Below are 51,842 nucleotides of genomic sequence, written 5' to 3'. Positions count from 1 at the left end.
GGCATTATGCAGTATTAAAGCTGATTAGTATTTCCTTGATGAAGTGGGTGTGAGCTTAAAAGCAGTTTCTGGTTTAGTTTGTGACAGAAGAAAGAAAGACACTGCTGCCTTAGTAAACACACACATACAGTATATAGGAGGTTAGCTACTGGTTGGAAGGAGACACTCCAGACTCTCACCGTCTCATGGACAACGGACGGCCATCAGTAATTTAAAGGGAAGTTGGAGGGTAATTCTCATGTGGGAGAGTCATTACTTTGATTGAGAACAGCTGGTGTCATATTCTCCTGTTTCACCCCAGGTTGCCCTCTGTGGAAGTGGCGCTCTCTGTGGTGCTGAACCACTGGTTAAGTGGCATGGCAGTTCACAGTTTTATGCTTAGTATTACTCACGGAAATCACCCAGGTTCTTCAGTGAGGGCTTTGTTTTTTAAAAAGTTTAGAAGTCATTTTTTCATCCCAGGCTCTAAGAATAGACACTTCAATATCAACAGAAGAGAGCTTGTAGAGGTGCAAACCTGCTTTACAGAGACAACTCTTTGCTGTGCTTATCATCTAATACAGTCAGTTGGAGGTTCTACAGTATTGACAATCTTTCTAGGGTCAGTAATAACTATACAGTGGGTAATTTAGTTATAACATTATAATTGACCTTTCTAAGCATCATGAACTAGGGCTGGGCAATATATGGATATAATATTGATACCGTGATATCAGACTAGATATCGTCTTAGAGTTTGGATATTGTAATAATCCATATAATATGGCAAAAGTTTTGTCTTTTCCTGGCTTTAAAAGCTGCATTACTGTAAAGTGATGCAATTTTCGGAACTTACCAAACTGTATAGCTGTTCTATTATTTGCCTCATTGTGTATCGTCTAATATCGTTATCAAGGTATTTTGGTAAAAAATATTGTTGTATTTGATTTTCTCCATATCGCCCAGTCTATCTATCTTGAACTGAACCATTATCATTTGTGCGTAAGTTAGCAAATGAAAAAAATAATAGAAAATTAGTGGGCCTACTTTGAGTTCTCATTACAGTAAATAACCTGAACAATTATAATTCTACCGTATGATGTCAAAGTAAAAAATCGCCAACTATTTTGATTAGGTTTGAGTAATTTTTTAAGAAAAAAAAGGCAAAATCTTCTGATTCCAGCTTCTTAAATGTGAATATTTTCTGGTTTCTTTACTCCTCGATGACAGTGAACTAAATATCTTTGAGTTTTGGACAAAAACAAGACATTTGAGGACGTCATCTTGGGCTTTTGGAAACACTGATTGACATTTTTAACCATTTTCTGACATTTTATAGACCAAACAACTAATAGATTAATTAAAAATTAAGTGGAAATACCAATCATCTGGTTCCAGCTTCTCTTTGAGTCACTTTCCAATGTGAGGATTTTGTTACTTTTTCTCTGTTTCATACCATTGTAAACTGAATATCTTTGGGTTTTACTTGGACAAAACAAGACTTTTGAAGATGTCATCTTGGACTCAGGAAATAATCGTTAGTTGCCATATACAGTCCATAGTTTTACTGGCCACAAATTTTGTTCCGCGTTTCTTAAAATAAGACGATGACTTCAGTGATTGTCGAGGTCAACAGGTTAACGTGTCTCTCTCCGGCCTGTACAACCAAAGGTCATCTCTCCAGCTCTGCCATATTTACTCTAGTCTATTTTCTTAATCTATCCAGTAATTTAAAAAGTTGTCAGTTCTCTTCCATCTTTCCACTCAAGAAGAGCTTAGGGTTTTGGCTTCACTGTGCAATCAACGAAGCATTATCATCTCTTATCTTTGCCCCTGAACTGCTCTGGAAAAGATGAGAGGCTGGAGCATCTCAAAATAACTAATGCCGCGGAGTGTTTACTGAGAAAAGTCGGGCACACCCTGACATTTGGACACAACAAAAAAAAGAAAGTAATAAAGTGAAATTGGTGCTGCTCTCCTGGTTAATGGAAAAGGTGAAATCCACAGAGTAGTTTCGAGGTGCTGAAACAATGTTGCTGGAGAGGTCAGAGTTGCAGTAATTAGATGTGATCCCTACCCGGCAGTGCTGCTATGATTGAACCGCTTTATCAGTACTCTCTTTAATCTATGCCAAGGGTGAAAATTTGGATTGAGTAGACCTGCAGTGTTTTTTATAGGTGTGGGAGGGGGAGTCTCAAAACACTATCTCCTAGTCCTCAGGGCTTTATGGCAAGAGAACAGTAAACCTGGCGAGCAATAATGTTTATCATAGGTTTTAATGACAACTATTCTTGTCTCGAGGCTTCAGTCAACTATGATGTGCGTTGCATTTTAAAAACCTCAACCATTAAATTGTGATGTCAGTCACATCTTTTAAGCCGTCGTGTTGTCAATGTCAAATGTCTCTTATGTTTTAAGATGTTTTCATGTTGTTTTTGTGATGTTTTTTTATGTAAAGCAACAGACTGTAGCACTGTGCCCGAGACAAATTTTCCCCTGGGGGACAATTAATTTTACTCTATCGCTATCTATCCCATGAAGATGAACAAGCGTTTGGAAATGTGAGTAGTGCTGTGGCTCTTTCCTTACAAAATGTCTAATATCCTTTTGTAGTAACTGAAACAAGATGACTTAAATGAAATAATAATGGCCTGTTAAACATTATTTCTTGTAACTTTTAGAGATAGCGAATACATTCAAAACATTTTCACAATGACCCCTGTGCTTGACTAGTGTCACATGTCAAATTGTGGATGTATACCTTTAGAAATAAGGCTGCCGAAACTGCGTCCTCCGTGTCACGGTCTGGGCACTGTAGTTTTTTGCAAACATTTCTCACACAGGAATAAATATCATTTATTGGGTACTATTTTCGGCCGCGGATTAATACACATTTGGTGTTTTTATTGCAGCTGAAGGGACATGTCGGCTATCACTACAGTGTGGTTTTTAATAGTTTTTCAACAGCAATAAAGCTCTATGGCACAGAGGAATAAGCTATATCAAGCTTTGGCTACACAATACTAATAGGACCAATTCATTGTTGGTGTTGGTCTTTTTATGAAGTTTGATGTCGTTTGCCAAAAAGCGAATAATCATATCTCCCAAAATTTTGAATGATTCGTTCTTCATGTTTTGTTTAGTCCCAAATTATTACAAGGATTTGAAAAGAGAGATAACTGGTTACTCTGTGTACTCAACCGTAAGGCAAAAACATGTCGGGTTCTCTTGGAAAACGGGGGAAAATCAGGATAGACAGGAAAGCAATCCAGGCTCTGTGGCAAGGATTTGTTAGAAGTAACGTGTTAGACTCTCTTCAATCACTATACATCCCTTCTACAGTATATCAGTTCAAATGGACAGTTGTCATTTCCATCTCATGCATAACATGCGGAGGATATTTTTGCCCTTTTGGTTCTTTGACACTTCTAATAAATCGTAGGCTTTCTCTCTCCAGGTCGAGTATTCCATCATGGTGCCAAAACAGGTGTGTCATATTCTTGGCGAGACGTGTCCTCCTCCTGTCCACTGAGCAGTCCGTCCTCTACAAGCTGCGTCCTTGTCCGCCTGTGTCACTCCGCACCGGGACTGATGTGATCTGACTGACAATAGCGGTCTGGCTGTCTGGTGCTATCTTATAATCCTGCTTTACAAGAGTCCCTCCTAGTTGCTAAAAATACAGATAGCCTAGCATTGGGGAAAAGGAATGATATGAGCCAAAAACAGGAGGTAACATTTGTTGTTGATAGTAGAAACCAGCATGAGTCTGTTCACCATTTTTATTTCAGCTGTTTGGCAAACACTGAACAACCAAATTTTAAATTTTTCATGGCTACCTGTACATAAAAGTGGCCTCCTATATGAGATGTCGTCAAGTTTATGCTGGTAATATCCATAGTTCAAATTAGATAAACAGTTATGTAGTATTTTTTTTTACCGAAACCTTTAAAAGCAAAAACAAATCTGATACACAATCTAGAAAAAGAAGTGCATCATTAAGATGTCTACATGGAAGTGATTTTTAACGGACACATTTCACACATTTTTAGAAATGGCAAGGATGTTTAAAAACAAGTTTTCAGTGTTCATTGTCATTATGTTGTACATTCTTTGAATGTCTTCGATAATTAGGGGGTCATTTAAATATCTATGGAAGTGTTTTCATCTTGTCCTTCATTTGCATCAGTAGTAATTGCTAGCAATTTATGTCTACTGGCTTTTGTCTTTTGGCATTTGCTCTACTTGTGGATATGTACACATTCTTTAATAAATCAAACCCCTGTCATTTTGCTATCGACCACAAAATCAAATCAAACAGGCAGTCTGAAGAATCTGGATCAAACCGTCACAACGTTTTCACTTTCAATAGAACAGAAAAATAACATTACTTTGTTTAAGCCATTTAAAAACACTTTTTTGTAAATTCTTTATGTTGTTGCTGTTACAGATAGTTTGCTATTCCTCAAGAAAAATACTGTTTAAGATAACATTATGCACTTTGCAATCAAAATATAATCACACAATAGTCATATCTGTAACCACATGATTAAAGAACCGTACCCCATCACATTTTTATAAATCATAGCTACACTGGATAATGCTGACAGGCCTCAGTCACCAGATACTAACAAATACTCTTAAAAACATTACAGACAATATGTTACAAGCTAACGGCAGCATACTGTAATAGAGTGTACACTTTATGTATCATATGTACAAAATGTTCTTTTAGAGGCCACAAACCACCATAACAATCAAATAAATCTACAAAACTGATCTATATATCTAGTACCGGACATGTAGAAGTGAAATTGTTACTTTCCTCTGGCTGATATGTCTTTGTCCTTTGAGGATACTCTGACAATATGTTATGGGATTTTTAAATGACTTCAAATATTTAATATTCCATTCAGTGTGTCTATGAAATGTGTTAGTTGTCCCTTGTGACATATTATAGATCAGCACTTCTATACAACACTTAGTTTTCCTTTTGTTGAACTAAAGCAGGTTAATTGGCTGGACAAATCCAAGCACATGTTATGCAGAGGACAATCCGCTTTATCTCCAAAAGACTGTTCAGCACATTGGCAGTCCGTTCAGTCAAATGTGCACTGATTGCAACACATTCCAAAAGAAGTGAATTTATTCACATGTTTATCAGATCACAGGGTTTAACTCTGAAAAAATGAGTGTTCCTCAGCATGAATCTGATTCTTGAAGTCACCAAATTGCTCCCACAAGGCATGGAAGGCAAACAAGCTGATATCACAGCAACAGATTCAGCGGGTCTGTTTTCAGCAACAGTCAACATGGACTCCTCAGATATAATCCACCGTTCGTCTATGATTTCAGCACTCTTACTGCGCTGTGACGCTCATTTCCATTTCAAGAAAAAATGCAGGTGGCAAACTTTGGCAAATGTTTAAATCAAAATGAGTTGAATCACTTCTCGAGAGAAGAGTGTTGATCCGTAGTCCTTAGATCCTACAAAAGCTGGGAACCTTCCAGCCGTAATGGTATTGGTGTTAAAGCAAAGCCTAGTGCGAGGAGCATACTTAAGGGGTGTAAGCCGGTGAGGTCAGCTGCTGAGCTTCTGGCAATGGCGTTTGAGTCATTAGACTCATCCAGTTGATGGTTCTGAGGGGAAAAAAACATAGCTTTAGTGTTTCATTGAGTGGGAAGATGACATTTTGAAATGTATACTTTTTCAACAAGAATCTGAGATTTAAAGGATCACAATATGTGTAGCATAGAAAATATATGATATAGATATAGATGGCCTTGAAAGTCAGGTCAAAAATATTCTTTTATCTACATTGCACATTTTCAATTTGTGCATAAAGAAACCTGAGTGGAAACGCTGGCAAAAGGTTTTTACATATAAGATTGAAAAGTGAAGATGGAGAAGATAGTGTGGCGACAGATTCATCTATGTTTCTGCATTTGTCAGCTGTTAAGTATCAAGAAATTGCAGGACAGAAATGCTGTAAAGATATAATTAGCAGTATTGACAACTTTCCATTACAGACTTTGTCTACTGAAGAGCATTTACTAGTTTCTTTTTTGACTGTAATATGTTGAGCTCAGTGCATATTTTTTATTCTTTAATAATGATATTGAAAGCATCCATATAAAATATTTTATATAATGTCTTAATAATATCAGATCTTTTTTTTAACTTTTAATATCAATATCTTTACGGGCCTCACAAATCTGTTGTTCAGGCTCTAGAGTGAAACAGTTCTTACCACACATTGAGCAGTATCCACTGTTAGATTTGACACCAGTTTTTGGGCCTGAAAGGAAGAAAATAAGGCATAGAAACATTAACATTAATTTATTTCTTTTGTAAGATTATTTTTTGGCATGTTTTGCCTTTATTAGACAGATGACAGTGTAGAGGCAGACTGGAAATGGGGTAGAGAGAGAGAGAGAGGGGGGTATGACATGCAACAAAGGTCCTAAGGTTGGAATCAAACCTGGTTATATGGCATACATGTGCCGTAACCATGGTGTAAAAATGGTATGAAATATACAGCAGACATTATCATTCATTTCCGTGTAGCGGAATGAATAAACGGTCTTTGTCTGGAAGTTGAACTGTGGCTAAAGGAAGGGCATCGTGTTCAAAGTAAAAACAAGGTCGAGCAAAATCATTACTGCATCGAGCCAAACTCCCACTGCCACAGTTGTGCATCAAAAAACACACAACAATAAGATTTATGATAATACTTTCAGAGCCCACCAATTCCCATAGTTTAGACCTACATGGACCTCTTTGTATAATCCTCCGCCTCGAGCAAGACGTGTAAGATTTGAGTGTGTGTGTGTGTTTGTGTAAAAGTTTTTCTGTGTGAGATTCCGTTTGTGCCAGCTCAAGGTTATGACAGTTCAATACACTTAAAAACTTTTCTTCCAAACCTTTTCAGCCACACATAAAAATACCCACAAACAAACAAAATACACACTCAGAGATACAGAGATGGAGTACAGGAAATGATAAAGTGACTCTATGGTGGTTTGGGAACATAATAAACACTCCACGCATTGGTTCTTAAGTAGAACGAATTCTGTGAACCAGGATTCTGGAGAAGAGTGATTAATTGCTCTATAGGAGGTCTTTCCTCCTGGAGGATGGTTTTACCGGCGATAAATCATATTATCGCTATTAAAAGCCAATATGATAGATTGTTTCCCTTAAAGTGTGTGATATGATCTCATTTAAAAATATAGCCCCATAGTATTTATCAGAAGAGAATAGCAGAGGTCTGAAGTGTGTTAGTGAGGCCAAACCGGTCCAAAGGAGCATGGAGTAAAAGTACATTTAAGCAGAACATGCCATTTATGATGTAAATGTCAGCACATTAAATAGATTTTCTACAATTGCAATTGATATTTCAAAACTAATTACCATATGCATGTCATTATCTGACTGCTATAAACATTTCTGGTAGCACATTGGAATTTTTTTGGAAACAAAGTCTCGGAAATTTGTGTTCTCATGCATGTGGTTGGACACATGTTGAATTAATGAGTCAGATCTAAGAAAAATTACAGTGAAAAACTATGACTATTAGGGGTGGTGGAAAAATCAATACAGCATTTTGCGCAATATATCTTATTGCAGTACTCATATAGCACATCGCAAAATGTTTAAAATGGTAGTAAGATCGCATCGGGACCTAAATATCATGATAATATTGTATAGTGGTGATTCCCACCACTCACGACTACCTTTCGTAAATGACATAACAATGTCACCACATGGTCAATTTAGTAGTTGGCTGTTTTGGAGCATTCGATCGTATCACACGATCTTCCTCAGCAAGATGGAGTTTGCTCAGTGACTGAAAATTTCATTTTTTTTCTGAGCGTTTGAAGGATTTCTCATCCATGTTGGCTTCAAATTCAAGATTAAAAGTTCATTCTTCACCGGGAAACAGTAGTTGAAAAAACTCTCAATGGAAATGAAAAATGTGGAGATTTTACACATTTTACAATGCAGGTCAACTGTGCAAACTTCATCCGCAGCTATTAAATGGAGATTGTTTCGTCAACTACGGTTTCCAAGGTTAAAAATGAACTTTTGATCTCTGCTTTGTAAAGCTTACATTTTTGAGTTGAGTCACTGTCAGAGCAACTCAGTCCTCTCGGAATTATGCTCAGTTATTTTCACTAAGTGTGTGTCCAATGCCAGCAGTCAGCATTGACATTTACATTATTTAACCATGAGCAGCTATAGTTGTTAGAAAAGCTAACATGGATTTAAGTAAACATAAACCTCCATCTGGGTGACAAAATGTGGTACATCCTTACAATGATACTGTGTCCCTGTGCACACACACACAGACAACACTACCCCTCTGGGCCATTTTCTGACGTTACTGTGGCAACCAATTAGCTTTGACATGACAGCTTTGGAAACTCTGACTCCACACTGACGTCTCATCTTTCTGCCCAGGAGGGGGGATTCTGTGCATGCCATCGTAAAACCGTCGCTGATCCATCAAGGTGACAGAGCCAGCCTGTCTGACACTCAGACAGAAGCTCTGAATAGATCTCTACCTGATATTTAGGTCTCAATTTAGATTCAGGCACTTTCTCTCTGAAGTTTTGAGAGGTTTTCTGATGGCTTCAAAATTTGTACAGGGATGAAAAGCCTGGAAACTAATCAAAACATTTGTTGTGGTACGTAAGGATTTCATGTTTGTTCTTTTATTTTCCCCTCAAAAACGGCACAGCAGTGTGTTTTCTTTTAGAATAAACAAGCGGCACAGCCACTAACTGCGACTGCATTGAGATAAGTAGTTATGATAATTGAAAGTAATTACCTTGCAATGTAGCTGTACCCTTTTGTTTCAGCAAGGAATTCCTTATAAGTTTCACCGTTAATGAAATCAGTGGAGGTATATGCTGGCAGAAAGCTCCAAATAATAGAGCTACCCAATTTGATTTTAACACTGAAAAGTTTATATTGTCTAAACTTTGGCATGCAGTCAAATAAAATGTACTGCTGAGTGGACGAGATGGTGGCATCAACATGTTGCTTGTTCCTTTGGATTTGTTTGTGCTTTCTCTTGAGGTATGTTTGAGCCATAATGGAGTAAAATGAAAAATACATTAAACAATTAAGATAAATGCAACTTGATTTTTTTCAACCCTTCTCTCAGATCTCACAGAGACAGATTTAATTGGTGACTTTTTTTTTAGAGCCACAACAATTAATAAATTAGTTCAATCAAAAAGTCCTCTGATTTCAGCTCCTTAAACGTGAATATCTTCTGGTTTCTTAACTCCTCTATGACGGTAAACTGAATATCTTTGAGATGTAGACAAAACAAGACATTTGACAACGTCATATTGGGCTGTGGGAAACACTGATCAACATTTTTCACCATTTTCTGACAATTTATAAACCAAACAACTAATCGATTAATCAAGAAAATAATCAACAGATTAATCAACAATGAAAATAATCATTAGTTGCAGCCCTAAACTTTTTAATATTATCAAAAACTATGCAGTGATTTAAGCTCCACTTCTCTCTCTATACTATTATTTATTTTGAAATATAACATCAGTGTTGTAAGTCAGAAAAAAAGATGCAGCCTATATTCAAACACAGAAACTCTACTTTTAAACTCTACTTCACCTGTAAGGTCCCACAGATGTGATATAATGAGTTGTCATCAAGATCCAGTTTGGTCATGTCTGTCAGTGCATCCAGTCCGTTATTGGTTCGGTCTTTACCCCTCCGAGTGATGCTAGGCTCTAGCACAGTAGGCTGAATGGGCGGTTGGGGTTGCCAAACTCCAACATCAGTACCATTGCCAAATGCCTGGATGGCATTACCTGTAAGAATATATAAGTATTCATTAGTGGCATTCTTGATCCTTTACAAAATCTATATTTGTCTAAGCATTATATAATTAAATTGTATGGATAAATAAACATCCAATGTCATTACCTTGATTCAGTTGTAGGATGTTAAAATTACATGTTGGCTAATATAAGCATTATCCAGATTGCCCTCTGAGCCACGTTTTTAATATTACAGTCAGCACATCTAACAAGTTCGCAGAGCTCTTACGTCCTCGCCTTGAAAATAAGAGCAAGTGGCATGGCCCAAAACATTTTGTTCATGTCCAACTAAAAGCTGCTTATAATTGATACTTTAGATAATTGTGTAGGAGAAGAAATTACTTAACCTTTCTCAAGAGGTTTTTTAAAAGCAGTGTCTGCCTATAATGGCTATGATTCACAAAGATGAACTTCATAACTGCCTGAAATAAGAAAAGCTTCTAAAACAATTTACGTAATGTAATTTTCTCATCATTAATTTGACATTTAATCGAAGATACCTTTTTTTCCATGAGCAAAATAAAATGTGGGCGAAAACTCCTTGTATTATCTAGTCTTAATCACAATAAAAAAAACGATTGGGCATGAATTATTGTCAAAGCCATTTAGGACACTGCCATTCAACTAAAATTGCTCTGTTGTTATACTTTCATGACTTGGAGTTTGAATGTGGAAATGCCAGACTGCCACTCATACTCACATACAGTATGAGTGAAAAAAACAAATAAATGTTGTTGCTTATACAACAGTCAAAGTAACAAAAATTGTATATGAAGGAAGATAGACCATCACATAATCCAGATTCTAGTCATTATCTCCTCTATCTAATAGTCAATTTAGCCTTATGCAGTGAAGAATAGTGCAAGGTAGGAAGGAAATTTGAATGTCTGCAGTACGGGAACTCACGTAGGCATCGATTGGTGGTGAAAAGCTCAGCAAATCTATCACAGTCTGGCTTGCTGTTCCCGCTGCTGCCGCAGTCACACCATGGTGACAGGCTAATACCAAGTGATCGCATGTAATTGGGTGTCATCACCGTACCTGCAGCATAAAAGAGAAGAAAACCATTGTTAGTCATCGTAACTGTAGTCCCACTGTCATAGTTGTCAAACAGGACTCTTTTGGCTTCACACTGACATTTGAATGTTCAGGTCAGCCAATGACAACATCTACAGAACTTGCAGTGAATTGCAGGGTAGCACATTGTAGAGTTGTGTTATGATGCATAACTATAATTCTATTTTACAAAGGCTTCAACCTTTTAAATAGTGTTACTGGCGATATGGATGGAACCCATCAACTCTGCCCTCTACCGCCTTGACGCTGACAACAACCTGCTGCATCATGTTGTTTGTTGTTGCTTACCATCTATTGGGAGTCAACAGTTGTGACCAAAACTGGCACACATTGTACTTCAATGGCAGAAAGTCATCTTGATGGAACAATACCGATAGGGCTTTGGGTGTCGGCGGATATCGAGTACCGATCCGATACCAGTGTTTAATCAATAAGCTGTATGCCTCGCTGTGTGGAAGTGACTGGGATCATTCTTTTATGTGTAAGGCAACATCAAGTTTGACTTAAACTTTGCTTTCATAACTTTATAAAACTAAATGTGACAAAGAAATACAGATATTTGATCCGGTATTGGTGCATCCCTACTTATTAGCTGTACAAGTACATGCAGATATCTGTGTGCAGAGACAGAGAAGAGTGGTTAAACCAGGGGACCTCATTAGAGGGTGTAACATGTGTGAAGTAGAATATGAATGGTGTAGATTAAAATGCCTGTTGAGTTTCCAATTGGTCACTGTTGCCCTTCATTCAAATCTCATTACTAAAACTCAACATGTTTCGTTTCTACATAATGAAACCTGCTGATGGGAGAAAGACTGAATAAAAGGAATTGAGCACTACACAGCGCTATAATAAACTGTGCCATCATGTAGATCCTATATATTTGGGGTTTATCAACTGTGATCTCAGCTGTCGGCCTGCCTAGTTGATCTGGTGCCATAATCTCCACTGGGGAGAATAAATTAAGATAAGGCTTGCTTAGTTAACATCTGTAAATGAACTGATACACAGCTTGCGGGTTAGCATACACGCCTACAATGAAGCAGTGCCACTGCAATAATGCAATAATAAAATGGCATAGTATGTTTAGCGATAATGGTGGGGTTCATGGTTTGCGTTTTCTGTTCATTCATATCTGCATCATAGATGTACTTTTAGCTTTAAAGCTTATATTCTGTTCAACTGTGCAGCATATTTAATGGGTTTCTGTTATCTTTTGGTTTAGGAAAAACAAAAAATCTGATTAAAGCTATATGCTTCACTTCTAATCACACTGCTTATAAAGAAAAAAAATAGAAACAAGTTTGATAGATAAAGACTGACAAATAATGTAGATTTAAAAAAAACTGCCTTGCAGCAAGTTCATCTGTATAGATTTCACAGATTGTTGAGCAACAACACAAGCACAAAGCAAATCGTAAGAAATACCATTAGTAGCCCAACTTTAGATCCAGTTACCAGTCTAGCTTTATAATTTATCTAGCAAATTCTGAAGCCAATTTAAAAATGCCTCAGAGAGAGAACTTACCAATAAGACCCGAGTAAGACAGCAAACAGTCAGCATAGCTCTCCCTCAGACAGCCGGATATGGAGTGAGCTTCTGGCTGACAGTTGCTGATGAAGTCTGCCAGCCTTGACCTGAAAACAATAGAGATACAAATTATAAATGCTAATTCCCTGATGCTGTTATAAGATATCAAGCTTATACTCGGCTAAGTACTTTGTCAAATTTATAAGCAATGGTTCAATAATTTATAGTAAAAACAAACACTAGTATGTAAGTACATTATACTGCATATTTGGAAAAAAAGATGAAGTCTATTAAGAGCCTTCTTACCTGCAGATGTAGTTTGTCTTGCATGTGTTCTGAAGAGACAGACAGTTAGGTTTGTCTTTATCCTCATAGGAGCAGATGGGTACAATTGTTTGTCGTCGGCGTTCTGCACATGCCGTCTGATCCCCCGTTGGACAGGCGCAAAACAGCATCCCATAGCTGTATTTACTTGGGACCTTTATTTTGGAAAGAAAAGAAAAAAAGTTGTTATTGATATTTGCAAAACTTTCCACTTCCTTGCCGTCTTAAAAAAACATCTTCAACTTCCGATGCAGCTTCCGACTGTACTAGAGTAGTGGAGTAACTTACCTTACCCAGTTTATAAATACCTTGTAGTTATATAGTGACAAAAATGTGAACATAGAGACTTCAGATCCACTAAGGCTTTTAGTGGAGTTGTTATGATAAGTTACTGAGACTTTTACCGAGAGATTCAAGGTCGCCTTAATGTGAAATTGCACTTAAAATAGCATTTTTTCCTTTGACATTTTACATCTGGTTTGATGTTGATTTGACAAAAAAAAAGCTGCAAATAGCTCTCAGAATTAACATGCTTAATTACCTTGTCAAAGAACTGTCGTAGGGCCTTGTGGCACTTGCGCTTGTTGCAGACCTCCGAAGCAGACACCCTGCTAGTACAGGGGTTGATGTAAGCCGAGCGGTATTTCTTACACGTGTCATTCAGGTTACAGGCCTTGGCAGCGTTCAGACAGTTGTTCTCTTTTGTAGATGCAGGCTCAACTAAGAGAGAGGAGACATTTCCTCATGTAAGAATTATTGCTTTCTTACACAGGTTACATTGCTGTTTACGCATCATAAATGATTAGCGCTTCAACATGAGCATGGTCGTCGTGAGTGAATTAGATGAGAGGATACAGTGCAGGCAAGAGATGGAGAAAAATGTAGAGAGATATTTGAGAGTTAATTGAAGTGGAAAACAGAAAGAAAGGCATAATGAGGAAATATTGTCCTGCAGTGCAATTTCTTATAGGAATGTTACCTTCATTATCCTCATTTTCCACCATCAATTTTCACTATGTAATACAGTTCCCTTACCTCTTACCTGTGTCCCTGACAGTTTAATTACATTGCACCATCTCCACCCACAGTTCTAAGGAAGTTTCTAAGTATCTCTCAGTGTGCATTGGAAAATACACTCTTGTGTAGATAAAATAAAATATATTGTGTCACTATGGACATGAATTATCCAAATGATGGGAAGTGGACTATCCATCTTAAAGCAGGCTGTTCTCATACACGGTTTGTAGCTTTCACTATGAAAAGTAATGCACTGTAATATGTATATATACCACAAAATCAATTGTGGACTAGGAAGTATAAAGAGCGACAAACGCTGCATTGTGAGGAGGTTGGGGTGGATGGGTAGGTCAAAAAACACAGGACTTTCAACCAGGAGGCCGCCGTTTATACCCTGTGTGAAACCAGAAGCCTGTCACGTAACTTCCGTACTTAAGTTACACCACTTCCGAAGTTATTTTAACCCAAACCACAATCTTTTCTTAAACCTAAATAAGTAGTTTTGGAGCCTAAACCTTACCAAGTTGTTTCCTGTGAAGATGGAAGTTTATTTTGAAAAAACTGTATGCCTGTAACGAGCGGAAATTGTAGACATTCGTAGGAAAACGCACAGAAAATGAGGAATACGTTGCAGTTTAGAGTCAAAGACGAAGCAAATCTTTACACAATATCCCAAAATTGGCTTATACTAGAATTGCATCATTTACTGTACGCCTGTTCTAAACTGAAAAAAGGTTGGTGTATGAGAGCTGTGGGTGAACTCAGTCATGCTTGTATTTGCAAACACAACATTATATAAATAAAGACATCTTTTACAGGGGGTTTCATTATGAATTATTACACCAATTTGTTGCTCCAGTTGCTCCGTTTGTTACAATTGCTTTGTTACACGTTTGAACTCAAATTCTCAGGCTAAATGGTGTACTTCAGGTTGTTATCAGATCTCAGACCTCATTAGGTCTGGCATTTATGATCAAACCACTGTGTGTTGCAACAGAAAGCCACAGTTAGACCACACTGTGACCTCTCATTTCTCTGGAATAGACAAAAGCTCAAACCCTTAATAATCAGAGCATTACCAAAAAGTATGATGTTCATCTCATCAGATCTTATGCGTGTAATTCAAGGTGATTTTGATGTCCTCAGCCTTACAGAAATCACAGCAATGTACGCCGTGAAAATACAAACACCTGCTCAGATGCAGTGCATTTTCCCCCGCTTTGAGTTACGTAAACCATCTTTGCTTCCATCCCAGTATGCCTGTCCTTCCATCACAGCACAGCAAAAGCACTCTATGGGCAACATAATGACTCTCACATCAAATTTTTCTTATTTGTTGGTATAAAGTCCTTCCTGCTCGACTGAGTTCTGCACAGCAACACACTGTATCCTCAGCCTCGATATGGAAGAATGAATTCTGTAATTCTGCCTTTTGAGGTGGAATCGAAGCTCACTGCACTCTTTCATGCACCACAGAATGAGCCATGATTAAATCTGAATACATTCTTGAACCTCGGGTTAATCACACATTACAAAACCCATTACTTACATCTGACAAGTGCCTAGAGATGTGGGCTGCGATCCTTTAGTGACTGTTTGTAGCTCTAGGGCCATAGGTGTGACAGTCCTACCTCAATTACAGTTACCAAGAGCAAAATGCTTACCTTTAGTTGTATCAAAAACACACTTTTTAAAATAGTTCTTACTCTTGGATTAGAATATGTGAGTGTGCATGTAGTAGACGGCCAGAGCTAAGTGTGAGTAAGAAGGTTGAAGGTGAACAGTAGGTCACTATATGACTCCATATAGACGCAACACCCCACGGCAGGAAAAAACCTTTTCTATCAGGAGCATTTTTTGCATTTAATAAGCTCATTTTGGGGTCACGTTTTCTCTGTTTCTGGAGTATATTCTATGTTTCACTGTCTCTGAGACCACATTCAAGTTCATGGGAGAATCATGATATTGTTGATATAGCAAAGTTCAACAACTACTTTATTCAAATCTCCCACAAGAGTACAAGAAGAGCAGCACCATGTTGAAGAGTATATTATTATATGTTATAGTTATTAGTTGTCTGTGCTGCTTGCACTATGATTGTAACCATTAGAAATCAGTCTTGTTTCTGTATTCTTATTACTGTCTTAATGTATTTATTGTCATATTTCTCTATAAAATGCAGAGATAAATGCCATTTTTAAATTGATCTCTAAGAAAAAAGCTCATCAACTTCAAAAATGATTCTTATTATTCTAGTTTCTTGTATCATTAGTCTATTGACCTTGAAGCACTGCCAAGCATACCAAGCTGCAATCCTATATGTCCGCCTGAAATACATATCTTGTTAAAAGAGCTACCGGCTTAAGAAAAAACAAATCTCACTCAGCCTTCTTAAGTTGCACCCCCTGAGCAAAACCACCATGTTGCCATTGATGCAGACCAAATAAGAAGCCGGTGTAGCAAACACTGGAATCTGACCCTATGACCTCTAATAGGTTGATACAAAAGACCTTTTGAAAGACCGCCAGCCAGGTAGGGTTCAATATGAATCTCAAAGAAGAGGTTAATTATGTTGTCCTGGGGGGCTGCGTTCACAATAGTGAACGCAAGAATATGAGAGCCAAACTTGTATATTGCACAGCTGCCAAGACGTCCTTTTAATGTTTGTAATGCCCTCAATTATGAAGTTTAGCAGTACATCATTTTTCATATGTAATTACATCTGGCCTCTACAGCACTGTGTATATATTGGAAAACTGCTGGTAGACAAAATCAAAAGTTAAACCTGCAGTAGGCAGAATGTTTTTGGCATCATTGGGCAATAAATCCATAATAACCTTTCAGCATATTGTAATTCAAGTGTTCTGAGAGAAAACTAGACTTCTGCACCTCCTCATGGCTCTGTCTTCAGGCTTTAAAAACTGTAGCTCATGACGGGAGACTTTGGCCAATCACAAGTTATTTCATAGAGAGAGCGTTCCTATTGAGCGTTCCTATTGGCTGTGCACCGGCTGGTGGGTGGTGCTTGGTATTTTCTCAACTGATCTTAACATGGTTGCCGGGTCACAAACTTTCTCATTTTACAGCTAAACAGTACACTATAAGATGTTTCTGAAAACATTTTATGCAAGAAATAGGCATTAAAGTAACAGAATATTGATTCATATTTGATCAGCGCTGCCTAGTTTTTATCGTTTGATCAGAGTTTTTTGATTGACAGCTGCTCAGAGACGGCATAGCTCCAGCTCGGCTCTGATTGGTTGTTTTCCTCCGGTCTGTGAAATCTTGCAGATGCCATTAGGAGCACCGGAGGACACTGGCTGTATTTAATATCAGTTAGTTGATTCATTGTTTGATCTATAAACTGTCAAAAAATACTAACAAAATGGCCATCGCACAAAGACTTTGATGTAACTACAATCACCCTAGCAAACAACATGATGCTAAAGAAACGCCAGAACATGACTGCATGGTTTACAGCATCCAGGGATCAGATTGTGTAATCCCAATATTTCTTTTTGCTTATGTCTATAGATGCAGGCTTAGATGGATTAACCATCTCTTTGCACAGGAAACATGGAATAAAGAGCACTAACAGAATTTCCTGTAGGGGCGGTGAGATCAGAAGCAGTAGAGCTGGTCCTTACTGTAAACCTCCTTTCTCTATAGGGTCTAATTCCAGTGTAGCAGTGTGGAGCCTACTTTTTCTTCGTTCTCTGAATGTAATTCAAGAATATGGATAGGAACATGTGGTCATGGAATTGCCCTTTTTCATCTGTGTCTGACAAAATCCTCTTATATACCGTATATCCATGGAACACAGATTATCGTAATACAGAGTATTAGAGTGTGACCATCAGACCAAATGTCAAGAGCCAGCTGAGTGCATGGAGATCTCGAGGCAACGTGCATTTAAAAAGTGGATTAGCCCACTGCACAGGGTCAGTTCTCGGTCAATGAAGCTGGCCAGCATTGTTGGGGCATACCACTGAGAACAAAGTTGGTAGTAGTAGTAGTAGTAGTATTGTAGACTTGAATTCTGTTAATAAAAACATTCTGATATTGATTAATTTTTAAATTGCATTGTCCTTTGACAGTTCTGTTTGTAACAGTTTTAAGAGGGTTGAGTTAAGCATTCACTAAAATTATTATCGTTATAATGCAGTTATAATATTATTAGTCTTACATTCCCTTTCTGAAGCATTGTCTCCAAGTATCAACAAACTACCTTTTTATGCAGATGATGCCTATTTTTTTATGGCACACAGTGAGGTGAGTTTATTTTCTCAGAGGTGAAATATGAATGACAACTTTTTTTGCACCTGAGTCCAGTCATATTGCAGCCAAAAGTGTGTATATTATGTATATTTAACACATAATGTTTACACAAAATATCTAAACCTGTCCTGATGCTACAGTTTATTTTATTTCCTGCAAAATTCCCTATCTCGAAGACTGATAACATAACTGAATTGCAGACTCAGAGTCTCTATATGCTGTCTAGATTAATGGTCTAAAATCCTCCTTCACAATGTGTCACTGTTTTATTTAATTTAATTATTTAAATGTATCCCTTCACTTAGTGCCCTCTTCATCTCCCATAATGGAAAGAAAACAGCAGTGGTCAAGGCCCACTTCTTCATGGCACCCTGCCTTCTATCAGGCTTCCTGCCAGCATCACTAAATCCACGCCAGTGTCTCGGTATTTATGACCAGACCCAGGACCCATTTATTAAGTGCACCCATGGAATTAGCAAAATCTCCCTTAGTTTATACCGCATCAGCTATTCATTTTTCTTTTTTCGTTTAATCCTCCAGTCAGTCATTCATCCTGTATTCATTTAAACAGAAGTGTAATAGCCTCTGCATTGCTCATGTCTGCCATATTCAGTATGATTATGATATAAGATGAAGTTTAAGGATGTGGGAGGGGGAGCTGGAAGTATGAGCGCCAATCGCTGTAGTTGCACCTGCAGAAGTATGAGTCAGATATGTGGATCACTTTTGCCTTCTGTTTTTCAGAAAGTCAAGAATTATCCACTCAGATCAAAGGGTAATATTCAGTACGGCCGTTTAAAATTCTGTCGTACTGTCTCACTATCAGCAGTTGCCAAATAATATTACTATAGGGAACTTTCTCTCTCTTATTTTCTTCCTTCCCACTTTTAAGCATTAGCAGTTAAAACGATGAACCTGCATATTTATGCACGTTTATCAATCTGAGAGATGTAAGGGAAGCCTGAGGCACCGAGAGGATGTGTATGTCACTGTCAATGTATGGGAATGTGTGCACAGGGTGATTTGCATGTAGATGAGAGTCTCTATGCAGCAGAAATGCACACAGGAAGAATGATTAAGTGTTTGTACACATACGTGTTTGTGCGTGTGGGTGCAGGGTGCGGTTAACTCACATCAAATAATTTCATGCCTGACCGAAAACATCATCCGGTGTCACTTGCAGCCTACAGCGTTTTATTTATTTTCTTATCTGAAAGTCATGATTAGCCATTGCTCGCCTCGCCAGTGATTGCATATCCACTTGGGAGGCTAATATTTGCTCCACGACATTCTTGCCATGATTCATATGATCAACTATTATTTTTGATTTGCATGAAGTGGCCAAATTGTCAAAACACAGTAGCAAAGTAAGTGTCACGTATACAGGTACACCTCAACATTTGCAATTTCTTTTTTCATTCTAACACAAAGTCGCACAACGATGGCAGCGGGCTACCATGCAAGGTGCTGGCCTGATCTTGGGAGCAATTTGGGGTTCAGGGATGTCCAAGGACACTTCAACATGAGCGGAAAAGAAGGTGTTCTCAAGTGCAATTTTAATGCTGCCTAGTGTGATGGACATGAACTATTGACATGCAATTTTTCCAAATCTAAACAAGTTTCATCATGACATTTTTTTGTCATGTTGCCCTCTACAGTCACAACGACATTTTCTGTTGCGTCCTACACCTGCACACTCGTACAGTATAATGCAATACTGTAAATGCGGTGTGTCATGTTGCAGGTGGTCATTCAACATCTTAGTTTTTTTTGTTATTGTGTTGCACAGTTTCCCCTACAAGAGCGTCATGCACTGTTCAGATATCTCATGCTTTCTATTATGAAGAAGGCAATACTTCGAAATACAATATGCTTGCTAATAAATAGGATAAAGTTTGTTTCACTTCATGCCACCGAATGCTTAAGTTTTAATATTTGATTACACAGCATCTAAGTGAATTTCAAACTTCTAATCCACAACTTGTGTGTCTATTATTGGGTTTCGAGCTCCCTCTGGTTAACTCGGTTGGAATAAATTGTGTTATTCTGCGGTCACAGAGGGGCAGAACGAAAAACAAAGGAGAAGTGTGTGAAAGGAAATGCCTTCAGATGATTCGCTGATATGGCTGAAAGCAGTCTTGTGTAAAAAGGATCAGCAGATTAAAAGTGTTTCTATACTCTGATATTCAGCTGGAGCAGTTTGCTCATATATAGTTCACAGGCAGACCGGGGCCAGTGGCAGAGGACAAAGACTACTGAGGATTAATCTGTTGCTTCAGGCAACTAGACCCTCTGAATTATTCTGGAGATCTTTGCAACGGAAAATCATCAGGCCAGGCTTCGTCTCTTGTTCACCGACTGGATTCTCCGCAAGACTACTGATGAGCTTCGAGCGTAGACTGGGAGGAGAGGGGATAGGTACTGGGCTCAGTGGTTATGACACGGTACTAGTGCGATTACCTGAGAGTGGCTGTTTACATGTAAATTGAGGAACTGGCTGGAGGGCTTTTTGAAAACTTTTGAAGTTCATCCCTCTGAAACTGAAAACATTTATGCAGTTAATTAATAGTGCATAGCATCATAGGAACATGAGTGGTAGGAGTTTATTAATAGAAATATAGAGTATAAGAGGTGTGTCTGCATAGAGACATGTCTATATTCACAAGCACTGGATGCAAATGTAGTGATATATAGTGATTTCAACTGTTCTTTCATTTTCAAAGGGAAGCATTGAGAACATACTAAAAAGCAGAATGAAATGAGTTTATTCCCTTGCTCGTACAGTATGTGCTGCTCCAAAGATCCTCTTGGGTTGTGATCTGTTATTTATATACCACTGGTGTCAGACTTGTTGAGTGCAGAATCAGTTCATCTTGTCTCTAAAAAGCATCTTACATATAGAGTAATAAGTTGGGAATGTGATTGTACAAGATATGCCCTGCAGCAATCTTTCTTTTTCTTAGCTCTCGCTATGGGATTGCAAAGAAGCCTAACAGAGAAGCTGCACCTGAAGTTGTCTGTGGCTCAGTGGAATTTAGTAAAGACTTTGATTTCTCCTTGTTGATGGCCTCAGGTACCCCAAGTAAATTATATTTTTAAAGACATAAACACAATGTGTTGTACAGAAGCTGTTTTTCCTTTTGTTAAGGGCAGTTCTGTAGCTCCCATCGTTCCCTCAGTTTGCACAACAGCATTGTGTTACATCTCTGAAAGGCTTTTGTTCATCGATTTTTCTAAATGACGCAGCATTTCATTGCAGCTGTTCCTGGAGACTATATTCTAGCAGTTATTGGCTTGGATGTCACGCCTTTCAGTTTGAATTAATAGTGTTATAAATTCATCAGAAGAGAAGCTTTCTGCAGAAGCTGTAAATGTGACTCAACACTGGTAGCACTCAAAACAGAGAGGAGTCATACCAATTGTCCAGCATGAGTGGGAATCATAGACTGTATATAAGAAATGGACGTAGTCACTGTGACGTCACCCATTGGTTTGTGGACTGCCATTGTGAAGCCTTGAGTTCAGCATTTTGGTATCGCAATCTTGGGTTTTGGCCATCGCCATCTTTTTGGAACCAGAAGTGACAGTAGAGGGTGGCGCTAAGTACAACCGAACGCTGAATAAGACATTTTCATTGACCAAAATGGTTATAATTAACTTTCATGAACTGAAAAACACACTGTGAAAGGGTTAAAGTTCTAAGACGAAAACATGGACAACGCCATGTTAGCGACCTGTCAATCACTAGGTAGCCACACCCTAAAGCATCCCCCGCTTTATGGTCTATTTGACTCTAAATTGGACCATAATCTATTAAATGATCTTAATGATGTATTGAAGAAGTCTTGAATCTAGCGATTGAGACCATGAACTCATGTTTACAATGTTTCCTGAGGTAATAAATCAAGTGAGAAGAAGGCTCATTTTCTCATAGACTTCTATACAATCAGACTTCTTTTTGCAATGAAAGAATGCAAGTTAAAGGCACTTCCGCATCACTTTTCAGACCTGGAGGTTGCCCACTGGTGGGAAACTAATCAAGCTGTCTTTGTTTTTAGCCATACTATTGGCATATGTCTGTGGATAGTAATGTCAGTCTGTCGGTCAGTCAACCACTTTGGTTCAGACTAAAATATGTCAACAACTATTGGATGGATTGTCATGTTATTTGATACAGATATTTATGGTCCCTTGAGTGACTAATGACTTCAGCGATCCCCTAACTTTTTCTTTTCTTTTCTTGAAACTTGGTACAGACATTCATGCCCCCGGCAGGATAACTTGTAATCACTTTGGTGGTCTCCTGACTTTTCAGGTAAAAAATGCAATCTATCCAGTATTTTGATTTAATAGACAAAATAGCTGCAAAACTAATGACATTCCCATCAGCCTCAGCTGTACTGTGCTTGTGTGTTTAGTGCTCATTAGCAAATGTTAGCATGCTAAATTAAGATGGAGAACATGGTGAGCACACCTCTTTAACATCGGCATGTTAGCATCGTGATTGTGAGCATGTTATAGCTTATCGCTGTTTGCATTTAGAGCCAAACTCTGATTTGCAGCCTCACAGACTTAGAATCTTAGTAGACATAGACGTAGACATAGACTCTTAGTATTGTTGATTTCATATTGATGAATATTTATGTTTAGTAATGTGTACAATTAAAGCTATTAAATAACATCCAATTAAATTAAAAACAGGGAAGGGTTAAAGAAATCTGTAGGCAGTAGGTGCATCTGCTAATTTCATTTCTTGTTTTATAAAATATAATTTGCTGAAGCTTGTTTGGAATTAAAGGACTAAATGTATATAGTAATAAACATGGATTTTCATCCATTCAGAGTATCATAGCAGTTGACATATGGGATATAGTCTGGATCATTGTATGCTCTCCTGTGCATTATTTTTCACTGCCTGAGGCCCGGCTTAGTTGCGGACAGGAATGAGGTCACTTATGGCAAATGGATTCCTGATATCTAACCCATTAAGTGATTTATTTTTTCTTGGCGCCTTTGGCTGTTTACACACTGCTATACATTAAACTGGTTAAACTCAGGGCCAGCTATCTCTGCATCTTGATTAATGTTGCTCACATACTCACATACACATTGTGCGACTTCTTATAATAGCACTTAATAATGATAAAAAACACGAGTTAAACTGCCATGTCTTCCTTATTCTACGTCGCTGACTTTGATAGAAGAGCTCATTAGCAGCTCGGATTTCTGAATATATCTTAATCAAGATTAAAACATTTGTTCGGTAGGATCTGCTGTCTCATCTAAGCTATAGATCCAGCAAATGATTTTATTGTTAAAAATGACCTGAAGCTTCTTCTTGGCTTTTATTAATTACTGTTTTGTATTACTATATTCTCATTATCTGAAAGCCTCATGAATCCTTAACCACTTTTCCCATTTTCAGTTTTCTCGCAATTCCTCTTAGTCTCACGCGCTATTCCAGCACAGGGGAGAGAAATCCGAATTCCTATAAATTTTTCTTTACTCGCTGTTTGAAATACAGTTAGCCATTATGTCAGTGCATGTGGAGCAGAGCCACTTTGATACGCTAAGTGGATTCAATCACAGCGAGAGCCAGACAGAGAGAGGGAGCGCCAGAGAGAGGGAGAGAGAGAGAGAATCAAATGACCATTTTTTTTCACTGAAATGGTAGCTGGCCAGTGCAGCAGACGCCCTCCTCCAGCCAGAAAGCCCGACACCGAAGGGTGCCAGAGAGTGCTGCACTAGTCACACACACAGCTCTTGTTCTATCAGTGCCATTGAACGCAGACAGATGGTTAATTGCTCCTCTGTGTGTGTATGTGTGTCAGATCTAAATGGGCCTGCCTAGGTGTATGCTCCCCAAGTCCACCTGCACTCCATTGACATTTGAGGACATGTATGGCATTTAGATTCACAACAACACACAGCAAAGCATCACTTCTGTTCGTTTTTTTTAATAGCATTCAGCCCCTGAAAGCTCCTGGAGCTCAAACAACACAGACTTTACTCTAAAAGTATAATTAATTCAAAACTAGCACATAAATGCTACTTCCAGGATTAGTACTGTGACAGTGGAAAAACACGCAAACCCCCTCATCATTCCTTTGAGAGCTGAAAGTGAAATATACTAAATGACTCTGCTTTGTATACGGCGGGTCACAGTGGCAGATAAAAGCTTTTGTGATGGGTAATGGGCGTTGAAAGCTGCAGCCTGAAACCAGACGGCAATAGAAAAGAGTGGTTGTCAAATTGTGACAGATTTGGAGCGGTGATGTGGTGACTTAAGCGGGGTTTAAAGCACAACTGAGAGGTAATGGCTCTGTGTATGCAGTGACTTATTTCCACAATGTCCAAACTTAAAACGTGAGGAATGTCGACGACGTAAAAAAAGCAGCATCTTACCAGCTATGATGGGGGCCAGGCGGAAGATATCTGAGAGCCGGCTATTGACTGATTCGTACGGAGAGTACTCCAGCAAATCATTACCTGCATGGGGAGAAAATGACAGTCAGCAATGTGTGCTTGAAATGGTGTGTGTACGTTTATGTGAACATACTGTATGTGGCGTGTGTGGATGCTGTCTGATACTCTAACCTTATAGCCTGTCAATTATACTAAATGGGTCATATCTGTTAACTTACTCATAGTGACATTGCTTGTTTTGTAAACATTCATATTCTGTCATGTAATTACTCAATAGGTCTTACGAGGAAGGTTGACCTTACTTAGCTTTTTACACTGGTTTGGTGTATACAAGTACAATATGAGAATGTGTCTTACTGCAATTTGAATGATTTACAGGAAAAAGGAGGATTAATTCAACGTTATCATTGAGAGTAACTGTACATTGTACTTGCACTTTCCTTGTGTATTTCCCCTTTTTAAGCTACTTTGACTACATTTCAGATGCAAATATTGTACCTTTTACTCCACTGCATTTATCTGACCATTTCTTTGCAGTTTCAGATTTCACACTTTAAGCATACAGTGTGATGATCTATTAATCTACCTATACAAGTAATAAAATAGCTCCACTTTGAAATACTGCTTAATGCATAAGTGATAATTATCCATAAAATATATCATATAACAATGACAGGGAGCATTCTGCCTGCATAATACAGTTCTTTTTCTTTTGATTCTTACATTTTTACAATGACATTTCTGTACTTTTACTTAGGTAACATTTTCAATGCAGGACTTTTCCCTTATAAGGGAATATTTTTCCAAAGTAAAAGGAGAGTAACTGTACATTTACTCAACTACTTGAAATACAAATTTGAGGTATACTTGTACTTTCCTTGTGTATTTCCCCTTTTTAAGCTACTTTGACTACATTTCAGATGCAAATATTGTACCTTTTACTCCACTGTATTTATCTGTCCATTTCAGATTTCACACAGAAAGCATACAGTGTGATGATATTAATCTACATATAAAAGTAGTTAAATAGCTCCACTTTGAAATACTGCTTAATGCATAAGTGATAATTATCCATAAAATATCATATAACAATGACAGGGGCCATTCTGCCTGCATAATATGGTTCTTTTTCTTTTTGATTTTTGACATTTCTGTAGTTTTACTTAGTAACATTTTCAATGCAGGACTTTTCCTTATAAGGGGAATATTTTTCCAAAGTAAAAGGAGAGTAACTGTACATTTACTCAACTACTTGAAATACAAATTTGAGGTATACTTATACTTTCCTTGTGTATTTCCCCTTTTTAAGCTACTTTGACTACATTTCAGATGCAAATATTGTACCTTTTACTCCACTGCATTTATCTGACCATTTCAGATTTCACACAGAAAGCATACAGTGTGATGATATTGATCTACCTACAAGTAATAAAATAGCTCCACTTTGAAATACTGCTTAATACATAAGTGACAATTATCCATAAAATATCATATAACAATGACAGGGGCCATTCTGCCTGCATAATATGGTTCTTTTTCTTTTTGATTTTTGACATTTCTGTAGTTTTACTTAGTAACAATTTTCAATGCAGGACTTTTCCTTATAAGGGGAATATTTTTCCAAAGTAAAAGGAATCTGAACACTTCCACCACCATAAATAAACATACTTGTATAGTGAGCTTAAAATGATGATTGTCATACCCTGCAAACTCTGAAATATGCTCCAAAAGATCCTGAGGCAGTTCTTCTCCTTCTTCATGCCTCTCCTACACCTGCAGTTGTTGAGGTTGCTCTGCTTCATGGAGTCTATGGCGCTGCGACACTCTCCCTGCGCCTCCGAACCGGTGACCGCGCTGAAGTTGCTCTCCCTGCCGGCCACACACTGCCTCATGGTGCGGTACTTGGTGCTGCAGCTGTACTCCTTCAGACACTGTTCACTGGCCTTGACGCAGTCCAGACGGGCTGACCGAGAGGACGACGAGCTGCTGCCGTCAGCCTTCAAGGTGAACACCGAGTCTGGGAGTTTTAACAAGAAGAAAAGGAAGTCAGAAAAAGATGTGTTCCAGATGTGCAACAATGTATCCAACATTGTTCTATACAGCGCAACAGGCTAATTGGTCAAAACTTAAACAGGAATTCAAATTCCAGTATATAATGTATGTAGTATATAAACATAGAACTGAATTGAATAGATCAGCCCAGAGATTCTGCACAACAGAAACCATTTAGCTGCCAATATATGCCCTTAAATCTATAGAAAAAGACTTGCAATATATCAGTAGTTTGACCATGACCAGTGTAGAAGGAAACAATGAAACCCATTACTGTAATAGAAAACACAAAATGTGACAAATAAATACATATTGTAGATAAAAAAAATGTACTGAATTGTTATTTATTATTAGAATAATAAGTCGTACACCAGCAACTTGGTAAAATATCTTCAAAATTAACAGGAATTACAGTTCAAGTGTTAACCTTTCAGCAACAAATTGATCAAAACTTCAACAGGAATCAAAATTCCAGTATGTAATGTATGTAGTATATGAACATAGAGCTGAATTGAACAGATCAGCCATTTGAGTCGGTACCGACCCGATATCAGTATTGGTGTCTACCTATACTTGCAGCTTTGCCTTTGCAGTCCAGAGATTCTGCACAACAGAAACCATTTAGCTGCCAATATATGCCCTTAAATCTATAATATATCAGTAGTTTGAAGGAAACAATGAAACCCATTACTGTAATAGAAACCCTCATTAATGCATGAATTTCCTTTTTTCACTTCTGCTTGTTTGATTCCGTCGATATGGGACCAAATGGAGCTTGTCACAGACACTATAGGACCTTTTTGCACACAGATACACACTATACTGAGCATGCAGGACGTCTGAATGGATAGTGCTTTGCTTGAAGACACCTCTGCAGGGTTTCACACTGTATCTCACAGTGAAGTAACCAATCAAGTCAATTCACATTATTGTAATAGGAGAGTACTTTGTTGTATTTATTGCCAAAATAATACGCAAAGATAGCGCAGAGCATTATATAGAAACTTTCTGCAATAGTGCCAAATTAACATGGATGGATGTGCGTAATTACGCACAGCCACTGTTTGTTGCGCGTATTAGTAGTAGTTTTAATATATATATTATAGCCTAAACATATAAAAATTCAACAGATGAATGCGTCACTTACCCGGGAAGGACAATATCATGACTAAAGTTGTTAAAATCATTGCGCTTTTAGGATACTTTTGATTGCGTAAAAGAGGATTTTCTGAGTTTAAAAGCAATTTGTCACACATATCCGCTTTTCTTCGGGTTGTTGCACATGATGATGATGATGTGAGTTCAGGTGTTGTTGATGATGTATCCGGTTGTAGATCCAACAGTGACAATCCAAAAACTCTCGACCTGAGTGCAGCCAGCTAAAACCACATCGTGCGAACAAGTGAGACACACAGAGAGACCATTTCCACTCTCCACTCTGCTGCTCCCATCAACTCCTCTCTGCTCCGTCCGCGTTTTGGATCCGAAACTTTACGACCAAAAAGAGTCAGAAAATCATAGTAAAACTAATCAGCACCAACTAGATTTAAGGTGTTAATTTAACTTTAACTTCATCACTGCTTTGATCGGACTGTGTTTATTTGATACATCCTCCAAAAAAAGCTGGAAAAAAATCCATTCCGTTCCGCAGGTTGGAAAGACAAAAACAAGCCCCTGTTTGATCCAGACTGTCCTCCACTCTGATGACAAACTGAGACGCTCCTCGGGATGCAGTGCGTGTGAGGGCGTGACGTCATGCGACTATGCGCATGCACAATAACCTTAATAAACCCATTAACAGCCTCAATTTACATCCGACTGCATACAGATTGATTTGCCAGCGGCAGAGCAGGTTACATCTGTAAGAAACATTTCAGCTGGATCGAGTTCACTTATTAAACTCTGTGTGGAAAAATCCACACTTATAATAGCCCCATTATATATTTATGTAACCTGCAGGCCCTGCACACAACATGAGAACAGATTTGAAGTGCATTTTCCTATAGAACTGCTAAATTGCAGTGATTTTTTAAGTGTCTCAGTATCTCACTGAAGGCAGTTTGTCCCCTCAGTTCAGTTCAGCTCTTCAGCATGTATATAGACACTATTAATAGCCTGCAGCACTTTAATTTGAGAGAGTAGTGGGTATAGCCTACATTAGTTTTTTTTTTGGTAGGATGTTTAAAAGATCCAAGTTATTTCAATCCCCTCGAAATGAAAGTGGTAAGTTTGGCAAAAAAAAAAAAAAATCATATTGCTTCTTTATCTGAAATTGCAGTTACCATTGTGATAACTGTTGACAAAACTTTTTCTATCAAAGTTTGTTTTTCTGCACAAAAACAAAAATCCAGTTGAATGGAAAAATGAGACATAGCACTCAATAATATACTGGGTTTAGGATTTTGGAAGCTTGCAGCAAGGAATACACCGATCAAAGTTTTTCAGTCCCGATACCGATAGCGATACCCCGGCTTTGGGTATCGGCCGATACCGAGTACCGATCCGATACCAGTGTTTAATCAATTAATAAGCTGTATGCCTCATTGTGTGGACGTGACTGGGATCATTCTTTTATGTGTAAGGCAACATCAGGATTGACTTAAACATTGCTTTCCTAACTTTGTAACACAAAATGTGATAAATAAATACATACTGTAGATCAAAAAATTTACTGAATTATTATTTATTATTAAAATAATAAATCGTACAACAGCAACTTGGTAACATATCTTCGAAATTAACAGGAATTACAGTTCAAGTGTTAACCTTCCAGCAAGAAATTGGTCAAAACTTAAACAGGAATTACAATTCCAGTATAAAATGTATGTAGTATATAAACATAGAACTGAATTGAATAGATTGGCCCTATTGGGGCGGGTGTGGCTCAGAGGATAGAGCAGGTTGTCCACCAATCCCAAGGTAGGTGGTTCGATCCCCGGCTGCTCCGGGTCACAAGTCGATGTGTCCTTGAGCAAGACACCCCAAATTGCTCCTGAAGGCATAGCCATCGGTGTGTGAATGAGTATTTAGATTAGATCCTGATAGGCAAAGTTGGCACCTGAGCAGCTTCTGCCATCATTGTGTGAATGCGTGAATGCTGACATATAGTGTAAAAGCGCTTTGAGTGGTCGGAAGACTAGAAAAGTGCTATATAAATGCAATTCCATCCATTTATCGTATTGTCACTGATATCCGTACCAGCCATTTGAGTCGGTACCGACCCGATATCAGTATTGGTGTCACAGAAACCATTTAGCTGCAATTATAAGAATGTCCCCCTTCTACTTGCATGGAATTTACAGTATATGCTAAAATATAGAAATCTATAGAATAAGACTTGCAATATATCAGTATTTTGACCATGACCAGTGAGAAGGAAACAAGGAAACCCATTAATGCATGAATTTCCTTTTTCACTTTTGCTTGTTTGATTCCATCTATATGGGACCAAATGTAGCTTGTCACAGTCACTATAGGACCTTTTTGCACACAGATACACACTATACTGAGCATGCAGGACATCTGAATGGATAGTGCTTTGCTTGAAGGCACCTCTGCAGGGTTTCACACTGTATCTCACAGTGAAGTGGGCTACCCCCCCTTGGAAAAGGACCACCTGTGCTAACATCAAAAGAAATACAAAATATCAAAAAGACTAGAGGCTCACTTCACACAGCAAACTGCGTTTAATGAACTAAATTGATCAAAATACGACAAGCGTCGGGATCTCTGCGGCTTACCCAATAAAAAAAAGTGCGGATACAACTATGTCATGCTGTATTACCATGCTGTCAAACTTACAGAACAAAGCCCTTTCAGTGCCAAACCAACCTTTCATTTATTTATCATCCTCTTTATTCTCTTTGGTTTGCCTTAGGCCACTCTGATGCCCCCGAACAGAAACTTCCTCATGTATAAAAAACCAAAGAGTAAAAGAGGAGCAGTATCGTTACATCAAGTTCAAGCACAGGTTCATTTATTTATATTGTAGGAAAGGGATGAGCTGCAGCATCTTTGAAAATCCATATAACTGTCTCTGAATATAAAAGAAATACAACTGGGGATAACCTCCATTAAGAGGAAAGACTGCTGAGCATGCAGTAGGTGCAGAGACAGAACTGTAGTTTGTTAGGCTGATGGTTTTGATTTGGCCTGAGGATATTGCGTGATTTGTAACAATTTAGTATCCTATTTCCTCTGAAATAAGGTAGTGATCGTGTTATTCCTCTACTGTATTATATCAGTTATTTTGTAATCCGAAAAAAATTGGGAAACAGTATTATTGTTAAAGTGTTATAGATATTTTTTTTTTGCTTCGGGTTTAAGAAGAAATGCAAAACTATCTAATATTGCATATGAATAGCCTGTATAAAAGGTGTAACTGAGAGTTTGCCAGCAAATTGAATCGATCGGAACATGACTGATTAATTAATTGTGAGTGCCCAGTGGATTACATTAGTAACATAATAAAAACTCATTCCACTAGATGTAATTCACGTCACATTTCCCATCCTAAGTAAAAGGCAGGCATTAAAGGCATTGATTTTTTGTCTATTTATTGTATAGAGACTGATGCGAAGACGAGAAGGCTTTTGTGGACTTAATACCACGAAAACTTCGTCCAGCATTCATACCGTCCCAATAGAGTTTTTTTCTCCAGCAATTCATATTCGGTTGTATTGTTAACCACATGGCAATTTGTCCTCTCTAATGAAGTGTTTTAGAGATTATTGGATGGCCCACTCGTAAATGCATTGAGCTATTAGACCAATAAGTCAATATCTCTCTGTAAAGTGCTTCAACTCATAGACACTGCCAATCATTAAGTATGTATTCGCTGCACACTGGGCTTGTTAAAGTGAAAATCTTTGTTTAAAATGTCAACAGATTTTTGACTGACTTGGCAAAGCAAATGTAATTACATGATACAGGTCTATATTAAATGTTAACTGGCAATATCATCACCTCTCAGTTACAGCGTATTTATTACATAGCGTAGCTAAATAACCGTACAGTGATATAGTGTTATAGCTTTAGGATGCGATTGATTTCTGTTCATTAAAGCCCAAGTGGAGGTTAGGAAGCCGTCAGTTGTTACGTTTCCAATGACCGTAGCTAATGTTGTATTTCCTGCATATGATATGTCCTACTTAAACAAATGAAAAATCTATACAGGAGTCGGTAACAGGAAGAGATCAAAAAGCTTTGCGGTCCCTTGCTCATTCATGCCAGGACCCCTTTATTACCTCGCAAAAAGCTCTCTCTCAGCACCATCCATCTCCAGCCCTTTATGGTGATCATTCATTTGATGCGTCCCCCAAGAACACTGAAGCCTTCACTGCACAAGAACACTTGCAGGATGAGATTTATTAGGCGCTAATCAATATTATTGTTCTGAGTATATCACAAGATCAACACTAACCAATTACCGGGTCCCTAGGCCAGTCTCCGCACCTCTTGACAGGGTGCCATAACTCACTTCATGTTAAAAGGATTAATTTCTTGTTAAAGGCCCAGTCATTTTGTTGATCGTATAAATTACAGGTATATTCTTGCAATTAATTAAAGAGTTTCTCTTGATAAGTAAGTAACACAAAATGTATTTTTTATAGTATCAAATACACCCCTGTAAGTGTAAAAAAGTAGCTGTTAAACACTTGTAAAGTTCTCCCTAAAATCTAATCTATATTCAGCTTACTTTGTTTACATTAGATTACAGTGACAAGATTATCCTGACAACTTCTCAAACCTCTCCTGCAGCATAACCCACTCCACTGTCCACCATCTGTATGCTCACCATGTTCCAAACACCCACACTTGCGCCAAAATATGGCTAAATACACAGCTTACACCCATGCCAAAATGTAAAATGGCATGGATGTGCATGAGGACCATGAAAATAGAAGAGTGGAAGCTGTGTATTTAGCCATGTTTTGGCTCAGTGTGGTCCAAACACCGATATTTTCGCCAAATCCCCCAGAACAGTGTGTTTGGGAGCACGCTGAGCATATGGATGGACAATATGTGTGTTCATTCATTTTTGCCCAAAATATGGCAAATCAAAAATGTGGTGGGAAAAAAAAGATGGACAATGGATGAATTGGTTACACTGCAAAGTGTTTGTTGCATCCATATAAAGTGAGAGCTTTGTGAGAACTTTATATCCATACAAAGTGGGATCTTTGTATTCATACGGATCTTTGTATTCATACGGATCTTTGTATTCATAGGGATGTTTTTATACTTTTTTCCCCCCATTGTGAAATCTGGTCACCTTCAGAATCTGTTCTGACCAGCATGAATTTAAGGTAACTGCTGTCCTCTTTGAAGAAGCAGTTTGGAGTGTCCCTTAAACTGTGCTTGACTACTGTTCATCTGTACATAACAGACATGTCAATTAGGGCTGTCTTCGACCAAAGAAATTCTTAGTCAACTAGTCAATTAGTTGATTTAATCGACAGATCTGTAAAACTGAGTTTCTCCACAAATAATCACACAACAACACCACTTTTTTGTTTACCAGACATATGCTCATATGTTACTTGGAAATAAGTCATTCAGCATGAAAATAGCATAAAAAAACAGACTAATTGACTAAAGAAAACTTAGTTGACTAAGACCAAAACAACCGATTAGTCGACTTATCGACTAAGACCCTACTATCAATGATAGAAGATTGCAATTCTTTGCCTTCCAAGCCTTGTTAAAGCATTACATTATAACTCAAATCTTATGGAAATGAAGGCTATTTGAATTTAGCCATGTTGTAACATATTGAAGAAGGTAAAACTGCCCAGTATTTTATAATAGAAACACAAAGATTAGAGAAAAGTCTTAAAGAATATTCTTTATTTTATAACCATCTCGAGACTCCCCTGATTTACTATACAGTATACTTATCCCCAGCTTCTAGGTTCACTGATTAAAGGTCTTATAGAGAGATAGTAAAAGTAACACATTTGTGATTCCCCTTTGAAGTAGATTATGGTAGTTATTATTTATAGAACATGTTTCTATTAGACAGATTAGCTATTTGGGAGGCAAAACAATCTATTATAAGCATCCCTGATCACAAGAAATAGGAAGGACGGTGCATCCTTCAGCCCGTAGTGAAATAAAGAGAGACTACAGCACCATCTAGTGGAAAACACAACCCTGTACCAGCTTTGCTGAATCATGGTCTGCTGTTACAACTTCTACAATTTGAATTTTGGTCTCATATCGTTGATTTTTGCAGACATCCTCTCACAGGAATTGAACGTCTTTTTCTTTGTTTGGTTTAATTGCAATATTGAGCCATGGCAGACGTCCTTTATTTGGAGAATGAAGTGTTCGTTGGTCCCAAAATAAAGCCACAAAAATATATTTGAGACATCTGGTGAGAGACAAACAAACAAACAAACAACAGACCTAGCCATAAAACAAACACATATAACTTCAAACTTCAAATAAAAAGATTCTACAGTGGAGTTTTTTTTCTGTTATTTTTATTTCATCATCACATGGATATATTATTGCTGCAGGAAAACTGCCGTAAGCCATGCCCCATGCTGGCTCATATCCACCATATAAACTCCTCACAGAATGTGAAACCAACCTCTCTCCACATACTCACAGTTTATTTGCTCGCACAACCGTCTTATTATTTCTTTGTTCTTTCTTTATTCTGTATAGTCACTGATTACTTCTGCGACCCACTACCTCTGTGTTGCGCTGTAGTGAACCCACAAGACCCACCAACCCTACCTACCCTCCTGTCTTCCTATGGGTATATAACACACATCACATCACAATACCTTAGAAGTTGACGTATTTTCAGTGTATATTTTCAATACAGAAAAGAATTGCCTGAAAAATACAGAGAATAAAACTGATTAAATTTTTGGACACACTACATTGCTCTCTCTCTCTGTAGACACATTCTTCTGAACACAATAAGTAAAGAACAATTCAGAATAGAAACTCCATATTTCCACATATTTTCCCCTGGAGAACTGATGATCTGATTAGATTTTTGGAGCACCTTGCTGCATTAATTTGCATATCAGAGATGCTCAAGGAAAAAAAAAAAGGCAAGTCATTAAGCAGCTCAAATGCCTCATGTTTAACTCACAGCTTCCCTAAGGCGAGAGCAAGGTCAGTTTGGTTGTGATTAGCATTGAGGAAAGGTTACCTTGATTAGGCTAAAGTAATGGGAACAACAGACTTGCAGTGGGTAACAGTGAGCGCATCTGTCTGGACAGGAGACGTGTGTCCTAGAGCTCTAAAACTCCTCTCTCACTTCCTCTGTGACCCAGAAAAAAAAGGATGTTTGTGCTGCCATGTTTCTTGCTCAGCCAGTAATGGAAGATATAGAAGAGGTTGCACTTGTCTCACTTACCTGTGTGACTAAAGAGAGAATGTGACACCGGTGATAAAACATGAAAAAACAACTGCCAGCTTGTAAGTGAAAATGTATAATCATCAGTTTCAGGTTAATGTGTGCTTATTTTGACCTTATTCTAGGGCTGCACGGTTATGGCCAAAATGATAATCACGATTATTGTTTATCAATATTGAGATCACGATTATTTATCACGATTATTCATAGATTTTAAGGACAACATTTTTTTATTGCAATTTATATAAATGATTGTATTTTAATTTAAATATTTGCTTTGATTAAAAATAATCTTGGCATTAGTAGTTTTAATTATATATTTTAAGCTGCTTAGAGCTAGTGTTAGGAAGTTAATGAGGTCATAATTCCCTCTCTTTTATCTATTTTATATTGCTGTAAAAACTTCAAAACAGCTGTATTTATTTGAGTTTCTCGCCAAAAACTACATTTTACAAGATTACATTTGAACATTATGATAGCGTTTTAATTTACCATCGCCCAATACTCATTTTTACTGATTAAGAGCGCTATTACAAGTGCGATTAAAATTCGATTAATTATTCAGCCCTAGCTTATTCTGTACTTAGATCTCCTACATGTATAAAGCATATTGTGTTTTGAAATACACGTCCATCTCCTCAGTTGCAGACATCCATTTTTGATGAAGTTGTAAATAAACTGCCCAAAACAGCCTCCACTTCCACTGGCTACCTTCCCCTTTAGCTGCATTCTTCCACTTCAGGTTACTTTCTGGTAGGAGAGGAGTGGCTGTTAAGGAGGGTGGCTTTTTAAGGTCACTGAGTAACTAACTGAAGAATGTGTGTCCAAAATCCAGAAATTTTCAGAAATAAAATTATCATCTACTTAACTTGAATATGTTGCATAAAATGTTTTATGCAAATATTAAAGTTTTTAAGCTGGTGCCTGGATTTTTTATGTATTTTTTTTTTCAGTTTCAATAAGTGCAATATAACATATGTCACTTTAATTTCTGTTGACCTCATTATTTAGAGTTGTTGTAGTGAGTGTGCTTGTTGTAAAAATCAGTAATAAAAATGTATCCCAAATAAATAAATAAATAAAATTCCCCATGTAGGGTAACCCAATTTTTCAGGTTAAACTTCAGTTTTATGGAGCTTATTTCTAACTTGCATGCAGCCCACGATGTCAGCAGTATTTTAGGCAAGGCATGTTTATTTTGCATAGCAGCTTTCAGCACGGCAGACAGAAAGGCATTAAGAAAAGATATAAAAGAAACACAAGGCAATATAAAAAGGCAATATAAAACGACACACATAAATAGGATTATATATAGAGATTTTATTAGTCTAAAATAAAACAAAACTTAAATTTTTCTCGCATTAAACAGCTTGTCACATGAAGTTGAATACGAGCAAATTTGCTGCATCTGTTAGGCTGTTGGGCTGTTTCGGGTTTTTGTTTGAGAAGTGTTGCTGTATTGTCTATGATTTACTGCAAATTACCATATGTGACCACCAGTCAACATATGGGTGCACTGTGCACACACACACACAAGACACGCCCAAAAGCGTGCATGCAGCCAGCTGGCGTTTAGGAAAGCAAACAGGCAAACATGATGACTATATTGCTTTATGGCACGGCTACGCTCATTTTGCAATTACTCTCGTGTCAGCTGTTAGTAAAGTGCATTCTTTCATTTAATGCCGTCATATGGCAAGGAAACCGTTTCCCTTACTGAGCACAGTGCACACATTGTGGATATTGTTGTGACCTGCTGCGCATGGTAAAACCAGCAGGGGGCAGTGTTGTTCCACCGCCAGGAGCGATGCAAATAAGTGAAAGACTGCACAGCATTTCATAACACCACACTGGAGATAATCTTAAAAATAGTGCTGAGTGTTGCACTGCCATTGTGTCATCGCCTCAAATGCTCTGGGAGAATTTAGCCATCATGCAGCGATCTCGCATTCATGTTTTTTAGCTGCATTTTTCCCTCCCCCAGTTAACACTGAACTAAATCGACAGTCGAGGTGTCAGAGCCAGTCATGTGGAACGGTGAATTATTTTTTTTATTTATGGTTTCCTCTTTAACTATGCACATATGCACATTGACAGTGTGTGGGCAGGGTGGGTCACAGTCCTGGAGGAACACCGCTACCGGCGCTTCATGATCATAGAGCAGCACTTCAGTTTTGTCATACTGTATATGTTAATTTTAGATGGTCCACTTCCAGATGGTTTCCTGTGCCATAGCAAAGGTCGCTATTGTTTTAAAACTCCGCAAATATCCTGCAGTGGTATCCCAGCGGAGTCTTTATCTACATTGCAAGGCTTTGGACAAGGGGGGCCTTCAACATCGCCTTACCTCCCTGCCTGCCTGCCTGCCTGTCTGATGCCTGGGATGTTTTTGGCCTCCAGTAGGTTTTAAGTGAGCAAGACATATTTAGGCTTGTTATAAACCTGCTCCGTTCTTGTAGAGCAATTATAACAAGCTGCTAGCGGTTGCTCCCATTTGGGATGCTTCCAACGTCAGTTATATAAGATGGTATTTTCTGGGGATTGCATACAATTTCACAGGGGTAGTGCAATATTTAAAGAGCCCGTTCACATCATTTAATTGATAATTTATGTATAACCGTGCTATATAAGCTACAGATAGAGTGCAGTAATTACATGTGAGAGTACACTAATTGTTTTCATGGGGGTTGATTAGGCACAAAAAAACAACGAGCAGTGCAGGTTTTTAAATATTAAACTTCTTGTCGTCAGCTCTTTTGTAGGTTCATCCTGACAGTAACATGAGAACAAAAAACACATTGTCCTTTTATGTCGATGTCTACCAGTTTTTTGATCTAGGTGACAACACTGACTCACTGCGACTATGAAATAATAATGCGACACTACATAAATGATGTGTTGTGTATCTTACGGTTTGGTTTGGACGATGGATTTGAACACAATCTAACCTTAAATGGTTATGTTTTGATCATAAATTGAAATGTAATTTAAGAGAGAGATTGACTTATGTCCAAATGTTTACAGGATGTGGATACACTGTTGTTCTGATAAGATGAATTCAATCTTAACACACTTTCCAGCACACATAAAGACAACACATCTGATCTTACAGTAGGATTATAATGCACTTAGAATTGTGATCATGTAACATATGGTGTCACTTCTGTGCAGGCAGCTTGAATATTGTTCTTGGCTTTCACTGTCTTCCTTCACCAACATTTTGTCCTCCGTATCCTCGCTTGGTATTCCCACCCACACTTCCAATTATCCTTGACGTGATAACACACCATAATGTGACACACAAGGGCAAACGGCTACTCTGTCTAGTAACAGATCTCGGACCAACTCTTCCCTCTGCATACTGGTAAAGAAAATGTCTTGAAAGTTTCACTGAGTCGCCATTAACCATCAGATCTTCTAATTTGCATTATAATTATTTCCAGACAACGCACTTCTATGATTCTCGGGTTGCTTTCTTTTAGCTGGTTAGTCGACTAATTAGTCGTTTTGGTCTTAGTTGACTAAGATTTCTTTAGTCGATTAGTCATTTTTTATGCTTTTTCATGCTGAATGAATTATTTCCAAGAAACGTATGAGCACATCTCTGGTAAACAAGATTTAAAGTGGTGCTTTTGTGTGATTCTTTGTGGAGAACCTCAGTTTACAGATCTGTCTTTTAAATCAACTTATCGATTAGTCGACAACTATTTTTTTGATCGAGGACAGCCCTATACCATTCATTAAGTATTCTACTACTACTACTACTACTTCTGCAGTTCAGATAATATCTATAGACTATTTGATGTAATTTAAAGGCAGACTAATGAAGTGAACCACTCCACCTGCATACAAACTACACCTACTGTATATACAGATGTCACTCGTTTCATTTGACGGGATTGCCGCCGCATTATCACAGTGATGTTGCAGCGGTAAAAGCATAGGCTGCACTTCATAACTGTAGACGCAAGATGGCAGCAGAGTGCTCGAATTCTGATAACAGGATTTTACTATATACCCCCTTTGACCACAAGGTGGTCAGAAAAGGCAGAGTGGCGCTGTCTGCCAGAAAAGTTGTTAGAAGCGGCAGCCAAGTGTCGGCGGGGCGGGACCGCTTGCCACTAAGGTCAGCCTGCCGTAAGCAAGCAATTTATTAATCGAAAGCCTAAACTGCACACTGCACTGCTATGTTCACAGCTATAGAATGACTGTTAACTTCATACTCATCGTCCATCACGCATGTCGCTCTCTCTCGAAAGGCGCATGAACTTTCTAGCAAACAAACACAACGTGCGCGGTGCGTCTCTTCTGTCTCTCTCTCTCGCTAACGTTAAGCATGCAACCTACGCACTTATGCGAGTTATTCCTTAAAGGAGTTTGCTACCTGTATAACACATTTTAGTTTAAAAAAACATCTTAAAAATACATAATTCTGCGATGACTAGGCCTGGCGGGGAGTCAATTTAGGCCTGGTGGAAACCCTGTGCAGAGCTCGGCTTTCACTCGCTCACTGTACTGTTGCAGTCTGGACTACTCACTTGTGCCACCTGGTGGTTGTTGGTGCACACTGCAGCTCGTGCTGAAATCAACTGGATAAAATAAAAGTTCCTTTCTGCTACTGCAGGGCACCTTTACCGCTGCGGCAATCGGGCAAATGGAAACGAGTGACATCTGTAGCAGTAAATATACTGTGCTGCAAGACACAAGCAACTCACTATACGGCCAAAGCAACAATCAGTGCTCTAGCATACAGTTATACCACCAAAATATGACTGACAAAATATACAAGCAACCTATACAATTAAAACTATAAACAATATTCCAACGAACAGGCCACTTAATGCACAAATTACAACATCCAGTGTGTCAGTGACAAAGTGTACCTGTATCGGCCAACTTGCTGAAAGCAATAGCAGGCACTCCCTGTTCTAACTGCTACCTTAGACAAACCTTAACTGCTTGCTTTAAGCTTTGTCCACAAATGAACAAACACATTGATTTACCTGGTAGACTTAAAGTTGGCTTTGCTGCCCACTTCAGCATCCAATTTCCTCAGCACACTTGATCCTTTTACAGCACTACTGTACCTCTGCTGCCTCCGACTTGGTCAGAGGTGTTTTCATCTGAGGAACACTTTTCATTCTGCAGTGATTCTGTAAAAAATATATTTTCATTAAACAATTTGGTTAAGTTAAGCTAAAAAATGTAATTCATTCAGTCCTTATAGTCGGAACAGTAACAATACTGGACATTGATTAGACAGCAGTAGCAGCTTCTCTAATTTAAATGAGCTAAATGTGCCCAGACAAGGTTTTCCGGTGGGAATGTCGATGTTTAAATCCTGCAAAATGGCCTTCCCTGGAACTGACTGTAGGGCTATTGATTACGTTTAACGCTAGGTTAGGCAATATATTTTTTCAATGCATTTGTTGAAATTCTCTTTAAATCCCAACAGTAATCAATAAATCAAATACTCTGACAAAAAAAGAAGAAGAAAAAAATCTGGTATCTGTGGCTGTCGCAGGCCCATAATAAGCCCGTCCAATCCTTTCATTCGGCCTGCAAGAAATGGTTGGATGGCCTACCTGCCTGTCTATGTACCTGCGTGTACTCAAAACTTCCAAATACTATTTTGGGTTTTTGGGCAGTTTTGGGCATGCACTACAAATGTGTTATTTCCACCTATTCTAAAAATTGTGTTTTTGAATATTTCTGCATACTGGAGTCCCTAAAGAGTCTTTGAATTGCATAAATTGGATATCATTGTAAAGCTTAGAGTGCTTTCACATCAGGGACCTGAGCCCGAATCGGAGAACACTTGTCCCCAAAGTCCAGTTCGATTGATTAGTGTGAATGCTCCGTACCGTACTCGGGCACGGTTCGTCGATCCACGGGGGCAAAGATGTGTAGAGTCGACATATTTTCACATCAAACTCGGTGAAATAAGAATTTATTTCGACCAAACCAGAGTTGGTGATTGTTGGAAAGACTAACGACGACAGTTTTGGTGAGTTTTATTTTGTTTCTGTCAAGTTTGAATGAAGTGTTTTACGATGCTCCACTACGTACAGTTGATCTCAACATAAACAAATACACATGGATGATATGGCAAGTGTACTCGGGCTAATGTGAAAGCTGAGCGGCGAGTGGGGGCAATCGTACTTGGGCACGGTACGGATCAATCGTACCTGATATGAAAATGCACTGAGACTCTTGTGGATCCAGTGTGTCCAGTTGTATGTGTGATAATGTTAGTCCCCATAGTAGCCATTTCACTCAGATTTTATGCCTTTATACTATGACAGTTTTCCCAAAATTAGAGCTGGCTGGGATTTTTTTCAGTTAGATACTCTCAAAATCTACTCTTGCTGGTTACTCAAAAGTTGCCTACCTGAGCTTTAACCTTTCAAATGGAATTCATTTTTAAAAAATTCTTCACTAAAGTGTGTATTATTTTAATTTGAGCAACGTAGTGGTAATAGTAGGGTCATTTAAAGCTGAAATAAGTCACATCCTTTTATTGTAATGTGGACAGAGTGGGCTGAAATCGCACATTTACTGCTTTGCATGCACTACATCGGACAATATTTAGTGCAGACTTCACATATGCCGCCCTAGATGCTTAGTAATCTTTGCTGTCATTTCAGCAAGCATAACAATTTTTATTTGAGGTTATATCTTGTTTGTTAAAAGACTGTTTACGCAAGCCCTTGTTCAGTAACCTTAGAACAATGAACAATTGCGAGGGACAATTGTATATTGTATCTTGCTTTTCCTGGTGTTCCACCTCTTAATGGTCTTTAATGGGGTATTTAATTTACTAACACATTGTATGCAGTGAACTCTGAACTTCAGTGGGGATAATGCTGTGCTCTTGCCAGCTGAGCTGAACAGATTCCTCACTATGTGCTTATGTAGTGTTTTCAGCCGTGCAGCTTCAGCAAGTATAAAGAGCAGCACATCCTGTAAGCCATAAGAGGGTCCTTAAATAGGGTCCTTACATTTGAATGGTTTTATACATTAGATATGGTATATTCATAGAGAAGGAGGACACGTTTTGGAACTGATCATGGTTTTAGACTGAAGCACATTAGTGCAATGTGACAATGTTTAAAAGTTGCATTACACATTAGACACCTGAATCACAACATGCTCATGTGTGACTTTAAGCTGCAATTCACAACACTTTAAACAACACTGGTTTGTCCATTTCACTACCCGCCGCCTGTATAATGAATTACAGCGTGTGAAATGCAGTATTTTCAAATGAAATGTCATCACATCCACCAGGAAAATGCCAACAATCAGAGGCAAATTCTGATCACCGCTACACTGCCGACTGAAGCTGGATCAGCTGCTGAAAAGGAGCAATTTAGTCAAACACAATTATTTGAGTCTAGCAGTAGCAGGGGTGGACGGAGGACAGGAGTGTTGACTGTTCTGTTCCCGTCTTGCAGTATAATGTGCACATGCTGTCATTACTCAAGGTGTAAGGCCTTTTTATGTGGTGCATTAAAAGGAAAAATTCCAGTGTGATTGGAGTTTCTTCTTATTTCCTGCTTCCCTTTACAGTTTTTACCACTTGTCTAAAAATCAAGCTTTATTTCCATTTAATTATCAGACTTGGTTGTGATTTACACAAGGAGACAATCTAGCATAATCACATTTGGAGAGGAAAAACCATAGGATTATGAGATTAACAATCAGTTAATAATAATCCAAGAGGAAACCACAGAAGCAAAAGAAATCGAACCAAGGCCCTCCCTCCGATCCCCCCCCCTCCATTATAGTGGTGTTCCTGTGTGTTAATATGAAACTCTGAGTGGAGAGGAAGTTTACACCCCTTTTATTGCTCTGATTTGTGGATTTTGGTTCACTATGATGGATTGCTTTGACCGACTGAAATAAATGTCTCTGGAGTTGTTTTCTTCAGCTTCAGGAAGTGAATGAGCCAAAGAGGTCACCTATGACAAAGCACATTTTTACAATGCGCTCAGTCATGGTGCGTGCATGTAATTATGTCACAATTGACTTCAGCAAGAGAAAGTGAAAAATCAGCAAATCTTACACTGGAGCTGACCTTATAATGTAGACCTGAATCTGGGTGTGTAGCCATGCACAATCTTTATCTCTCCCAATTATTTTCAATGAACAGTCTGATTTGCTGAATGTGTGTGAACTTTATTGTGCCGACTGTGTTGCTGCTTCAGCTGTTCTGCTACTTATTCATGGAGGGGAAACTTCCAAAAAAGGCCGCTTTCATCTGCTTCTCTCGGTCTTCAGGGTCTCTCCAACTTCTTTACCACCGCTCACTGTGTTCATAAACAACTGATTCACATTGTTTGTTATTTCTACAAACGCGCTGTAAAAATGAAATTACCAAACCAATAAAAGTTCCCCGTTGTCAGCCCGATGCCATCCTTGTTAAACTGCTTCTATTGAGCTCTTACAGTAGCTCTGAAGAAAGATACTATCCCCTAACTGTTTGGTCAGCATTATATATATTCTTACATTTGCACACTTGAGCACGAGGGACCCAACGATCTGACTTTTTCAGTACCGATAGCAATCCCTGGGTTTTGGGTATCAACCGATACAAAGTACCGATCCGATACCAGTGTGTAATTTATAAGCTGTATGCCTCACTGTGTGGAAGTGACTGGGATCATTCTTTTATGTGTAAGGCAACATCAGGCGTGACTTAAACATTGCTTTCCTAAGTTTGTAAAACAAAATGTGACCAATAAATACATAGATATAGATGTATTTAATTGTTCTTTATTATTAGAATAATAATCGTACATATAGCAACTTTGTAAATCCTCAAAATTAACAGGAATTACAAATCAAGTGGAAACCTTGTTATTGCAGCAACAAATTGGTCAAAACTTAAACAGCAATTTAAATTCCAGTATATTTTGTATATAGTTAGTATATAAACATAGAATTGAATTTAATAGTTCGGCCCCATTGTCATTGACACCCGATCCAGCTATATGAGTCAATATCGGCCCGATATCCGATCGGTATTGAACACCTCATGTAGGCTAGATAGACCAGTTCTCTACTGGATTCTCCAACCTGATATCAAGACAAAGTGTGTAATAGACCCGCCTGTCCACCAGAGGATAGCGTGTCAGTTTCACATTTTGCCTTGTTGAGGCGTGAATATGCGTGTATGAAGGTGCAGTACCAGCAAGGGGCAACAAAACCACTCACTTAGGCTTAGGCAACAAACCCACTTAGTTAGGTTTAGGAAAAACATCATAGTTGGGCTTAAAATAAGTATGTAATTTAAGTAAAATACGTACGGAAACAGCGTAACATCAGTGTGAAAAACACGTTACAAACGTCAATACAAAACATGTCACTAACGTAACTTGCAAAAACACCGGCCTCGAACACCGGTCTCCTGGTTGAAAGTCCTGTGTTTGTTGGACCCATCCGCCCGCCATAAGCGGTCCTTCTCCCCCTTTTATTCTACATCAGTACAGACTACATGGCGTGAAAATGACATTCCTAAAACATGAACGGCATTCTTATTGCACGCTTTAACCTCGCATATTATCGTGTCATTCACTGTGTATCCTGTTTTTGCACTTAGAATACAAGGCATGAATGTACTGCTGAGACGTAATTCATTTTTTTTGTGTTTGGAGATGCTCTCAACACTCCTTCCTGAATGTGTTTACATTTTTCTCAGCTGTGAGTAGCTTCTCCATTTTCTTTTTTACATTGGATGTTCAACTGCATAGTAAGTATTCCAAGGAATTATATATGTAAACTGACATATTTTTATCACACTAGAGTGTTGCCACTTTCCTCCCGTGTGACCACCCAGTTAGAATTAGCATATAGTATGAAATTGGGACACAGCTTCTGTGCCACAATCTCTCCCACACAAAGACATACTAAAAAGAGAATAAATGCAGGACTCTGAGCCATTTCCCAGGACTTAAGCATTTTGCTATGCAGCGGATAGCTCCCTCTATCAAGCGCTGAATTAATCAAGGCAACAGAGCAAATCACAGGTACCACAACTCTGACTTGCCTGGAAGGCCTAACCTCTCTGTCTTCAGTGCGTTTAAACGGGGTCATGCAGAGTTTTGTCTCTATGGAAGCTCAAGCCACTGCCCTTTTGCTTTGTATGGTGAAGTGCCCCTCTGGACCAAATTAAGATATAATAATGACCATAATTATTGTGATATTGTTGTCGCTGCTTCAGTTATATTTATATTATATTATATGCAGTAAGTGTGTATTATCATAAAAATCCTGCCTCAGACATCCACCTGTTCACTGAGAACTAACGTCATTAGACAATGTCATTCAGTGACAACAGTTTAAGTAGTACTTTAGTAAATGTACTTACATTCCACCGCTGACCGTGATACTGAATCTGCATGTTGTACCTGCAGGCTAATAGTTCTTCCTCTCTGTGCTGAAAAGAGACACCATCTCCATACAGAAACTATAGCTGTCAGATTTTTGACAGGCTTGTAAATCACACTGTTTGGGGTTTGTTATTCAGGAAGCCTCATTAAAATCGAGATGTGTTTTGCAAGAGAGAACAAATTACATTTATTAAAGATCACAAGATGAAAAGACACACAAAGCAACCATCACACACACATAGATACACCAAAACATATGTGCTGATTTTAAATGTCATGTATGATCATTGTACGTTTTCATGTAACTCACTGGTGAATCAAATGGCACTCTGGTTAAGTCTCCAATAGTGGTGGCAGCAGCTTGAGTATACAGGATATGTCAATATCCAATGTATTAAATGGGATTATTGTAATTTTCTTGAAAATCCCAGCTTTCTAGTCCAATAAGACTTTGAACAAAATAAACAGTGTGGGGCTGACACATGGAGGAACATGTTTCCATCACATTTCACAAAACAGTGATATTTGTTTATTAATGTATTAATCATTTAACAAAAAAAAGTCTCAAATGGCACACATGATAATGACCCCCTCAATAAGATTTACATACTGTACGTTAAACTACATGTTACAGGTTAACAAGTGAAAACAAGTGTGCGTATGTATTTAATGACCTTGATTTGTGAATAGAATATTTCCCATTGGGAAAGGAATTGCATATATGCTGCCTTTAAATGAAACTCGTGAGCTTGTGTTTATAACATGGGAAGTCGTGTACACACATGCTTTGCGTTCAAGGGGTTAAGTCGTGAGAACACCGCTGCTAAGCAACGGCAATATTAACGCTACGTTCGGCATCTAGAAGCCACAGAGGTTAACATGAAATACAAAGTCATAATGACAGAGGAAAAAGATGAGGCTGTTGGAAATATCAACATTTTCCTCAGACATATTATAAAATTACGAATAATTACAAAATTAACAAAATTACGGCTAAAATTACAATATATGAACTCATTATGTACCTAAAAATGAACTACAATGTCCTCCGCCATTTCTGACAACGTCAACAAACACGTCATAACTCTGAGCTTTCAGAAACTTTCCACTAACAAGGTCGTGAATACCACAAGAGGGGTGTGTTCATACGGACTCTTTTTGCGGACACGGTAAACACGACCCCATTTAAAGGCACCGTTAGTTAAGGTATAGTTTTCTACTTTGTAACCATAAGATACGTTTACATTTAAGTTGAGAAGAACTTTGTGTGTAGATGAACATGGCATAAGCTGTTCTTCATCATAATGCAGGTTGGTTTTCATCGTTGCTTAAACTCAAAGTTATACGATGTCTCATTCTTGATTAGTTGATGAGTTAAGTATCATAGAGAACGACACACAGCAGCAGGATTTTGCTTTTCTTTTGTGGTTAATGTGTTGTAGCTGTTAGCTTCGACCCTTGTAATGCGTGTTAGAATTTGGTGTGAGAAATTCCTAGTATTTATGTTTTTTAATTATGGATTTAATCGGGTTTTATTAAATATCCTGGAGTTCAGTTTCTTAACATTGCATTTCAGACATATATTTAGGTCATCATTTGGTTTGTTCATAACCATTATGCACTTAGTATTACGGTAATTAAAGCATTCAAACTGTCCCCAGATGGCAGTGTTGGGGGTAAAGCACAGCTCTCCCTGTGGCCTTTTCCCACCTATCCAGACATGTTGATGCTCTGTGATAAGCTCCATTGCCACAGTGAAGGCTAAAGGGGAAATTGTGCTCCCTGCCATGATGGTCATTTGCATATTATGCTGTAGTACAGCTGTAAAGCACACCTCAGTATCTCTACTGTATATTCTCATGTCTTATCACACTTGTCTACATGATCATTCCTCCAGGCTCGGAGTACATTATACATACAGCTGGCTTCTCTGTATATACTGTGGGCTGTCACGAGTATACACAGTAACACAACGCTATCTTTTATTAAGCAGTTGTGACACTGACTTTGTTCAACTTGTATGTATTTGGATAGGGGGGTACAGACATGTGCATGATGTAAGATAACTCTATTGCAGGAAACATATTAAAATGTGTAACGACAGCCAATATATCTCCACATTATCCTGCCTACTTTTACTGTATACTTGGTTTAAACTCAATTTGGGCCATACGTCACAGATTTAAGTTTAGTTGATGTCATTTGTAAAATCGTCATTTTCATCCATTTTGTCGTAATCTATGCTGCGGCTGCCTTACAATGGCAAAGAGCAGTAGAAACCAGTTGAGAAAATAGGGTTTGAAGGACAAACTGAAGCAGATAAGGTGTAAAACATTAATATTATGCCTTTTTTAGGATGATTATTGACTAATGTCACAGACTAAAATCTGAAATAAACATTTAGATCTTGCATCTATGTATGTAACGTCTCAAGGGGCGCAGAGAAAACCTAGTATGTTGCTGTTTCTTCTTCAGCTTCCTTGTCCTTTTGAACTAATTAGATAGTTTCATAAAATTATCTTTATGATTAATAATTTAATTATATTCTAACAACATCAAATCTAATGAATTCTTCTGTAGTCAGAGGCTACAGTTATTGCTGCTAAGCTATTAAGCTTGTTACCTTTCAGCAGGAATAACTTATCCGGTGTTACTTTTTTTTCTCCATTATAATTAGATTTAGCTACTGCCTTATTTATGTGGCATAACAAACTCAATTACTAAGATGTTGGATCATCAAAATCGATTTTTTTAAGCACAGGAAACAGTAAAATTGGGTAAATTAGATTCAGCTAAAGCTATCTGACCACCCCAAAATTACACATTTTCTGGCATAATAAGTTTTATATTGTAAAACAGATGTCGAAAATTCAATTTTGACCAACTATGTAGCCTAGTTACTGCACTTTGGCTTTGTAGGGCAGTATTAAGTCAACAATAATCTAAGTGATTGACTGAAATCATGTTGGTGTGTGCTGATTTTAATTGAGCTCCCCAGACTGTGACAAGGTGTCAGTCACAAACAACGCAGACATGATACGCTGTCTGGCTAAACCAATATCTTTTCACAAATAATACAATACTCATCAATCAAGATACTACAGTACAAAAGCTGAGCCCCTTTCAGTTGAAGTGATATAATGCATTTCCTGATCTCTGATTACACAGGGAAAATGCTCAGGGCGACTTAACAGATTCATCATTCAACATTCAAATACCATCTCTCTGACTATAATCACATCTCTTAAAAGCTCCCTTCTGCATGAATCCTCAGTTGCTGAGAATACCCCAAAGATTCCCCATATAGAAATGATATGATAACGTGCAGCAATTAATGCTTTTGTCTTAATCTACATCTTTTTCTGTGTTGTGTTAGCAGATTTGTTTTACGTAACTGTATATCTATTGTGCATACAGAGTGCAAATGTGTATGCCTCTATGATTATAAATCAACTAAAGCATCTCCAATAATATATTAACGGAGATTTATATATTTATATCTATACACATCGTCATGCCCATCATTTGCATCTATAATAGATGTCAAAAGGGATTATAGAGATATAGCAGAGGTGGGTGTTTTTTCATCCCCCCATATTTTCTAATGTTTTCCATTCAGTACTTATTATGGATTGACATTGCCCATAGTTAATAAATAACACATAAAAATACTATAGAGTTATAGAAATAAAACACCCTTTATTAAGAATAGTTTTACATCTGCTGGTCTTAAAGGAGCAGTATGTAACTCTGACAGCTAGCGTTTTAAAATCGGTACTGCAGTCCAAATTCAAAACAATGGATCCGTGGCTCGTCCGCTTCTCCGGTGTGACTGATAACGTTATGCTGGGTACACACTACACAAGAATCAAGCCGATTTTGGGCCCGATTCCCGCCTACCAACAATTTTCAGCAAAGCTCCGATTTTTTTCTGATTCTAAAGATTATCTTGCCGGATTTTCCTGTGCTGTGAGGTATGTTCAAAGTATTTTTTACATCCCCCGATCGGCTCAGAAGTCCTTCCTTGCCGCACCGATTTAAAATCGTAAATATTAAACACGTTCAATGTTTACAATCGGTTATCCTGTTGTGTGTGGGGAACCCCAAGGACAGCCGATGACGCAGTCACGTGGGAAAGGACGATAACCAACTGAGAACCAAGCTGACTGAAGAAGGAAGGACAACCACCGCCGTCACGGCGGCCGCAGCTATTGCATGAGCTAATGCAAAACGCGAAGCATAAAGTAGTAGTAAGATGGAGCTCAGAAACGGAGGACCAACTTGTTAATTTGTGGCAACAACTCAACTGTTTATTAAATGTGTCTCCATGACTTCATCCATTAATTCTTCCATAAATTCACGTTTGATCGTGAGAGATTTTGCGAGATTTCCATTTTTTTTTTTAGTCAGGACTCTTGTTGTTCATGCATTGAATCTGTTACTGTGTTGTGTGCTGTTTTGGCCAAATCAAAACTGTTAAATTTAACATAACATGTTGTTATACGTCGGGTCACATTTTCAAAATCTGTTAAGATTTGAAAGCCTTTGGTTAGAATCACTTCACCGGCTGTGTGTCTCAAATACTCGCTGTCTTGATAACCCAGCTGCACACAGACCACAGAGAGATGTGCCGAGTGTTTTCAGGTCGGGTATCTAATGTAATGTTATCTCTGTTGATCCAGTTTGTTTACTTGCTTCCATGGCTGCAGAAGGCTGTGTTTGCATACCAATTTGTTTCATATGTGGCAATGCGGGATCGAAATGGGCAGTGGACGGGATCACACAGATCCAAAACAAAGCATTCCGGACCGAAATGGAAATATCAAAGGGGAACATACTGGATGTAGCATTGTTGTCAGAGAAGCCAGCATTTCAATTCAGCATGTTTCCTTAATCTCTGATGCCATATCATGGTCATTTTATGATTTATTACAGTAAATACATTACATATTGGTCCTTAAATCTTATAATGGTAATCTTCAGAATGGAGCTGCTGTATAAGGGCCATGCTTGCAAATTTAAGTGGACAGCGACACAAATAAAGCAAGATGTTTTTTGGGCATTTTCGTTTTGCTGCTGCTCAGCATAAAGCTTGATTGTAGCTGTGGGGTCATTTTAGCCAGTCAACAGCGGTAGAAAGAAAGAAAAAAACAGTGAGGCTCAACGTGCAGCAGACTGTAGCTGAACCTCAGCATTGCTTTATGCTTGTCTTGCATATTGCCTATGGATTCATTCCCTATGCCTATGTTGGCTTTACAGATGGCAGTTAGTTCAGCCTCAGGCAACACACCGCGTCTCAAGATAGATGGCTCATCAACATGATTGACAAGTGTTGGAGAAGTTGAGACCAGACAGGTGTAGCATAGGTACTGTAGCAACTTCACTACTACTGAGATACCGCTGGGTAGATTAGTGTGTTTCGGTTTTGGCTGAGTCATTGACAGTATTTCTTATTTTTGCAGCAAGGGGCCACGGGTCGGATTCGAACCCGGGCTGCTGCTAAGGACTCAGCCGGAAATTAAATGTGAATGAAACGGAAACGTGTAGAGGCAGGAAATCCCTCTTGCAATATAGTACAGTCAACAACTGTCTCTTGTTGCAGACAAAAGTATGAAATACTGTCACTGGGGCGCCCGCTCTACCATTTGAGCTACCAGTGCGCCCCAGTGACTGTATTTCATACAGTTGTTTGCAGCAAGAGACAGTTGTTGACTCTACAATATTGCAAGAGGGATTTCCTGCCTCTACACATTTCCGTTTTTCCAAACAAGAATTCCTACAGGGTGGAATAACAGCATGTGAAGCACTTTCCCTTGTTCTTCATCCAATTATCATCAGCAGTACTAATAATAGAAGGGCAGCTACTTTTTATAAGTGTATATGATATGTGTATTTTCAAAAGCAAAACTGGTTTACCAAGTAATATAACAGCAGGACATGAATGGTTAATCCACACATTTAAGTATTGTGTCTGACACTAAAACTGTGTCTAAACAATCATGGTGATTATAATACAATCACTAAGTGTTCTTCAGGGGGAAATTGTGGCTTTGAAAGACTTAGTGTTATGAGATATAATCATCATTCTTAAACTATTTTTTTTCCCATTAAAAGTGCAATGTGTAATGTCTAGCTACAAGATATTCCACCTCTATTACTGGGTCCCTACAATAAAATCTACAGTCATCAGTTATGAAAAAAACCAAACAAGCCAACTGCTAACTGACAGCAGGGCCACAATACGACCAAACAGCTTAAACTCTGAGAGACGGTCAAAACAACACTGATATCTTATGATCGCCACATGAGGCGTCGCCTATACTTTACGTTAGCAATCTTTGTGTTTACTGTGCCACTAACTGGGGACTGTATGGTCCGTGCACATGTTGATTAAGGCTGTCAATTGATTGAAATATTTAATTGCGATTAATGGCATGATTGTCCATAGTTAAATGTGATTAATCGCACACTTTTTATCTGTTCAAAATGTACCTTAAAGGGAGATTTGTCAAGTATTTAATGC

At 38.3% G+C, this 51,842-nt stretch overlaps 1 protein-coding gene across 1 annotated transcript; it reads right to left on the bottom strand.

Annotated features, from left to right (window-relative positions):
• Nucleotides 1–3,744: 3,744 nt before the first annotated feature.
• Nucleotides 3,745–28,260, bottom strand: gfra1b (gdnf family receptor alpha 1b). Its single transcript, XM_037753872.1, has 10 exons — nucleotides 27,693–28,260; nucleotides 26,196–26,510; nucleotides 24,473–24,556; nucleotides 13,314–13,492; nucleotides 12,755–12,927; nucleotides 12,446–12,555; nucleotides 10,747–10,881; nucleotides 9,632–9,831; nucleotides 6,228–6,275; nucleotides 3,745–5,616 (listed from the first exon to the last, which is right to left on the bottom strand). Exons 1-10 carry the CDS (start codon nucleotides 27,799–27,801, stop codon nucleotides 5,464–5,466), a joined length of 1,506 nt encoding a protein of 501 aa, XP_037609800.1. The 5' UTR covers nucleotides 27,802–28,260; the 3' UTR covers nucleotides 3,745–5,463.
• Nucleotides 28,261–51,842: the final 23,582 nt, after the last annotated feature.

Source organism: Sebastes umbrosus, chromosome 20 (genome assembly GCF_015220745.1).
Source record: "Sebastes umbrosus isolate fSebUmb1 chromosome 20, fSebUmb1.pri, whole genome shotgun sequence".
Lineage (NCBI taxonomy): Eukaryota > Metazoa > Chordata > Actinopteri > Perciformes > Sebastidae > Sebastes > Sebastes umbrosus.
The sequence above is the reverse complement of the archived record's forward strand: the minus strand, read 5'-3'. Positions and strand labels throughout refer to the sequence as shown.

Coding starts and splice junctions, on each gene's coding strand:
- gfra1b (XM_037753872.1), bottom strand. CDS start 27,801: ATGTGTGACAAATTGCTTTTAAACTCAGAAAATCCTCTTTTACGCAAT. Junction 10,882..12,445: donor GTCTTACTCGGGTCTTATTG/GTAAGTTCTCTC, acceptor TTTATGCTGCAG/GTACGGTGATGACACCCAAT. Junction 6,276..9,631: donor ACATCTGTGGGACCTTACAG/GTGAAGTAGAGT, acceptor TCTTCCTTTCAG/GCCCAAAAACTGGTGTCAAA.